The sequence below is a fragment of the Eucyclogobius newberryi genome, unplaced genomic scaffold (assembly GCF_026437365.1).
Source record: "Eucyclogobius newberryi isolate DKJ021-1_F unplaced genomic scaffold, fEucNew1.0.hap1 SCAF_12, whole genome shotgun sequence".
NCBI lineage: Eukaryota > Metazoa > Chordata > Actinopteri > Gobiiformes > Gobiidae > Eucyclogobius > Eucyclogobius newberryi.
Genome location: NW_027315746.1, coordinates 34,041,084 through 34,108,908, shown reverse-complemented (window position 1 = coordinate 34,108,908; position 67,825 = coordinate 34,041,084).

Here is a 67,825-nt window from a genome sequence, read left to right as displayed (position 1 = left end):
TTTAGTCCAGCTTAAGACCTGCTTTAGACCTGCTTTGGACCTTCTTTAGACCAGCTTTAGACCTGCTTTAGTCCTGCTTTAGTCCTGCTTTAGTCCTTCTTTAGTCCTGCTTTAGTCCTGCTTTAGAACCGCTTTAGAACCGCTTTAGACCTGCTTTAGTCCAGCTTTAGTCCTGCTTTAGTCCTGCTTTAGACCTGCTTTAGTCTTGCTTTAGTCCTGCTTTAGAACCGCTTTAGACCTGCTTTAGTCCAGCTTTAGTCCTGCTTTAGTCCTGCTTTAGACCTGCTTTAGTCCTGCTTTAGTCCTGCTTTAGACCTGCTTTAGACCTGCTTTAGACCTTCTTTAGACCTGCTTTAGACCTGCTTTAGACCCGCTTTAGACCTTCTTTAGACCTGCTTTAGTCCCGCTTTAGTCCCGGTTTAGACCCGCTTTAGACCCGCTTTAGTCCTGCTTTAGTCCTGCTTTAGTCCAACTTTAGTCCTGGTTTAGACCTGCTTTAGTCCTGCTTTAAACCTGCTTTGACCTGCTTTAGTCCTGCTTTAGTCCTGGTTTAGTCCTGCTTTAGACCTGCTTTAGTCCTGCTTTAGACCTGCTTTAGTCCTGCTTTAGTCCTGCTTTAATCCTTCTTTAGACCTGCTTTAGACCTGCTTTAGTCCTGCTTTAGACCTGCTTTAGTTCTGCTTTAGTCCCGCTTTAGTCCCGCTTTAGACCTGCTTTAGTCCTTCTTTAGACCTGCTTTAGTCCTGCTTTAGTCCTGCTTTAGACCTGCTTTTGACCCGCTTTAGACCCTCTTTAGACCTTCTTTAGTCCTGCTTTAGTCCTTAGACCTTCTTTAGACCTGCTTTAGACCTGCTTTAGACCTTCTTTAGACCTGCTTTAGTCCTGCTTTAGACCTGCTTTAGTCCTGCTTTAGACCTGCTTTAGACCCGCTTTAGACCTGCTTTAGTCCTGCTTTAGTCCTGCTTTAGTCCTTCTTTAGTCCTGCTTTAGACCTGCTTTAGTCCTGCTTTAGTCCTGGTTTAGTCCTGGTTTAGACCTGCTTTAGTCCTGCTTTAGACCTGCTTTAGTCCTGCTTTAGTCCTTCTTTAGACCTGCTTTAGTCCTGCTTTAGTTCTGCTTTAGTCCCGCTTTAGTCCCGCTTTAGACCTGCTTTAGTCCTTCTTCAGACCTGCTTTAGACCTGCTTTAGTCCTGCTTTAGAACCGCTTTAGACCTGCTTTAGACCTGCTTTAGACCCGCTTTAGACCTGCTTTAGACCTGCTTTAGTCCTTCTTCAGACCTGCTTTAGACCTGCTTTAGTCCTGTTTTAGAACCGCTTTAGACCTGCTTTAGTCCTGGTTTAGTCCTGGTTTAGACCTGCTTTAGTCCTGCTTTAGTCCAGGTTTAGACCCACTTTAGACCCGCTTTAGTCCTGCTTTAGTCCTGCTTTAGAACCGCTTTAGACCCGCTTTAGTCCAGCTTTAGACCTGCTTTAGTCCTGCTTTAGTCCTTCTTTAGTCCTGCTTTAGTCCTGCTTTAGTCCTGCTTTAGTCCTGCTTTAGTCCTTCTTTAGTCCTGCTTTAGTCCTGCTTTAGACCTGCTTTAGTCCTGCTTTAGAACCGCTTTAGACCTGCTTTAGTCCAGCTTTAGACCTGCTTTAGTCCTGCTTTAGTCCTGCTTTAGTCCTTCTTTAGACCCGCTTTAGACCTGCTTTAGACCTGCTTTAGTCCTGCTTTAGTCCTGCTTTAGTCCTGCTTTAGTCCTGCTTTAGACCTGCTTTGGACCCGCTTTAGACCCTCTTTAGACCCGCTTTAGACCTGCTTTAGTCCTTCTTTAGACCTGCTTTGGACCCGCTTTAGACCCTCTTTAGACCTGCTTTAGACCTGCTTTAGTCCTTCTTTAGTCCTGCTTTAGTCCTGCTTTAGACCTTCTTTAGTCCTGCTTTAGAACCGCTTTAGACCTGCTTTAGTCCAGCTTTAGACCTGCTTTAGAACCGCTTTAGACCTGCTTTAGTCCTGCTTTAGTCCTGCTTTAGTCCTGCTTTAGACCTGCTTTAGTCTTGCTTTAGTCCTGCTTTAGTCCTGCTTTAGACCTGCTTTAGACCTGCTTTAGACCTGCTTTAGTCCTGCTTTAGACCCGCTTTAGACCTTCTTTAGACCTGCTTTAGACCTGCTTTAGTCCTGCTTTAGACCTGCTTTAGTCCTGCTTTAGACCTTAGACCTTCTTTAGACCTGCTTTAGACCTGCTTTAGTCCTGCTTTAGACCTGCTTTAGTCTTGCTTTAGTCCTGCTTTAGAACCGCTTTAGACCTGCTTTAGTCCTGCTTTAGACCTGCTTTAGACCTGCTTTGGACCTTCTTTAGACCTGCTTTAGACCTGCTTGAGTCGTGCTTTAGTCCTTCTTTAGACCTGCTTTTGACCAGCTTTAGACCCTATTTAGACCTGCTTTAGACCTGCTTTAGTCCTTCTTTAGACCTGCTTTAGACCCGCTTTAGACCTGCTTTAGACCTGCTTTAGTCCTGCTTTAGTTCTGCTTTAGACCTGCTTTAGACCCGCTTTAGACCTGCTTTAGACCTGCTTTAGTCCTTGTTTAGACCTGCTTTGGACCCGCTTTAGACCCTCTTTAGACCTGCTTTAGACCTGCTTTAGTCCTTCTTTAGTCCTGCTTTAGTCCTGCTTTAGACCTGCTTTAGTCCTGCTTTAGAACCGCTTTAGACCTGCTTTAGTCCAGCTTTAGACCTGCTTTAGTCCTGCTTTAGTCCTTCTTTAGTCCTGCTTTAGTCCTTCTTTAGTCCTGCTTTAGTCCTGCTTTAGACCTGCTTTAGACCTGCTTTAGACCTGCTTTAGACCTGCTTTAGTCCTGCTTTAGAACCGCTTTAGACCTGCTTTAGTCCAGCTTTAGACCTGCTTTAGACCTGCTTTGGACCTTCTTTAGACCTGCTTTGGACCTTCTTTAGACCAGCTTTAGACCTGCTTTAGTCCTGCTTTAGTCCTGCTTTAGTCCTTCTTTAGTCCTGCTTTAGTCCTGCTTTAGAACCGCTTTAGAACCGCTTTAGACCTGCTTTAGTCCAGCTTTAGTCCTGCTTTAGTCCTGCTTTAGACCTGCTTTAGTCCTGCTTTAGTCCTGCTTTAGTCCTGCTTTAGACCTGCTTTAGTCCTGCTTTAGTCTTGCTTTAGACCTGCTTTAGACCTGCTTTAGACCTTCTTTAGACCTGCTTTAGTCCAGCTTTAGTCCTGCTTTAGTCCTGCTTTAGACCTGCTTTAGTCCTGCTTTAGTCCTGCTTTAGACCTGCTTTAGTCCTGCTTTAGACCTGCTTTAGTCCTGCTTTAGTCCTGCTTTAGACCTGCTTTAGACCTGCTTTAAACCTGCTTTGACCTGCTTTAGTCCTGCTTTAGTCCTGGTTTAGTCCTGCTTTAGACCTGCTTTAGTCCTGCTTTAGACCTGCTTTAGTCCTGCTTTAGTCCTGCTTTAATCCTTCTTTAGACCTGCTTTAGACCTGCTTTAGTCCTGCTTTAGACCTGCTTTAGTCCTGCTTTAGTTCTGCTTTAGTCCCGCTTTAGTCCCGCTTTAGACCTGCTTTAGTCCTTCTTTAGACCTGCTTTAGTCCTGCTTTAGTCCTGCTTTAGACCTGCTTTTGACCCGCTTTAGACCCTCTTTAGACCTTCTTTAGTCCTGCTTTAGTCCTTAGACCTTCTTTAGACCTGCTTTAGACCTGCTTTAGACCCGCTTTAGACCTTCTTTAGACCTGCTTTAGTCCTGCTTTAGACCTGCTTTAGTCCTGCTTTAGACCTGCTTTAGACCCGCTTTAGACCTGCTTTAGTCCTGCTTTAGTCCTGCTTTAGTCCTTCTTTAGTCCTGCTTTAGACCTGCTTTAGTCCTGCTTTAGTCCTGGTTTAGTCCTGGTTTAGACCTGCTTTAGTCCTGCTTTAGTCCCGCTTTAGTCCCGCTTTAGTCCCGGTTTAGACCTGCTTTAGTCCTGCTTTAGACCTGCTTTAGTCCTGCTTTAGTCCTTCTTTAGACCTGCTTTAGTCCTGCTTTAGTTCTGCTTTAGTCCCGCTTTAGTCCTGCTTTAGACCTGCTTTAGTCCTTCTTTAGACCTGCTTTAGTCCTGCTTTTGACCCGCTTTAGACCCTCTTCAGACCTGCTTTAGACCTGCTTTAGTCCTGCTTTAGAACCGCTTTAGACCTGCTTTAGACCTGCTTTAGACCCGCTTTAGACCTTCTTTGGACCTGCTTTAGTCCTGGTTTAGTCCTGGTTTAGACCTGCTTTAGTCCAGGTTTAGACCCACTTTAGACCCGCTTTAGTCCTGCTTTAGTCCTGCTTTAGAACCGCTTTAGACCCGCTTTAGTCCAGCTTCAGACCTGCTTTAGTCCTGCTTTAGTCCTTCTTTAGTCCTGCTTTAGTCCTGCTTTAGTCCTGCTTTAGTCCTGCTTTAGTCCTTCTTTAGTCCTGCTTTAGTCCTGCTTTAGACCTGCTTTAGTCCTGCTTTAGAACCGCTTTAGACCTGCTTTAGTCCAGCTTTAGACCTGCTTTAGTCCTGCTTTAGTCCTGCTTTAGTCCTTCTTTAGACCCGCTTTAGACCTGCTTTAGACCTGCTTTAGTCCTGCTTTAGTCCTGCTTTAGTCCTGCTTTAGTCCTGCTTTAGTCCTGCTTTAGACCTGCTTTGGACCCGCTTTAGACTCTCTTTAGACCCGCTTTAGACCTGCTTTAGTCCTTCTTTAGACCTGCTTTGGACCCGCTTTAGACCCTCTTTAGACCTGCTTTAGACCTGCTTTAGTCCTTCTTTAGTCCTGCTTTAGTCCTGCTTTAGACCTTCTTTAGTCCTGCTTTAGTCCTGCTTTAGTCCTTCTTTAGACCCGCTTTAGACCTGCTTTAGACCTGCTTTAGTCCTGCTTTAGTCCTGCTTTAGTCCTTCTTTAGACCCGCTTTAGACCTGCTTTAGACCTGCTTTAGTCCTGCTTTAGTCCTGCTTTAGTCCTGCTTTAGTCCTGCTTTAGACCTGCTTTGGACCCGCTTTAGACCCTCTTTAGACCCGCTTTAGACCTGCTTTAGTCCTTCTTTAGACCTGCTTTGGACCCGCTTTAGACCCTCTTTAGACCTGCTTTAGACCTGCTTTAGTCCTTCTTTAGTCCTGCTTTAGTCCTGCTTTAGACCTTCTTTAGTCCTGCTTTAGAACCGCTTTAGACCTGCTTTAGTCCAGCTTTAGACCTGCTTTAGAACCGCTTTAGACCTGCTTTAGTCCTGCTTTAGTCCTGCTTTAGACCTGCTTTAGTCTTGCTTTAGTCCTGCTTTAGTCCTGCTTTAGACCTGCTTTAGACCTGCTTTAGACCTGCTTTAGTCCTGCTTTAGACCCGCTTTAGACCTTCTTTAGACCTGCTTTAGTCCTGCTTTAGACCTGCTTTAGTCCTGCTTTAGACCTTAGACCTTCTTTAGACCTGCTTTAGACCTGCTTTAGACCCGCTTTAGACCTTCTTTAGACCTGCTTTAGACCTGCTTTAGTCCTGCTTTAGACCTGCTTTAGTCCTGCTTTAGTCCTAATTTAGACCTGCTTTAGACCTGCTTTAGTCCTGCTTTAGACCCGCTTTAGACCCTCTTTAAACCTGCTTTAGACCTGCTTTAGTCCTTCTTTAGACCTGCTTTAGACCCGCTTTAGACCCTCTTTAGACCTGCTTTAGACCTGCTTTAGTCCTGCTTGAGTCCTGCTTTGGACCTGCTTTAGTCCTGCTTTAGACCTACTTTAGTCCTGCTTTAGTCCTTCTTTAGACCGGCTTTAGTCCCGCTTTAGTCCTGCTTTTGACCTGCTTTAGACCTGCTTTAGTCCTGCTTTAGACCTACTTTAGTCCTGCTTTAGTCCTTCTTTAGACCTGCTTTGGACCCGCTTTAGACCTTATTTAGACATGCTTTAGTCCTGCTTTAGTCCATCTTTAGACCTGCTTTAGTCCTGCTTTAGTCCTTCTTTAGTCCTGCTTTAGTCCTTCTTTTGTCCTGCTTTAGTCCTGCTTTAGTCCTGCTTTAGTCATTCTTTAGACCTGCTTTTGACCCGATTTAGACCCTCTTTAGACCTGCTTTAGACCTGATTTAGTCCTACTTTAGTCCTGCTTCAGTCCTTCTTTAGACCTGCTTTAGACCTGCTTTAGACCTGCTTTAGACCTGCTTTAGTCCTGCTTTAGTCCTTCTTTAGTCCTGCTTTAGACCTGCTTTAGTCTTGCTTTAGTCCTGCTTTAGAACCGCTTTAGACCTGCTTTAGTCCAGCTTTAGACCTGCTTTAGACCTGCTTTGGACCTTCTTTAGACCTGCTTTAGACCTGCTTGAGTCCTGCTTTAGTCCTTCTTTAGACCTGCTTTTGACCCGCTTTAGACCCTATTTAGACCTGCTTTAGACCTGCTTTAGACCCGCTTTAGACCCGCTTTAGACCTGCTTTAGTCCCGCTTTAGTTCTGCTTTAGACCTGCTTTAGACCCGCTTTAGACCTGCTTTAGACCTGCTTTAGTCCTTCTTTAGACCTGCTTTAGACCTGCTTTAGTCCTTCTTTAGTCCTGCTTTAGTCCTGCTTTAGACCTGCTTTAGACCTGCTTTAGTCCTTCTTTAGACCTGCTTTAGTCCTGCTTTAGTCCTGCTTTAGACCTGCTTTTGACCCGCTTTAGACCCTCTTTAGACCTGCTTTAGACCTGCTTTAGTCCTGCTTTAGAACCGCTTTAGACCTGCTTTAGACCTGCTTTAGACCCGCTTTAGACCTTCTTTGGACCTGCTTTAGTCCTGGTTTAGTCCTGGTTTAGACCTGCTTTAGTCCTGCTTTAGTCCCGCTTTAGTCCAGGTTTAGACCCACTTTAGACCCGCTTTAGTCCTGCTTTAGTCCTGCTTTAGAACCGCTTTAGACCCGCTTTAGTCCAGCTTTAGACCTGCTTTAGTCCTGCTTTAGTCCTTCTTTAGTCCTGCTTTAGTCCTGCTTTAGTCCTGCTTTAGTCCTGCTTTAGTCCTTCTTTAGTCCTGCTTTAGTCCTGCTTTAGACCTGCTTTAGTCCTGCTTTAGAACCGCTTTAGACCTGCTTTAGTCCTGCTTTAGTCCTGCTTTAGTCCTTCTTTAGACCCGCTTTAGACCTGCTTTAGACCTGCTTTAGTCCTGCTTTAGTCCTGCTTTAGTCCTGCTTTAGTCCTGCTTTAGACCTGCTTTGGACCCGCTTTAGACCCTCTTTAGACCCGCTTTAGACCTGCTTTAGTCCTTCTTTAGACCTGCTTTGGACCCGCTTTAGACCCTCTTTAGACCTGCTTTAGTCCTGCTTTAGTCCTGCTTTAGACCTTCTTTAGTCCTGCTTTAGTCCTGCTTTAGTCCTTCTTTAGACCCGCTTTAGACCCGCTTTAGACCTGCTTTAGTCCTGCTTTAGTCCTGCTTTAGTCCTTCTTTAGACCCGCTTTAGACCTGCTTTAGACCTGCTTTAGTCCTGCTTTAGTCCTGCTTTAGTCCTGCTTTAGTCCTGCTTTAGACCTGCTTTGGACCCGCTTTAGACCCTCTTTAGACCCGCTTTAGACCTGCTTTAGTCCTTCTTTAGACCTGCTTTGGACCCGCTTTAGACCCTCTTTAGACCTGCTTTAGACCTGCTTTAGTCCTTCTTTAGTCCTGCTTTAGTCCTGCTTTAGACCTTCTTTAGTCCTGCTTTAGAACCGCTTTAGACCTGCTTTAGTCCAGCTTTAGACCTGCTTTAGAACCGCTTTAGACCTGCTTTAGTCCTGCTTTAGTCCTGCTTTAGTCCTGCTTTAGACCTGCTTTAGTCTTGCTTTAGTCCTGCTTTAGTCCTGCTTTAGACCTGCTTTAGACCTGCTTTAGTCCTGCTTTAGACCCGCTTTAGACCTTCTTTAGACCTGCTTTAGACCTGCTTTAGCCCTGCTTTAGACCTGCTTTAGTCCTGCTTTAGACCTTAGACCTTCTTTAGACCTGCTTTAGACCCGCTTTAGACCTGCTTTAGTCCTGCTTTAGTCCTAATTTAGACCTGCTTTAGACCTGCTTTAGTCCTGCTTTAGTCCTGCTTTAGACCTTCTTTAGTCCTGCTTTAGACCCGCTTTAGACCCTCTTTAAACCTGCTTTAGACCTGCTTTAGTCCTGCTTTAGTCCTTCTTTAGACCTGCTTTAGACCCGCTTTAGACCCTCTTTAGACCTGCTTTAGACCTGCTTTAGTCCTGCTTTAGTCCTTCTTTAGACCTGCTTTAGACCTGCTTTAGTCCTGCTTGAGTCCTGCTTTGGACCTGCTTTAGTCCTGCTTTAGTCCTTCTTTAGACCGGCTTTAGTCCCGCTTTAGTCCTACTTTTGACCTGCTTTAGACCTGCTTTAGTCCTGCTTTAGACCTACTTTAGTCCTGCTTTAGTCCTTCTTTAGACCTGCTTTGGACCCGCTTTAGACCTTATTTAGACATGCTTTAGTCCTGCTTTAGTCCATCTTTAGACCTGCTTTAGTCCTGCTTTAGTCCTTCTTTAGTCCTGCTTTAGTCCTGCTTTAGACCTGCTTTAGTCTTGCTTTAGTCTTGCTTTAGAACCGCTTTAGACCTGCTTTAGTCCAGCTTTAGACCTGCTTTAGACCTGCTTTGGACCTTCTTTAGACCTGCTTTAGACCTGCTTGAGTCCTGCTTTAGTCCTTCTTTAGACCTACTTTTGACCCGCTTTAGACCCTATTTAGACCTGCTTTAGACCTGCTTTAGTCCTTCTTTAGACCTGCTTTAGACCCGCTTTAGACCTGCTTTAGACCTGCTTTAGTCCTGCTTTAGTTCTGCTTTAGACCTGCTTTAGACCCGCTTTAGACCTGCTTTAGACCTGCTTTAGTCCTTCTTTAGACCTGCTTTGGACCCGCTTTAGACCCTCTTTAGACCTGCTTTAGACCTGCTTTAGTCCTTCTTTAGTCCTGCTTTAGTCCTGCTTTAGTCCTGCTTTTGACCCGCTTTAGACCCTCTTCAGACCTGCTTTAGTCCTTCTTTAGACCTGCTTTAGTCCTGCTTTAGTCCTGCTTTGGACCCGCTTTAGACCCTCTTCAGACCTGCTTTAGTCCTTCTTTAGACCTGCTTTAGTCCTGCTTTAGTCCTGCTTTTGACCCGCTTTAGACCCTCTTCAGACCTGCTTTAGACCTGCTTTAGTCCTGCTTTAGAACCGCTTTAGACCTGCTTTAGACCTGCTTTAGACCCGCTTTAGACCTTCTTTGGACCTGCTTTAGTCCTGGTTTAGTCCTGGTTTAGACCTGCTTTAGTCCAGGTTTAGACCCACTTTAGACCCGCTTTAGTCCTGCTTTAGTCCTGCTTTAGAACCGCTTTAGACCCGCTTTAGTCCAGCTTTAGACCTGCTTTAGTCCTGCTTTAGTCCTGCTTTAGTCCTTCTTTAGTCCTGCTTTAGTCCTGCTTTAGTCCTGCTTTAGTCCTTCTTTAGTCCTGCTTTAGTCCTGCTTTAGACCTGCTTTAGTCCTGCTTTAGAACCGCTTTAGACCTGCTTTAGTCCAGCTTTAGACCTGCTTTAGTCCTGCTTTAGTCCTGCTTTAGTCCTTCTTTAGACCCGCTTTAGACCTGCTTTAGTCCTGCTTTAGAACCGCTTTAGACCTGCTTTAGTCCAGCTTTAGACCTGCTTTAGTCCTGCTTTAGTCCTGCTTTAGTCCTTCTTTAGACCCGCTTTAGACCTGCTTTAGACCTGCTTTAGTCCTGCTTTAGTCCTGCTTTAGTCCTGCTTTAGTCCTGCTTTAGACCTGCTTTGGACCCGCTTTAGACCCTCTTTAGACCCGCTTTAGACCTGCTTTAGTCCTTCTTTAGACCTGCTTTGGACCCGCTTTAGACCCTCTTTAGACCTGCTTTAGACCTGCTTTAGTCCTTCTTTAGTCCTGCTTTAGTCCTGCTTTAGACCTTCTTTAGTCCTGCTTTAGTCCTGCTTTAGTCCTTCTTTAGACCCGCTTTAGACCTGCTTTAGACCTGCTTTAGTCCTGCTTTAGTCCTGCTTTAGTCCTTCTTTAGACCTGCTTTAGACCTGCTTTAGTCCTGCTTTAGTCCTGCTTTAGTCCTGCTTTAGTCCTGCTTTAGACCTGCTTTGGACCCGCTTTAGACCCTCTTTAGACCCGCTTTAGACCTGCTTTAGTCCTTCTTTAGACCTGCTTTGGACCCGCTTTAGACCCTCTTTAGACCTGCTTTAGACCTGCTTTAGTCCTTCTTTAGTCCTGCTTTAGTCCTGCTTTAGACCTTCTTTAGTCCTGCTTTAGAACCGCTTTAGTCCAGCTTTAGACCTGCTTTAGAACCGCTTTAGACCTGCTTTAGTCCTGCTTTAGTCCTGCTTTAGTCCTGCTTTAGACCTGCTTTAGTCTTGCTTTAGTCCTGCTTGAGTCCTGCTTTGGACCTGCTTTAGTCCTGCTTTAGTCCTTCTTTAGACCGGCTTTAGTCCCGCTTTAGTCCTGCTTTTGACCTGCTTTAGACCTGCTTTAGTCCTGCTTTAGACCTACTTTAGTCCTGCTTTAGTCCTTCTTTAGACCTGCTTTGGACCCGCTTTAGACCTGCTTTAGACCTGCTTTAGTCCTGCTTTAGTCCTTCTTTAGTCCTGCTTTAGTCCTTCTTTTGTCCTGCTTTAGTCCTGCTTTAGTCCTTCTTTAGACCTGCTTTAGACCTGCTTTAGACCTGCTTTAGTCCTGCTTTAGTCCTTCTTTAGTCCTGCTTTAGTCCTTCTTTTGTCCTGCTTTAGTCCTGCTTTAGTCCTTCTTTAGACCTGCTTTAGACCTGCTTTAGACCTGATTTAGTCCTACTTTAGTCCTGCTTCAGTCCTTCTTTAGACCTGCTTTAGACCTGCTTTAGACCTGCTTTAGACCTGCTTTAGTCCTGCTTTAGTCCTTCTTTAGTCCTGCTTTAGACCTGCTTTAGTCTTGCTTTAGTCCTGCTTTAGAACCGCTTTAGACCTGCTTTGGACCTTCTTTAGACCTGCTTTAGACCTGCTTGAGTCCTGCTTTAGTCCTTCTTTAGTCCTGCTTTAGACCTGCTTTAGTCCTTCTTTAGTCCTGCTTTAGACCTGCTTTAGACCTGCTTTAGTCCTGCTTTAGTTCTGCTTTAGACCTGCTTTAGACCTGCTTTAGACCTTCTTTAGTCCTTCTTTAGACCTGCTTTGGACCCGCTTTAGACCCTCTTTAGACCCTCTTTAGACCTGCTTTAGTCCTGCTTTAGTCCCGCTTTAGTCCTGCTTTAGACCTGCTTTAGTCCTTCTTTAGACCTGCTTTAGTCCTGCTTTAGTCCTGCTTTAGAGCTGCTTTTGACCCGCTTTAGACCCTCTTTAGACCTGCTTTAGACCTGCTTTAGTCCTGCTTTAGAACCGCTTTAGACCTGCTTTAGACCTGCTTTAGACCCGCTTTAGACCTTCTTTGGACCTGCTTTAGTCCTGGTTTAGTCCTGGTTTAGACCTGCTTTAGTCCTGCTTTAGTCCCGCTTTAGTCCAGGTTTAGACCCACTTTAGACCCGCTTTAGTCCTGCTTTAGTCCTGCTTTAGAACCGCTTTAGACCCGCTTTAGTCCAGCTTTAGACCTGCTTTAGTCCTGCTTTAGTCCTTCTTTAGTCCTGCTTTAGTCCTGCTTTAGTCCTGCTTTAGTCCTGCTTTAGTCCTTCTTTAGTCCTGCTTTAGTCCTTCTTTAGACCTGCTTTGGACCCGCTTTAGACCTGCTTTAGACCTGCTTTAGTCCTGCTTTAGTCCTTCTTTAGTCCTGCTTTAGTCCTTCTTTTGTCCTGCTTTAGTCCTGCTTTAGTCCTTCTTTAGACCTGCTTTAGACCTGCTTTAGACCTGCTTTAGACCTGCTTTAGTCCTGCTTTAGTCCTTCTTTAGTCCTGCTTTAGTCCTTCTTTTGTCCTGCTTTAGTCCTGCTTTAGTCCTTCTTTAGACCTGCTTTAGACCTGCTTTAGACCTGATTTAGTCCTACTTTAGTCCTGCTTCAGTCCTTCTTTAGACCTGCTTTAGACCTGCTTTAGACCTGCTTTAGACCTGCTTTAGTCCTGCTTTAGTCCTTCTTTAGTCCTGCTTTAGACCTGCTTTAGTCTTGCTTTAGTCCTGCTTTAGAACCGCTTTAGACCTGCTTTGGACCTTCTTTAGACCTGCTTTAGACCTGCTTGAGTCCTGCTTTAGTCCTTCTTTAGTCCTGCTTTAGACCTGCTTTAGTCCTTCTTTAGTCCTGCTTTAGACCTGCTTTAGACCTGCTTTAGTCCTGCTTTAGTTCTGCTTTAGACCTGCTTTAGACCCGCTTTAGACCTGCTTTAGACCTGCTTTAGTCCTTCTTTAGACCTGCTTTGGACCCGCTTTAGACCCTCTTTAGACCTGCTTTAGTCCTTCTTTAGTCCTGCTTTAGTCCCGCTTTAGTCCCGCTTTAGACCTGCTTTAGTCCTTCTTTAGACCTGCTTTAGTCCTGCTTTAGTCCTGCTTTAGACCTGCTTTTGACCCGCTTTAGACCCTCTTTAGACCTGCTTTAGACCTGCTTTAGTCCTGCTTTAGAACCGCTTTAGACCTGCTTTAGACCTGCTTTAGACCCGCTTTAGACCTTCTTTGGACCTGCTTTAGTCCTGGTTTAGTCCTGGTTTAGACCTGCTTTAGTCCTGCTTTAGTCCCGCTTTAGTCCAGGTTTAGACCCACTTTAGACCCGCTTTAGTCCTGCTTTAGTCCTGCTTTAGAACCGCTTTAGACCCGCTTTAGTCCAGCTTTAGACCTGCTTTAGTCCTGCTTTAGTCCTTCTTTAGTCCTGCTTTAGTCCTGCTTTAGTCCTGCTTTAGTCCTTCTTTAGTCCTGCTTTAGTCCTGCTTTAGACCTGCTTTAGTCCTGCTTTAGAACCGCTTTAGACCTGCTTTAGTCCAGCTTTAGACCTGCTTTAGTCCTGCTTTAGTCCTGCTTTAGTCCTTCTTTAGACCCGCTTTAGACCTGCTTTAGACCTGCTTTAGTCCTGCTTTAGTCCTGCTTTAGTCCTGCTTTAGTCCTGCTTTTGACCCGCTTTAGACCCTCTTTAGACCTGCTTTAGTCCTGCTTTAGTCCTGCTTTAGACCTTCTTTAGTCCTGCTTTAGTCCTGCTTTAGACCTGCTTTAGTCCTTCTTTAGACCCGCTTTAGACCTGCTTTAGACCTGCTTTAGTCCTGCTTTAGTCCTGCTTTAGTCCTTCTTTAGACCCGCTTTAGACCTGCTTTAGACCTGCTTTAGTCCTGCTTTAGTCCTGCTTTAGTCCTGCTTTAGTCCTGCTTTAGACCTGCTTTGGACCCGCTTTAGACCCTCTTTAGACCCGCTTTAGACCTGCTTTAGTCCTTCTTTAGACCTGCTTTGGACCCGCTTTAGACCCTCTTTAGACCTGCTTTAGACCTGCTTTAGTCCTTCTTTAGTCCTGCTTTAGTCCTGCTTTAGACCTTCTTTAGTCCTGCTTTAGAACCGCTTTAGACCTGCTTTAGTCCAGCTTTAGACCTGCTTTAGAACCGCTTTAGACCTGCTTTAGTCCTGCTTTAGTCCTGCTTTAGTCCTGCTTTAGACCTGCTTTAGTCTTGCTTTAGTCCTGCTTTAGTCCTGCTTTAGACCTGCTTTAGACCTGCTTTAGTCCTGCTTTAGACCTGCTTTAGTCCTGCTTTAGACCTTAGACCTTCTTTAGACCTGCTTTAGACCTGCTTTAGACCCGCTTTAGACCTTCTTTAGACCTGCTTTAGACCTGCTTTAGTCCTGCTTTAGACCTGCTTTAGTCCTGCTTTAGTCCTAATTTAGACCTGCTTTAGAACTGCTTTAGTCCTGCTTTAGTCCTGCTTTAGACCTTCTTTAGTCCTGCTTTAGACCCGCTTTAGACCCTCTTTAAACCTGCTTTAGACCTGCTTTAGTCCTTCTTTAGACCTGCTTTAGACCCGCTTTAGACCCTCTTTAGACCTGCTTTAGACCTGCTTTAGTCCTGCTTGAGTCCTGCTTTAGACCGGCTTTAGTCCCGCTTTAGTCCTGCTTTTGACCTGCTTTAGACCTGCTTTAGTCCTTCTTTAGACCTGCTTTGGACCCGCTTTAGACCTTATTTAGACATGCTTTAGTCCTGCTTTAGTCCATCTTTAGACCTGCTTTAGTCCTGCTTTAGTCCTTCTTTAGTCCTGCTTTAGTCCTGCTTTAGACCTGCTTTAGTCTTGCTTTAGTCCTGCTTTAGAACCGCTTTAGACCTGCTTTAGTCCAGCTTTAGACCTGCTTTAGACCTGCTTTGGACCTTCTTTAGACCTGCTTTAGACCTGCTTGAGTCCTGCTTTAGTCCTTCTTTAGACCTGCTTTTGACCCGCTTTAGACCCTATTTAGACCTGCTTTAGACCTGCTTTAGTCCTTCTTTAGACCTGCTTTAGACCCGCTTTAGACCTGCTTTAGACCTGCTTTAGTCCTGCTTTAGACCTGCTTTAGACCTGCTTTAGTCCTTCTTTAGACCTGCTTTGGACCCGCTTTAGACCCTCTTTAGACCTGCTTTAGACCTGCTTTAGTCCTTCTTTAGTCCTGCTTTAGTCCTGCTTTAGACCTGCTTTAGACCTGCTTTAGACCTGCTTTAGACCTGCTTTAGTCCTGCTTTAGAACCGCTTTAGACCTGCTTTAGTCCAGCTTTAGACCTGCTTTAGTCCTGCTTTAGTCCTTCTTTAGTCCTGCTTTAGACCTGCTTTAGTCTTGCTTTAGTCCTGCTTTAGAACCGCTTTAGACCTGCTTTAGTCCAGCTTTAGACCTGCTTTAGACCTGCTTTGGACCTTCTTTAGACCAGCTTTAGACCTGCTTTAGTCCTGCTTTAGTCCTGCTTTAGTCCTTCTTTAGTCCTGCTTTAGTCCTGCTTTAGAACCGCTTTAGAACCGCTTTAGACCTGCTTTAGTCCAGCTTTAGTCCTGCTTTAGTCCTGCTTGAGTCCTGCTTTAGTCCTTCTTTAGACCTGCTTTTGACCCGCTTTAGACCCTATTTAGACCTGCTTTAGACCTGCTTTAGACCCGCTTTAGACCCGCTTTAGACCTGCTTTAGTCCTGCTTTAGTTTTGCTTTAGACCTGCTTTAGACCTGCTTTAGTCCTTCTTTAGTCCTGCTTTAGTCCTGCTTTAGACCTGCTTTAGACCTGCTTTAGACCTGCTTTAGACCTGCTTTAGTCCTGCTTTAGTCCAGCTTTAGACCTGCTTTAGTCCTGCTTTAGTCCTTCTTTAGTCCTGCTTTAGACCTGCTTTAGTCTTGCTTTAGTCCTGCTTTAGAACCGCTTTAGACCTGCTTTAGTCCAGCTTTAGACCTGCTTTAGACCTGCTTTGGACCTTCTTTAGACCAGCTTTAGACCTGCTTTAGTCCTGCTTTAGTCCTTCTTTAGTCCTGCTTTAGAACCGCTTTAGAACCGCTTTAGACCTGCTTTAGTCCAGCTTTAGTCCTGCTTTAGTCCTTCTTTAGACCTGCTTTTGACCCGCTTTAGACCCTATTTAGACCTGCTTTAGACCTGCTTTAGACCCGCTTTAGACCTGCTTTAGACCTGCTTTAGTCCTGCTTTAGTTCTGCTTTAGACCTGCTTTAGACCCGCTTTAGACCTGCTTTAGACCTGCTTTAGTCCTTCTTTAGACCTGCTTTAGTCCTTCTTTAGTCCTGCTTTAGTCCTGCTTTAGACCTGCTTTAGACCTGCTTTAGACCTGCTTTAGACCTGCTTTAGTCCTGCTTTAGACCTGCTTTTGACCCGCTTTTGACCCGCTTTAGACCCTCTTTAGACCTGCTTTAGACCTGCTTTAGTCCTGCTTTAGAACCGCTTTAGACCTGCTTTAGACCTGCTTTAGACCCGCTTTGGACCTTCTTTGGACCTGCTTTAGTCCTGGTTTAGTCCTGGTTTAGACCTGCTTTAGTCCCGCTTTAGTCCTGCTTTAGAACCGCTTTAGACCCGCTTTAGTCCAGCTTTAGACCTGCTTTAGTCCTTCTTTAGTCCTGCTTTAGTCCTGCTTTAGTCCTGCTTTAGTCCTTCTTTAGTCCTGCTTTAGTCCTGCTTTAGACCTGCTTTAGTCCTGCTTTAGAACCGCTTTAGACCTGCTTTAGTCCAGCTTTAGACCTGCTTTAGTCCTGCTTTAGTCCTGCTTTAGTCCTTCTTTAGACCTGCTTTAGACCTGCTTTAGTCCTGCTTTAGTCCTGCTTTAGTCCTGCTTTAGTCCTGCTTTAGACCTGCTTTGGACCCGCTTTAGACCCTCTTTAGACCCGCTTTAGACCTGCTTTAGTCCTTCTTTAGACCTGCTTTGGACCCGCTTTAGACCCTCTTTAGACCTGCTTTAGTCCTGCTTTAGTCCTGCTTTAGACCTTCTTTAGTCCTGCTTTAGTCCTGCTTTAGTCCTTCTTTAGACCCGCTTTAGACCTGCTTTAGACCTGCTTTAGTCCTGCTTTAGTCCTGCTTTAGTCCTTCTTTAGACCCGCTTTAGACCTGCTTTAGTCCTGCTTTAGTCCTGCTTTAGACCTGCTTTGGACCCGCTTTAGACCCTCTTTAGACCCGCTTTAGACCTGCTTTAGTCCTTCTTTAGACCTGCTTTGGACCCGCTTTAGACCCTCTTTAGACCTGCTTTAGACCTGCTTTAGTCCTTCTTTAGTCCTGCTTTAGACCTTCTTTAGTCCTGCTTTAGAACCGCTTTAGACCTGCTTTAGTCCAGCTTTAGACCTGCTTTAGAACCGCTTTAGACCTGCTTTAGTCCTGCTTTAGTCCTGCTTTAGTCCTGCTTTAGACCTGCTTTAGTCTTGCTTTAGTCCTGCTTTAGTCCTGCTTTAGACCTGCTTTAGACCTGCTTTAGTCCTGCTTTAGACCCGCTTTAGACCTTCTTTAGACCTGCTTTAGACCTGCTTTAGTCCTGCTTTAGACCTGCTTTAGTCCTGCTTTAGACTTTAGACCTTAGACCTTCTTTAGACCTGCTTTAGACCTGCTTTAGACCCGCTTTAGACCTTCTTTAGACCTGCTTTAGACCTGCTTTAGTCCTGCTTTAGACCTGCTTTAGTCCTGCTTTAGTCCTAATTTAGACCTGCTTTAGACCTGCTTTAGTCCTGCTTTAGTCCTGCTTTAGACCTTCTTTAGTCCTGCTTTAGACCCGCTTTAGACCCTCTTTAAACCTGCTTTAGACCTGCTTTAGTCCTTCTTTAGACCTGCTTTAGTCCAGCTTTAGACCTGCTTTAGAACCGCTTTAGACCTGCTTTAGTCCTGCTTTAGTCCTGCTTTAGTCCTGCTTTAGACCTGCTTTAGTCTTGCTTTAGTCCTGCTTTTGTCCTGCTTTAGACCAGCTTTAGACCTGCTTTAGACCCGCTTTAGACCTTCTTTAGACCTGCTTTAGACCTGCTTTAGTCCTGCTTTAGACCTGCTTTAGTCCTGCTTTAGTCCTAATTTAGACCTGCTTTAGACCTGCTTTAGTCCTGCTTTAGTCCTGCTTTAGACCTTCTTTAGTCCTGCTTTAGACCCGCTTTAGACCCTCTTTAGACCTGCTTTAGACCTGCTTTAGTCCTGCTTGAGTCCTGCTTTGGACCTGCTTTAGTCCTGCTTTAGTCCTTCTTTAGACCGGCTTTAGTCCCGCTTTAGTCCTGCTTTTGACCTGCTTTAGACCTGCTTTAGTCCTGCTTTAGACCTACTTTAGTCCTGCTTTAGTCCTTCTTTAGACCTGCTTTGGACCCGCTTTAGACCTGCTTTAGACCTGCTTTAGTCCTGCTTTAGTCCTTCTTTGGTCCTGCTTTAGTCCTTCTTTTGTCCTGCTTTAGTCCTGCTTTAGTCCTTCTTTAGACCTGCTTTAGACCTGCTTTAGACCTGCTTTAGTCCTGCTTTAGTCCTTCTTTAGTCCTGCTTTAGTCCTTCTTTTGTCCTGCTTTAGTCCTGCTTTAGTCCTGCTTTAGACCTGCTTTAGTCTTGCTTTAGTCCTGCTTTTGTCCTGCTTTAGACCAGCTTTAGACCTGCTTTAGACCCGCTTTAGACCTTCTTTAGACCTGCTTTAGACCTGCTTTAGTCCTGCTTTAGACCTGCTTTAGTCCTGCTTTAGTCCTAATTTAGACCTGCTTTAGACCTGCTTTAGTCCTGCTTTAGTCCTGCTTTAGACCTTCTTTAGTCCTGCTTTAGACCCGCTTTAGACCCTCTTTAGACCTGCTTTAGACCTGCTTTAGTCCTGCTTGAGTCCTGCTTTGGACCTGCTTTAGTCCTGCTTTAGTCCTTCTTTAGACCGGCTTTAGTCCCGCTTTAGTCCTGCTTTTGACCTGCTTTAGACCTGCTTTAGTCCTGCTTTAGACCTACTTTAGTCCTGCTTTAGTCCTTCTTTAGACCTGCTTTGGACCCGCTTTAGACCTGCTTTAGACCTGCTTTAGTCCTTCTTTGGTCCTGCTTTAGTCCTTCTTTTGTCCTGCTTTAGTCCTGCTTTAGTCCTTCTTTAGACCTGCTTTAGACCTGCTTTAGACCTGCTTTAGTCCTGCTTTAGTCCTTCTTTAGTCCTGCTTTAGTCCTTCTTTTGTCCTGCTTTAGTCCTGCTTTAGTCCTTCTTTAGACCTGCTTTAGACCTGCTTTAGACCTGATTTAGTCCTACTTTAGTCCTGCTTCAGTCCTTCTTTAGACCTGCTTTAGACCTGCTTTAGACCTGCTTTAGACCTGCTTTAGTCCTGCTTTAGTCCTTCTTTAGTCCTGCTTTAGACCTGCTTTAGTCTTGCTTTAGTCCTGCTTTAGAACCGCTTTAGACCTGCTTTGGACCTTCTTTAGACCTGCTTTAGACCTGCTTGAGTCCTGCTTTAGTCCTTCTTTAGTCCTGCTTTAGACCTGCTTTAGTCCTTCTTTAGTCCTGCTTTAGACCTGCTTTAGACCTGCTTTAGTCCTGCTTTAGTTCTGCTTTAGACCTGCTTTAGACCTGCTTTAGACCTGCTTTAGTCCTTCTTTAGACCTGCTTTGGACCCGCTTTAGACCCTCTTTAGACCCTCTTTAGACCTGCTTTAGTCCTGCTTTAGTCCCGCTTTAGTCCTGCTTTAGACCTGCTTTAGTCCTTCTTTAGACCTGCTTTAGTCCTGCTTTAGTCCTGCTTTAGAGCTGCTTTTGACCCGCTTTAGACCCTCTTTAGACCTGCTTTAGACCTGCTTTAGTCCTGCTTTAGAACCGCTTTAGACCTGCTTTAGACCTGCTTTAGACCCGCTTTAGACCTTCTTTGGACCTGCTTTAGTCCTGGTTTAGTCCTGGTTTAGACCTGCTTTAGTCCTGCTTTAGTCCCGCTTTAGTCCAGGTTTAGACCCACTTTAGACCCGCTTTAGTCCTGCTTTAGTCCTGCTTTAGAACCGCTTTAGACCCGCTTTAGTCCAGCTTTAGACCTGCTTTAGTCCTGCTTTAGTCCTTCTTTAGTCCTGCTTTAGTCCTGCTTTAGTCCTGCTTTAGTCCTGCTTTAGTCCTTCTTTAGTCCTGCTTTAGTCCTTCTTTAGACCTGCTTTGGACCCGCTTTAGACCTGCTTTAGACCTGCTTTAGTCCTGCTTTAGTCCTTCTTTAGTCCTGCTTTAGTCCTTCTTTTGTCCTGCTTTAGTCCTGCTTTAGTCCTTCTTTAGACCTGCTTTAGACCTGCTTTAGACCTGCTTTAGACCTGCTTTAGTCCTGCTTTAGTCCTTCTTTAGTCCTGCTTTAGTCCTTCTTTTGTCCTGCTTTAGTCCTGCTTTAGTCCTTCTTTAGACCTGCTTTAGACCTGCTTTAGACCTGATTTAGTCCTACTTTAGTCCTGCTTCAGTCCTTCTTTAGACCTGCTTTAGACCTGCTTTAGACCTGCTTTAGACCTGCTTTAGTCCTGCTTTAGTCCTTCTTTAGTCCTGCTTTAGACCTGCTTTAGTCTTGCTTTAGTCCTGCTTTAGAACCGCTTTAGACCTGCTTTGGACCTTCTTTAGACCTGCTTTAGACCTGCTTGAGTCCTGCTTTAGTCCTTCTTTAGTCCTGCTTTAGACCTGCTTTAGTCCTTCTTTAGTCCTGCTTTAGACCTGCTTTAGACCTGCTTTAGTCCTGCTTTAGTTCTGCTTTAGACCTGCTTTAGACCCGCTTTAGACCTGCTTTAGACCTGCTTTAGTCCTTCTTTAGACCTGCTTTGGACCCGCTTTAGACCCTCTTTAGACCTGCTTTAGTCCTTCTTTAGTCCTGCTTTAGTCCCGCTTTAGTCCTGCTTTAGACCTGCTTTAGTCCTTCTTTAGACCTGCTTTAGTCCTGCTTTAGTCCTGCTTTAGACCTGCTTTTGACCCGCTTTAGACCCTCTTTAGACCTGCTTTAGACCTGCTTTAGTCCTGCTTTAGAACCGCTTTAGACCTGCTTTAGACCTGCTTTAGACCCGCTTTAGACCTTCTTTGGACCTGCTTTAGTCCTGGTTTAGTCCCGCTTTAGTCCTGCTTTAGAACCGCTTTAGACCCGCTTTAGTCCAGCTTTAGACCTGCTTTAGTCCTGCTTTAGTCCTTCTTTAGTCCTGCTTTAGTCCTGCTTTAGTCCTGCTTTAGTCCTTCTTTAGTCCTGCTTTAGTCCTGCTTTAGACCTGCTTTAGTCCTGCTTTAGAACCGCTTTAGACCTGCTTTAGTCCAGCTTTAGACCTGCTTTAGTCCTGCTTTAGTCCTGCTTTAGTCCTTCTTTAGACCCGCTTTAGACCTGCTTTAGACCTGCTTTAGTCCTGCTTTAGTCCTGCTTTAGTCCTGCTTTAGTCCTGCTTTTGACCCGCTTTAGACCCTCTTTAGACCTGCTTTAGTCCTGCTTTAGTCCTGCTTTAGACCTTCTTTAGTCCTGCTTTAGTCCTGCTTTAGTCCTTCTTTAGACCCGCTTTAGACCTGCTTTAGACCTGCTTTAGTCCTGCTTTAGTCCTGCTTTAGTCCTTCTTTAGACCCGCTTTAGACCTGCTTTAGACCTGCTTTAGTCCTGCTTTAGTCCTGCTTTAGTCCTGCTTTAGTCCTGCTTTAGACCTGCTTTGGACCCGCTTTAGACCCTCTTTAGACCCGCTTTAGACCTGCTTTAGTCCTTCTTTAGACCTGCTTTGGACCCGCTTTAGACCCTCTTTAGACCTGCTTTAGACCTGCTTTAGTCCTTCTTTAGTCCTGCTTTAGTCCTGCTTTAGACCTTCTTTAGTCCTGCTTTAGAACCGCTTTAGACCTGCTTTAGTCCAGCTTTAGACCTGCTTTAGAACCGCTTTAGACCTGCTTTAGTCCTGCTTTAGTCCTGCTTTAGTCCTGCTTTAGACCTGCTTTAGTCTTGCTTTAGTCCTGCTTTAGTCCTGCTTTAGACCTGCTTTAGACCTGCTTTAGTCCTGCTTTAGACCTGCTTTAGTCCTGCTTTAGACCTTAGACCTTCTTTAGACCTGCTTTAGACCTGCTTTAGACCCGCTTTAGACCTTCTTTAGACCTGCTTTAGACCTGCTTTAGTCCTGCTTTAGACCTGCTTTAGTCCTAATTTAGACCTGCTTTAGAACTGCTTTAGTCCTGCTTTAGTCCTGCTTTAGACCTTCTTTAGTCCTGCTTTAGACCCGCTTTAGACCCTCTTTAAACCTGCTTTAGACCTGCTTTAGTCCTTCTTTAGACCTGCTTTAGACCCGCTTTAGACCCTCTTTAGACCTGCTTTAGACCTGCTTTAGTCCTGCTTGAGTCCTGCTTTGGACCTGCTTTAGTCCTGCTTTAGTCCTTCTTTAGACCGGCTTTAGTCCCGCTTTAGTCCTGCTTTTGACCTGCTTTAGACCTGCTTTAGTCCTTCTTTAGACCTGCTTTGGACCCGCTTTAGACCTTATTTAGACATGCTTTAGTCCTGCTTTAGTCCATCTTTAGACCTGCTTTAGTCCTGCTTTAGTCCTTCTTTAGTCCTGCTTTAGTCCTGCTTTAGACCTGCTTTAGTCTTGCTTTAGTCCTGCTTTAGAACCGCTTTAGACCTGCTTTAGTCCAGCTTTAGACCTGCTTTAGACCCTCTTTAGACCTGCTTTGGACCTGCTTTAGTCCTGCTTTAGTCCTTATTTAGAACCGCTTTAGACCTGCTTTAGTCCAGCTTTAGACCTGCTTTAGACCTGCTTTGGACCTTCTTTAGACCTGCTTTAGACCTGCTTGAGTCCTGCTTTAGTCCTTCTTTAGACCTGCTTTTGACCCGCTTTAGACCCTATTTAGACCTGCTTTAGACCTGCTTTAGTCCTTCTTTAGACCTGCTTTAGACCCGCTTTAGACCTGCTTTAGACCTGCTTTAGTCCTGCTTTAGACCTGCTTTAGACCTGCTTTAGTCCTTCTTTAGACCTGCTTTGGACCCGCTTTAGACCCTCTTTAGACCTGCTTTAGACCTGCTTTAGTCCTTCTTTAGTCCTGCTTTAGTCCTGCTTTAGACCTGCTTTAGACCTGCTTTAGACCTGCTTTAGACCTGCTTTAGTCCTGCTTTAGAACCGCTTTAGACCTGCTTTAGTCCAGCTTTAGACCTGCTTTAGTCCTGCTTTAGTCCTTCTTTAGTCCTGCTTTAGACCTGCTTTAGTCTTGCTTTAGTCCTGCTTTAGAACCGCTTTAGACCTGCTTTAGTCCAGCTTTAGACCTGCTTTAGACCTGCTTTGGACCTTCTTTAGACCAGCTTTAGACCTGCTTTAGTCCTGCTTTAGTCCTGCTTTAGTCCTTCTTTAGTCCTGCTTTAGTCCTGCTTTAGAACCGCTTTAGAACCGCTTTAGACCTGCTTTAGTCCAGCTTTAGTCCTGCTTTAGTCCTGCTTGAGTCCTGCTTTAGTCCTTCTTTAGACCTGCTTTTGACCCGCTTTAGACCCTATTTAGACCTGCTTTAGACCTGCTTTAGACCCGCTTTAGACCCGCTTTAGACCTGCTTTAGTCCTGCTTTAGTTTTGCTTTAGACCTGCTTTAGACCTGCTTTAGTCCTTCTTTAGTCCTGCTTTAGTCCTGCTTTAGACCTGCTTTAGACCTGCTTTAGACCTGCTTTAGACCTGCTTTAGTCCTGCTTTAGTCCAGCTTTAGACCTGCTTTAGTCCTGCTTTAGTCCTTCTTTAGTCCTGCTTTAGACCTGCTTTAGTCTTGCTTTAGTCCTGCTTTAGAACCGCTTTAGACCTGCTTTAGTCCAGCTTTAGACCTGCTTTAGACCTGCTTTGGACCTTCTTTAGACCAGCTTTAGACCTGCTTTAGTCCTGCTTTAGTCCTGCTTTAGTCCTTCTTTAGTCCTGCTTTAGAACCGCTTTAGAACCGCTTTAGACCTGCTTTAGTCCAGCTTTAGTCCTGCTTTAGTCCTGCTTTAGTCCTTCTTTAGACCTGCTTTTGACCCGCTTTAGACCCTATTTAGACCTGCTTTAGACCTGCTTTAGACCCGCTTTAGACCTGCTTTAGACCTGCTTTAGTCCTGCTTTAGTTCTGCTTTAGACCTGCTTTAGACCCGCTTTAGACCTGCTTTAGACCTGCTTTAGTCCTTCTTTAGACCTGCTTTAGTCCTTCTTTAGTCCTGCTTTAGTCCTGCTTTAGACCTGCTTTAGACCTGCTTTAGACCTGCTTTAGACCTGCTTTAGTCCTGCTTTAGACCTGCTTTTGACCCGCTTTTGACCCGCTTTAGACCCTCTTTAGACCTGCTTTAGACCTGCTTTAGTCCTGCTTTAGAACCGCTTTAGACCTGCTTTAGACCTGCTTTAGACCCGCTTTGGACCTTCTTTGGACCTGCTTTAGTCCTGGTTTAGTCCTGGTTTAGACCTGCTTTAGTCCCGCTTTAGTCCTGCTTTAGAACCGCTTTAGACCCGCTTTAGTCCAGCTTTAGACCTGCTTTAGTCCTTCTTTAGTCCTGCTTTAGTCCTGCTTTAGTCCTGCTTTAGTCCTGCTTTAGTCCTGCTTTAGACCTGCTTTAGTCCTGCTTTAGAACCGCTTTAGACCTGCTTTAGTCCAGCTTTAGACCTGCTTTAGTCCTGCTTTAGTCCTGCTTTAGTCCTTCTTTAGACCCGCTTTAGACCTGCTTTAGTCCTGCTTTAGTCCTGCTTTAGTCCTGCTTTAGTCCTGCTTTAGTCCTGCTTTAGACCTGCTTTGGACCCGCTTTAGACCCTCTTTAGACCCGCTTTAGACCTGCTTTAGTCCTTCTTTAGACCTGCTTTGGACCCGCTTTAGACCCTCTTTAGACCTGCTTTAGTCCTGCTTTAGTCCTGCTTTAGACCTTCTTTAGTCCTGCTTTAGTCCTGCTTTAGTCCTTCTTTAGACCCGCTTTAGACCTGCTTTAGACCTGCTTTAGTCCTGCTTTAGTCCTGCTTTAGTCCTTCTTTAGACCCGCTTTAGACCTGCTTTAGTCCTGCTTTAGTCCTGCTTTAGACCTGCTTTGGACCCGCTTTAGACCCTCTTTAGACCCGCTTTAGACCTGCTTTAGTCCTTCTTTAGACCTGCTTTGGACCCGCTTTAGACCCTCTTTAGACCTGCTTTAGACCTGCTTTAGTCCTTCTTTAGTCCTGCTTTAGACCTTCTTTAGTCCTGCTTTAGAACCGCTTTAGACCTGCTTTAGTCCAGCTTTAGACCTGCTTTAGAACCGCTTTAGACCTGCTTTAGTCCTGCTTTAGTCCTGCTTTAGTCCTGCTTTAGACCTGCTTTAGTCTTGCTTTAGTCCTGCTTTAGTCCTGCTTTAGACCTGCTTTAGACCTGCTTTAGTCCTGCTTTAGACCCGCTTTAGACCTTCTTTAGACCTGCTTTAGACCTGCTTTAGTCCTGCTTTAGACCTGCTTTAGTCCTGCTTTAGACTTTAGACCTTAGACCTTCTTTAGACCTGCTTTAGACCTGCTTTAGACCCGCTTTAGACCTGCTTTAGACCTGCTTTAGTCCTGCTTTACACCTGCTTTAGTCCTGCTTTAGTCCTAATTTAGACCTGCTTTAGACCTGCTTTAGTCCTGCTTTAGTCCTGCTTTAGACCTTCTTTAGTCCTGCTTTAGACCCGCTTTAGACCCTCTTTAAACCTGCTTTAGACCTGCTTTAGTCCTTCTTTAGATCTGCTTTAGACCCGCTTTAGACCCTCTTTAGACCTGCTTTAGACCTGCTTTAGTCCTGCTTGAGTCCTGCTTTGGACCCGCTTTAGTCCTGCTTTAGTCCTTCTTTAGACCGGCTTTAGTCCCGCTTTAGTCCTGCTTTTGACCTGCTTTAGACCTGCTTTAGTCCTGCTTTAGACCTACTTTAGTCCTGCTTTAGTCCTTCTTTAGACCTGCTTTGGACCCGCTTTAGACCTTATTTAGACATGCTTTAGTCCTGCTTTAGTCCATCTTTAGACCTGCTTTAGTCCTGCTTTAGTCCTTCTTTAGTCCTGCTTTAGTCCTTCTTTTGTCCTGCTTTAGTCCTGCTTTAGTCCTGCTTTAGTCATTCTTTAGACCTGCTTTTGACCCGATTTAGACCCTCTTTAGACCTGCTTTAGACCTGATTTAGTCCTACTTTAGTCCTGCTTCAGTCCTTCTTTAGACCTGCTTTAGACCTGCTTTAGTCCTGCTTTAGTCCTTCTTTAGTCCTGCTTTAGACCTGCTTTAGTCTTGCTTTAGTCCTGCTTTAGAACCGCTTTAGACCTGCTTTAGTCCAGCTTTAGACCTGCTTTAGACCTGCTTTGGACCTTCTTTAGACCTGCTTTAGACCTGCTTGAGTCCTGCTTTAGTCCTTCTTTAGACCTGCTTTTGACCCGCTTTAGACCCTATTTAGACCTGCTTTAGACCTGCTTTAGTCCTTCTTTAGACCTGCTTTAGACCCGCTTTAGACCTGCTTTAGACCTGCTTTAGTCCTGCTTTAGTTCTGCTTTAGACCTGCTTTAGACCCGCTTTAGACCTGCTTTAGACCTGCTTTAGTCCTTCTTTAGACCTGCTTTGGACCCGCTTTAGACCCTCTTTAGACCTGCTTTAGACCTGCTTTAGTCCTTCTTTAGTCCTGCTTTAGTCCTGCTTTAGACCTGCTTTAGACCAGCTTTAGTCCTGCTTTAGAACCGCTTTAGACCTGCTTTAGTCCTGCTTTAGTCCTGCTTTAGACCTGCTTTAGTCTTGCTTTAGTCCTGCTTTAGAACCGCTTTAGACCTGCTTTAGTCCTGCTTTAGACCTGCTTTAGTCCTGCTTTAGACCTGCTTTAGTCCTGCTTTAGTCCTGCTTTAGTCCTGCTTTAGACCTGCTTTAGTCTTGCTTTAGTCCTGCTTTAGAACCGCTTTAGACCTGCTTTAGTCCAGCTTTAGTCCTGCTTTAGACCTGCTTTAGTCCTGCTTTAGTCCTGCTTTAGTCCTGCTTTAGTCCTGCTTTAGACCTGCTTTAGTCCTGCTTTAGACCTGCTTTAGTCCTGCTTTAGTCCTGCTTTAGTCCTAATTTAGACCTGCTTTAGACCCGCTTTAGACCCTCTTTAGACCTGCTTTAGACCTGCTTTAGTCCTGCTTTAGACCTGCTTTAGTCCTGCTTTAGTCCTGCTTTAGACCTTCTTTAGTCCTGCTTTAGACCCTCTTTAGACCTGCTTTGGACCTGCTTTAGTCCTGCTTTAGTCCTTATTTAGACCGGCTTTAGTCCCGCTTTAGTCCCGCTTTTGACCTGCTTTAGACCTGCTTTAGTCCTGCTTTAGTCCTTCTTTAGACCTGCTTTGGACCCGCTTTAGACCTTATTTAGACCTGCTTTAGTCCTGCATTAGACCTGCTTTAGTCCTGCTTTAGTCCTTCTTTAGACCTTCTTTAGTCCTGCTTTAGTCCTGCTTTAGACCAGCTTTAGTCCTGCTTTAGAACCGCTTTAGACCTGCTTTAGTCCTGCTTTAGTCCTGCTTTAGACCTGCTTTAGTCTTGCTTTAGTCCTGCTTTAGAACCGCTTTAGACCTGCTTTAGTCCTGCTTTAGACCTGCTTTAGTCCTGCTTTAGACCTGCTTTAGTCCTGCTTTAGTCCTGCTTTAGTCCTGCTTTAGACCTGCTTTAGTCTTGCTTTAGTCCTGCTTTAGAACCGCTTTAGACCTGCTTTAGTCCAGCTTTAGTCCTGCTTTAGACCTGCTTTAGTCCTGCTTTAGTCCTGCTTTAGTCCTGCTTTAGTCCTGCTTTAGACCTGCTTTAGTCCTGCTTTAGACCTGCTTTAGTCCTGCTTTAGTCCTGCTTTAGTCCTAATTTAGACCTGCTTTAGACCCGCTTTAGACCCTCTTTAGACCTGCTTTAGACCTGCTTTAGTCCTGCTTTAGACCTGCTTTAGTCCTGCTTTAGTCCTGCTTTAGACCTTCTTTAGTCCTGCTTTAGACCCTCTTTAGACCTGCTTTGGACCTGCTTTAGTCCTGCTTTAGTCCTTATTTAGACCGGCTTTAGTCCCGCTTTAGTCCCGCTTTTGACCTGCTTTAGACCTGCTTTAGTCCTGCTTTAGTCCTTCTTTAGACCTGCTTTGGACCCGCTTTAGACCTTATTTAGACCTGCTTTAGTCCTGCATTAGACCTGCTTTAGTCCTGCTTTAGTCCTTCTTTAGACCTTCTTTAGTCCTGCTTTAGTCCTTCTTTTGTCCTGCTTTAGTCCTGCTTTAGACCTGCTTTAGTCCTGCTTTAGTCCTGCTTTAGTCCTTCTTTAGTCCTGCTTTAGTCCTGCTTTAGACCTGCTTTAGACCTGCTTTAGACCTGCTTTAGTCCTGCTTTAGAACCGCTTTAGACCTGCTTTAGTCCAGCTTTAGACCTGCTTTAGTCCTGCTTTAGTCCTGCTTTAGTCCTGCTTTAGTCCTGCTTTAGACCTGCTTTAGTCTTGCTTTAGTCCTGCTTTAGAACCGCTTTAGACCTGCTTTAGTCCAGCTTTAGACCTGCTTTAGACCTGCTTTGGACCTTCTTTAGACCTGCTTTAGTCCTGCTTTAGTCCTGCTTTAGTCCTGCTTTAGTCCTGCTTTAGTCTTGCTTTAGTCTTGCTTTAGTCCTGCTTTAGACCTGCTTTAGTCCTGCTTTAGTCCTTCTTTAGACCTGCTTTTGACCCTCTTTAGACCCTCTTTAGACCTGCTTTAGTCCTGCTTTAGTCCTGCTTTAGTCCTTCTTTAGACCTGCTTTTGACCCGCTTTAGACCCTCTTTAGACCTGCTTTAGACCTGCTTTAGTCCTGCTTTAGACCTGCTTTAGTCCTGCTTTAGTCCTGCTTTCGACCTTAGACCTTCTTTAGACCTGCTTTAGACCTGCTTTAGACCTGCTTTAGTCCTGCTTTAGACCTGCTTTAGACCTGCTTTAGTCCTGCTTTAGACCTGCTTTAGACCTGCTTTAGTCCTGCTTTAGTCCTGCTTTAGACCTGCTTTAGACCTGCTTTAGACCTTAGACCTTCTTTAGACCTTCTTTAGACCTGCTTTAGACCTGCTTTAGTCCTGCTTTAGTCCTGCTTTAGACCTGCTTTAGTCCTGCTTTAGTCCTGCTTTAGTCCTGCTTTAGTCCTTCTTTAGTCCTGCTTTAGTCCTGCTTTAGACCTGCTTTAGTCCTGCTTTAGACCTGCTTTAGACCTGCTTTAGTCCTGCTTTAGAACCGCTTTAAACCTGCTTTAGTCCTGCTTTAGTCCTGCTTTAGTCCTTCTTTAGTCCTGCTTTAGTCCTGCTTTAGTCCTGCTTTAGTCCTTCTTTAGTCCTGCTTTAGACCTGCTTTAGTCCTGCTTGAGTCCTGCTTTGGACCTGCTTTGGACCTGCTTTAGTCCTGCTTTAGTCCTTCTTTAGACCGGCTTTAGTCCCGCTTTAGTCCCGCTTTTGACCTGCTTTAGACCTGCTTTAGTCCTGCTTTAGTCCTGCTTTAGACCTGCTTTAGACCCGCTTTAGACCTACTTTAGACCTGCTTTAGACCTACTTTAGTCCTGCTTTAGTCCTGCTTTAGACCTGCTTTAGACCCGCTTTAGACCCTCTTTAGACCTGCTTTAGATCTGCTTTAGTCCTTCTTTAGACCTGTTTTGGACCCGCTTTAGACCCTCTTTAGACCTGCTTTAGACCTGCTTTAGTCCTTCTTTAGTCCTGCTCTAGTCCTGCTTTAGACCTGCTTTAGACCAGCTTTAGTCCTGCTTTAGAACCGCTTTAGACCTGCTTTAGTCCAGCTTTAGACCAGCTTTAGACCTGCTTTAGTCCTGCTTTAGTCCTGCTTTAGACCTGCTTTAGTCTTGCTTTAGTCCTGCTTTAGAACCGCTTTAGACCTGCTTTAGTCCAGCTTTAGTCCTGCTTTAGTCCTGCTTTAGACCTGCTTTAGTCCTGCTTTAGTCCTGCTTTAGACCTGCTTTAGTCCTGCTTTAGACCTGCTTTAGTCCTGCTTTAGTCCTGCTTTAGTCCTAATTTAGACCTGCTTTAGACCCGCTTTAGACCCTCTTTAGACCTGCTTTAGACCTGCTTTAGTCCTGCTTTAGACCTGCTTTAGTCCTGCTTTAGTCCTGCTTTAGACCTTCTTTAGTCCTGCTTTAGACCCTCTTTAGACCTGCTTTGGACCTGCTTTAGTCCTGCTTTAGTCCTTATTTAGACCGGCTTTAGTCCCGCTTTGGTCCCGCTTTTGACCTGCTTTAGACCTGCTTTAGTCCTGCTTTAGACCTACTTTAGTCCTGCTTTAGTCCTTCTTTAGACCTGCTTTGGACCCGCTTTAGACCTTATTTAGACCTGCTTTAGTCCTGCTTTAGTCCTGCTTTAGACCTGCTTTAGTCCTGCTTTAGTCCTTCTTTAGACCTTCTTTAGTCCTGCTTTAGTCCTTCTTTTGTCCTGCTTTAGTCCTGCTTTAGACCTGCTTTAGTCCTGCTTTAGTCCTGCTTTAGTCCTTCTTTAGTCCTGCTTTAGTCCTGCTTTAGACCTGCTTTAGTCCTGCTTTAGACCTGCTTTAGACCTGCTTTAGTCCTGCTTTAGAACCGCTTTAGACCTGCTTTAGTCCAGCTTTAGACCTGCTTTAGTCCTGCTTTAGTCCTGCTTTAGTCCTGCTTTAGTCCTGCTTTAGACCTGCTTTAGTCTTGCTTTAGTCCTGCTTTAGAACCGCTTTAGACCTGCTTTAGTCCAGCTTTAGACCTGCTTTAGACCTGCTTTGGACCTTCTTTAGACCTGCTTTAGTCCTGCTTTAGTCCTGCTTTAGTCCTGCTTCAGTCCTGCTTTAGTCTTGCTTTAGTCTTGCTTTAGTCCTGCTTTAGACCTGCTTTAGTCCTGCTTTAGTCCTTCTTTAGACCTGCTTTTGACCCTCTTTAGACCCTCTTTAGACCTGCTTTAGTCCTGCTTTAGTCCTGCTTTAGTCCTTCTTTAGACCTGCTTTTGACCCGCTTTAGACCCTCTTTAGACCTGCTTTAGACCTGCTTTAGTCCTGCTTTAGTCCTGCTTTCGACCTTAGACCTTCTTTAGACCTGCTTTAGACCTGCTTTAGACCTGCTTTAGTCCTGCTTTAGACCTGCTTTAGTCCTGCTTTAGACCTGCTTTAGACCTGCTTTAGTCCTGCTTTAGTCCTGCTTTAGACCTGCTTTAGACCTGCTTTAGACCTTAGACCTTCTTTAGACCTTCTTTAGACCTGCTTTAGACCTGCTTTAGTCCTGCTTTAGTCCTGCTTTAGACCTGCTTTAGTCCTTCTTTAGTCCTGCTTTAGTCCTGCTTTAGTCCTGCTTTAGTCCTGCTTTAGACCTGCTTTAGACCCGCTTTAGACCCTCTTTAGACCTGCTTTAGACCTGCTTTAGTCCTGCTTGAGTCCTGCTTTGGACCTGCTTTAGTCCTGCTTTAGTCCTGCTTTAGACCTGCTTTAGACCCGCTTTAGACCTACTTTAGACCTGCTTTAGACCTACTTTAGTCCTGCTTTAGTCCTGCTTTAGACCTGCTTTAGACCCGCTTTAGACCCTCTTTAGACCTGCTTTAGATCTGCTTTAGTCCTTCTTTAGACCTGTTTTGGACCCGCTTTAGACCCTCTTTAGACCCGCTTTAGACCTGCTTTAGACCTGCTTTAGTCCTGCTTTAGACCTGCTTTAGTCCTGCTTTAGTCCTGCTTTGGACCTGCTTTGGACCTGCTTTAGTCCTGCTTTAGACCTGCTTTAGTCCTGCTTTAGTCCTGCTTTAGTCCTGCTTTAGTCCTGCTTTAGTCCTGCTTTGGACCAGCTTTAGTCCTGCTTTAGTCCTGCTTTAGTCCTGCTTTAGTCCTGCTTTAGACCTGCTTTAGTCCTGCTTTAGTCCTGCTTTAGACCTGCTTTAGACCTGCTTTAGTCCTGCTTTAGAACCGCTTTAGACCTGCTTTAGTCCTGCTTTAGTCCTGCTTTAGTCCTTCTTTAGTCCTGCTTTAGTCCTGCTTTGGACTTTCTTTAGACCTGCTTTAGACCTGCTTTAGTCCAGCTTTAGACCTGCTTTGGACTTTCTTTAGACCTGCTTTAGACCTGCTTTAGTCCTGCTTTAGTCCTGCTTTAGACCTGCTTTTGACCCGCTTTTGACCCGCTTTAGACCTGCTTTAGTCCTGCTTTAGACCCGCTTTAGACCCTCTTTAGACCCGCTTTAGACCCTCTTTAGACCTGCTTTAGACCTGCTTTAGTCCTGCTTTAGTCCTGCTTTATACCTGCTTTGGACCCGCTTTAGACCCTCTTTAGACCTGCTTTAGACCTGCTTTAGACCTGCTTTAGTCCTGCTTTAGTCCTGCTTTAGTCCTGCTTTAGTCCTGCTTTAGACCTACTTTAGTCCTACTTTAGTCCTTCTTTAGACCTGCTTTAGTCCTGCTTTAGACCTGCTTTAGTCCTGCTTTAGACCCGCTTTAGAACCGCTTTTGACCTGCTTTAGTCCTGCTTTAGAACCGCTTTAGAGCTGCTTTAGTCCAGCTTTAGACCTGCTTTAGTCCTGCTTTAGTCCTTCTTTAGTCCTGCTTTAGTCCTGCTTTAGTCCTGCTTTAGACCTGCTTTAGACCTGCTTTAGTTCTGCTTTAGAACCGCTTTAGACCTGCTTTAGTCCAGCTTTAGACCTGCTTTAGACCTGCTTTGGACCTTCTTTAGACCTGCTTTAGACCTGCTTTAGTCCTGCTTTAGAACTGCTTTAGTCCTGCTTTAGACCTGCTTTAGACCTGCTTTAGTCCTGCTTTAGAACCGCTTTAGACCTGCTTTAGTCCTTCTTTAGACCTGCTTTAGACCTGCTTTAGTCCTGCTTTAGTTCTGCTTTAGAACCGCTTTAGACCTGCTTTAGTCCTTCTTTAGACCTGCTTTAGACCTGCTTTAGTCCTGCTTTAGTTCTGCTTTAGACCTGCTTTTGACCCGCTTTAGACATGCTTTAGACCTGCTTTAGTCCTGCTTTAGTCCTTCTTTAGACCTGCTTTAGACCTGCTTTAGTCCTGCTTTAGTCCTGCTTTAAACCTGCTTTGACCTGCTTTAGTCCTGCTTTAGTCCCGCTTTAGTCCCGGTTTAGACCCGCTTTAGACCCGCTTTAGACCCGCTTTAGTCCTGCTTTAGACCTGCTTTAGTCCTGCTTTAGTTCTGCTTTAGTCCCGCTTTAGTCCCGGTTTAGACCCGCTTTAGACCTGCTTTAGTCCTGCTTTAGTCCTGCTTTAGACCTGCTTTAGACCTGCTTTAGTCCTGCTTTAGACCCGCTTTAGTCCTGCTTTAGACCTGCTTTAGTCCTTCTTTAGACATGCTTTAGTCCTGCTTTAGACCTTCTTTAGACCTGCTTTAGACCTGCTTTAGACCCGCTTTAGACCTTCTTTAGACCCGCTTTAGACCTTCTTTAGACCTGCTTTAGTCCCGCTTTAGTCCCGGTTTAGACCCGCTTTAGACCCGCTTTAGTCCTGCTTTAGTCCTGGTTTAGACCTGCTTTAGTCCTGCTTTAAACCTGCTTTGACCTGCTTTAGTCCTGCTTTAGTCCTGGTTTAGTCCTGCTTTAGACCTGCTTTAGTCCTGCTTTAGACCTGCTTTAGTCCTGCTTTAGTCCCGCTTTAGTCCTGCTTTAGTCCTGCTTTAGTCCTGCTTTAGACCTGCTTTTGACCCGCTTTAGACCTTCTTTAGACCTGCTTTAGACCTGCATTATACCTTCTTTAGTCCTGCTTTAGTCCTTAGACCTTCTTTAGACCTGCTTTAGACCTGCTTTAGACCCGCTTTAGACCTTCTTTAGACCTGCTTTAGTCCTGCTTTAGTCCTGCTTTAGACCTGCTTTAGTCCTGCTTTAGTCCTGCTTTAGTCCTGCTTTAGACCTGCTTTAGTCCTGCTTTAGTCCCGCTTTAGTCCCGCTTTAGTCCCGGTTTAGACCTTCTTTAGACCTGCTTTGGACCCGCTTTAGACCTTATTTAGACCTGCTTTAGTCCTGCTTTAGTCCTGCATTAGACCTGCTTTAGTCCTGCTTTAGTCCTTCTTTAGACCTTCTTTAGTCCTGCTTTAGTCCTTCTTTTGTCCTGCTTTAGTCCTGCTTTAGACCTGCTTTAGTGCTGCTTTAGTCCTGCTTTAGTCCTTCTTTAGTCCTGCTTTAGTCCTGCTTTAGACCTGCTTTAGTCCTGCTTTAGACCTGCTTTAGACCTGCTTTAGTCCTGCTTTAGAACCGCTTTAGACCTGCTTTAGTCCAGCTTTAGACCTGCTTTAGTCCTGCTTTAGTCCTGCTTTAGTCCTGCTTTAGTCCTGCTTTAGTCCTGCTTTAGACCTGCTTTAGTCTTGCTTTAGTCCTGCTTTAGAACCTCTTTAGACCTGCTTTGGACCTTCTTTAGACCTGCTTTAGTCCTGCTTTAGTCCTGCTTTAGACCTGCTTTAGTCCAGCTTTAGACCTGCTTTAGACCTGCTTTGGACCTTCTTTAGACCTGCTTTAGTCCTGCTTTAGTCCTGCTTTAGTCCTGCTTTAGACCTGCTTTAGTGCTGCTTTAGTCCTGCTTTAGTCCTTCTTTAGTCCTGCTTTAGTCCTGCTTTAGACCTGCTTTAGTCCTGCTTTAGACCTGCTTTAGACCTGCTTTAGTCCTGCTTTAGAACCGCTTTAGACCTGCTTTAGTCCAGCTTTAGACCTGCTTTAGTCCTGCTTTAGTCCTGCTTTAGTCCTGCTTTAGTCCTGCTTTAGACCTGCTTTAGTCTTGCTTTAGTCCTGCTTTAGAACCTCTTTAGACCTGCTTTGGACCTTCTTTAGACCTGCTTTAGTCCTGCTTTAGTCCTGCTTTAGAACCTGCTTTAGACCTGCTTTAGTCCAGCTTTAGACCTGCTTTAGACCTGCTTTGGACCTTCTTTAGACCTGCTTTAGTCCTGCTTTAGTCCTGCTTTAGTCTTGCTTTAGTCTTGCTTTAGTCCTGCTTTAGAACCTGCTTTAGACCTGCTTTAGTCCAGCTTTAGACCTGCTTTAGACCTGCTTTGGACCTTCTTTAGACCTGCTTTAGTCCTGCTTTAGTCCTGCTTTAGTCTTGCTTTAGTCTTGCTTTAGTCCTGCTTTAGACCTGCTTTAGTCCTGCTTTAGTCCTTCTTTAGACCTGCTTTTGACCCTCTTTAGACCCTCTTTAGACCTGCTTTAGTCCTGCTTTAGTCCTGCTTTAGTCCTTCTTTAGACCTGCTTTTGACCCGCTTTAGACCCTCTTTAGACCTGCTTTAGACCTGCTTTAGTCCTGCTTTAGACCTGCTTTAGTCCTGCTTTAGTCCTGCTTTCGACCTTAGACCTTCTTTAGACCTGCTTTAGACCTGCTTTAGACCTGCTTTAGTCCTGCTTTAGACCTGCTTTAGACCTGCTTTAGTCCTGCTTTAGACCTGCTTTAGACCTGCTTTAGTCCTGCTTTAGTCCTGCTTTAGACCTGCTTTAGACCTGCTTTAGACCTTAGACCTTCTTTAGACCTTCTTTAGACCTGCTTTAGACCTGCTTTAGTCCTGCTTTAGTCCTGCTTTAGACCTGCTTTAGTCCTGCTTTAGTCCTGCTTTAGTCCTTCTTTAGTCCTGCTTTAGTCCTGCTTTAGACCTGCTTTAGTCCTGCTTTAGACCTGCTTTAGACCTGCTTTAGTCCTGCTTTAGAACCGCTTTAAACCTGCTTTAGTCCAGCTTTAGACCTGCTTTAGTCCTGCTTTAGTCCTGCTTTAGTCCTGCTTTAGTCCTGCTTTAGTCCTGCTTTAGTCCTGCTTTAGTCCTGCTTTAGACCTGCTTTAGACCCGCTTTAGACCTGCTTTAGTCCTGCTTTAGTCCTTCTTTAGACCGGCTTTAGTCCCGCTTTAGTCCCGCTTTTGACCTGCTTTAGACCTGCTTTAGTCCTGCTTTAGTCCTGCTTTAGACCTGCTTTAGACCCGCTTTAGACCTACTTTAGACCTGCTTTAGACCTACTTTAGTCCTGCTTTAGTCCTGCTTTAGACCTGTTTTGGACCCGCTTTAGACCCTCTTTAGACCTGCTTTAGACCTGCTTTAGTCCTTCTTTAGTCCTGCTTTAGTCCTGCTTTAGACCTGCTTTAGACCTGCTTTAGACCTGCTTTAGAACCGCTTTAGACCTGCTTTAGTCCAGCTTTAGACCAGCTTTAGACCTGCTTTAGTCCTGCTTTAGACCTGCTTTAGTCTTGCTTTAGTCCTGCTTTAGAACCGCTTTAGACCTGCTTTAGTCCAGCTTTAGTCCTGCTTTAGTCCTGCTTTAGACCTGCTTTAGTCCTGCTTTAGTCCTGCTTTAGTCCTGCTTTAGTCCTGCTTTAGACCTGCTTTAGTCCTGCTTTAGACCTGCTTTAGTCCTGCTTTAGTCCTGCTTTAGTCCTAATTTAGACCTGCTTTAGACCCGCTTTAGACCCTCTTTAGACCTGCTTTAGACCTGCTTTAGTCCTGCTTTAGACCTGCTTTAGTCCTGCTTTAGTCCTGCTTTAGACCTTCTTTAGTCCTGCTTTAGACCCTCTTTAGACCTGCTTTGGACCTGCTTTAGTCCTGCTTTAGTCCTTATTTAGACCGGCTTTAGTCCCGCTTTAGTCCCGCTTTTGACCTGCTTTAGACCTGCTTTAGTCCTGCTTTAGACCTACTTTAGTCCTGCTTTAGTCCTTCTTTAGACCTGCTTTGGACCCGCTTTAGACCTTATTTAGACCTGCTTTAGTCCTGCTTTAGTCCTGCTTTAGACCTGCTTTAGTCCTGCTTTAGTCCTTCTTTAGACCTTCTTTAGTCCTGCTTTAGTCCTTCTTTTGTCCTGCTTTAGTCCTGCTTTAGACCTGCTTTAGTCCTGCTTTAGTCCTGCTTTAGTCCTTCTTTAGTCCTGCTTTAGTCCTGCTTTAGACCTGCTTTAGTCCTGCTTTAGACCTGCTTTAGACCTGCTTTAGTCCTGCTTTAGAACCGCTTTAGACCTGCTTTAGTCCAGCTTTAGACCTACTTTAGTCCTGCTTTAGTCCTGCTTTAGTCCTGCTTTAGTCCTGCTTTAGACCTGCTTTAGTCTTGCTTTAGTCCTGCTTTAGAACCGCTTTAGACCTGCTTTAGTCCAGCTTTAGACCTGCTTTAGACCTGCTTTGGACCTTCTTTAGACCTGCTTTAGTCCTGCTTTAGTCCTGCTTTAGTCCTGCTTTAGTCCTTCTTTAGACCTGCTTTTGACCCTCTTTAGACCCTCTTTAGACCTGCTTTAGTCCTGCTTTAGTCCTTCTTTAGTCCTGCTTTAGACCTGCTTTAGTCCTGCTTTAGACCTGCTTTAGTCCTGCTTTAGTCCTGCTTTCGACCTTAGACCTGCTTTAGACCTGCTTTAGACCTGCTTTAGACCTGCTTTAGTCCTGCTTTAGACCTGCTTTAGTCCTGCTTTAGACCTGCTTTAGACCTGCTTTAGTCCTGCTTTAGTCCTGCTTTAGACCTGCTTTAGACCTTAGACCTTCTTTAGACCTTCTTTAGACCTGCTTTAGACCTGCTTTAGTCCTGCTTTAGTCCTGCTTTAGACCTGCTTTAGTCCTTCTTTAGTCCTGCTTTAGTCCTGCTTTAGTCCTGCTTTAGTCCTGCTTTAGACCTGCTTTAGACCCGCTTTAGACCCTCTTTAGACCTGCTTTAGACCTGCTTTAGTCCTGCTTGAGTCCTGCTTTGGACCTGCTTTAGTCCTGCTTTAGTCCTGCTTTAGACCTGCTTTAGACCCGCTTTAGACCTACTTTAGACCTGCTTTAGACCTACTTTAGTCCTGCTTTAGTCCTGCTTTAGACCTGCTTTAGACCCGCTTTAGACCCTCTTTAGACCTGCTTTAGATCTGCTTTAGTCCTTCTTTAGACCTGTTTTGGACCCGCTTTAGACCCTCTTTAGACCCGCTTTAGACCTGCTTTAGACCTGCTTTAGTCCTGCTTTAGACCTGCTTTAGTCCTGCTTTAGTCCTGCTTTGGACCTGCTTTGGACCTGCTTTAGTCCTGCTTTAGACCTGCTTTAGTCCTGCTTTAGTCCTGCTTTAGTCCTGCTTTAGTCCTGCTTTAGTCCTGCTTTGGACCAGCTTTAGTCCTGCTTTAGTCCTGCTTTAGTCCTGCTTTAGTCCTGCTTTAGACCTGCTTTAGTCCTGCTTTAGTCCTGCTTTAGACCTGCTTTAGACCTGCTTTAGTCCTGCTTTAGAACCGCTTTAGACCTGCTTTAGTCCTGCTTTAGTCCTGCTTTAGTCCTTCTTTAGTCCTGCTTTAGACCTGCTTTAGTCCTGCTTTAGTCCAGCTTTAGACCTGCTTTGGACTTTCTTTAGACCTGCTTTAGACCTGCTTTAGTCCTGCTTTAGTCCTGCTTTAGACCTGCTTTTGACCCGCTTTTGACCCGCTTTAGACCTGCTTTAGTCCTGCTTTAGACCCGCTTTAGACCCTCTTTAGACCCGCTTTAGACCCTCTTTAGACCTGCTTTAGACCTGCTTTAGTCCTGCTTTAGTCCTGCTTTATACCTGCTTTGGACCAGCTTTAGACCCTCTTTAGACCTGCTTTAGACCTGCTTTAGACCTGCTTTAGTCCTGCTTTAGTCCTGCTTTAGTCCTGCTTTAGACCTACTTTAGTCCTACTTTAGTCCTTCTTTAGACCTGCTTTGGACCCGCTTTAGACCTGCTTTAGTCCTGCTTTAGTCCTGCTTTAGACCTGCTTTAGTCCTTCTTTAGACCTGCTTTAGTCCTGTTTTAGTCCTTCTTTAGTCCTGCTTTAGTCCTTCTTTTGTCCTGCTTTAGTCCTGCTTTAGACCTGCTTTAGTCCTGCTTTAGACCCGCTTTAGAACCGCTTTTGACCTGCTTTAGTCCTGCTTTAGAACCGCTTTAGAGCTGCTTTAGTCCAGCTTTAGACCTGCTTTAGTCCTGCTTTAGTCCTGCTTTAGTCCTGCTTTAGTCCTGCTTTAGACCTGCTTTAGACCTGCTTTAGACCTGCTTTAGTCCTGCTTTAGAACCGCTTTAGACCTGCTTTAGTCCAGCTTTAGACCTGCTTTAGACCTGCTTTGGACCTTCTTTAGACCGGCTTTAGACCTGCTTTAGTCCTGCTTTAGAACTGCTTTAGTCCTGCTTTAGACCTGCTTTAGACCTGCTTTAGTCCTGCTTTAGAACCGCTTTAGACCTGCTTTAGTCCTTCTTTAGACCTGCTTTAGACCTGCTTTAGTCCTGCTTTAGTTCTGCTTTAGAACCGCTTTAGACCTGCTTTAGTCCTTCTTTAGACCTGCTTTAGACCTGCTTTAGTCCTGCTTTAGTTCTGCTTTAGACCTGCTTTTGACCCGCTTTAGACATGCTTTAGACCTGCTTTAGTCCTGCTTTAGTCCTTCTTTAGACCTGCTTTAGACCTGCTTTAGTCCTGCTTTAGTCCTGCTTTAAACCTGCTTTGACCTGCTTTAGTCCTGCTTTAGTCCCGCTTTAGTCCCGGTTTAGACCCGCTTTAGTCCTGCTTTAGACCCGCTTTAGTCCTGCTTTAGACCTGCTTTAGTCCTGCTTTAGTTCTGCTTTAGTCCCGCTTTAGTCCCGGTTTAGACCCGCTTTAGACCTGCTTTAGTCCTGCTTTAGTCCTGCTTTAGACCTGCTTTAGACCTGCTTTAGTCCTGCTTTAGACCCGCTTTAGTCCTGCTTTAGACCTGCTTTAGTCCTTCTTTAGACATGCTTTAGTCCTGCTTTAGACCTTCTTTAGACCTGCTTTAGACCTGCTTTAGACCCGCTTTAGACCTTCTTTAGACCCGCTTTAGACCTTCTTTAGACCTGCTTTAGTCCCGCTTTAGTCCCGGTTTAGACCCGCTTTAGACCCGCTTTAGTCCTGCTTTAGTCCTGGTATAGACCTGCTTTAGTCCTGCTTTAAACCTGCTTTGACCTGCTTTAGTCCTGCTTTAGTCCTGGTTTAGTCCTGCTTTAGACCTGCTTTAGTCCTGCTTTAGACCTGCTTTAGTCCTGCTTTAGTCCCGCTTTAGTCCTGCTTTAGTCCCGCTTTAGTCCTGCTTTAGACCTGCTTTTGACCCGCTTTAGACCTTCTTTAGACCTGCTTTAGACCTGCATTATACCTTCTTTAGTCCTGCTTTAGTCCTTAGACCTTCTTTAGACCTGCTTTAGACCTGCTTTAGACCCGCTTTAGACCTTCTTTAGACCTGCTTTAGACCCGCTTTAGACCCGCTTTAGTCCTGCTTTAGTCCTGCTTTAGTCCTGCTTTAGACCTGCTTTAGTCCTGCTTTAGTCCCGCTTTAGTCCCGCTTTAGTCCCGGTTTAGACCTTCTTTAGTCCTGCTTTAGACCTGCTTTAGTCCTGCTTTAGACCTGCTTTAGTCCTGCTTTAGTCCTGCTTTAGTCCTTCTTTAGACCTGCTTTAGTCCTACTTTAGTTCTGCTTTAGTCCCGCTTTAGTCCTGCTTTAGACCTGCTTAGTCCTGCTTTAGTCCTGCTTTAGACCTGCTTTTGACCCGCTTTAGACCCTCTTTAGACCTGCTTTAGACCTGCTTTAGTCCTTCTTTAGACCTGCTTTAGACCTGCTTTAGACCCGCTTTAGACCTTCTTTGGACCTGCTTTAGTCCTGGTTTAGTCCTGGTTTAGACCTGCTTTAGTCCTGCTTTAGTCCTGCTTTAGACCTGCTTTAGACCTGCTTTAGTCCTGCTTTAGTCCTGCTTTAGTCCTGCTTTAGAACCGCTTTAGACCTGCTTTAGACCTGCTTTGGACCTTCTTTAGACCTGCTTTTGACCTTCTTTAGACCTGCTTTAGACCTGCTTGAGTCCTGCTTTAGTCCTTCTTTAGACCTGCTTTTGACCCGCTTTAGACCCTATTTAGACCTGCTTTAGACCTGCTTTAGTCCTTCTTTAGACCTGCTTTAGACCCGCTTTAGACCTGCTTTAGACCTGCTTTAGTCCTGCTTTAGTCCTGCTTTAGACCTGCTTTAGTCCTGCTTTAGACCCGCTTTAGACCCTCTTTAGACCTGCTTTGGACCCGCTTTAGACCCTCTTTAGACCTGCTTTAGACCTGCTTTAGTCCTTCTTTAGACCTGCTTTAGACCCGCTTTAGACCTGCTTTAGACCTGCTTTAGTCCTGCTTTAGTCCTGCTTTAGACCTGCTTTAGTCCTGCTTTAGACCCGCTTTAGACCCTCTTTAGACCTGCTTTGGACCCGCTTTAGACCCTCTTTAGACCCGCTTTGGACCTGCTTTAGTCCTTCTTTAGACCTGCTTTAGACCCGCTTTAGACCTGCTTTAGACCTGCTTTAGTCCTGCTTTAGACCTGCTTTAGACCCGCTTTAGACCCTCTTTAGACCTGCTTTAGACCCGCTTTAGACCTGCTTTAGACCCGCTTTAGTCCTTCTTTAGACCTGCTTTAGACCCGCTTTAGACCTGCTTTAGACCCGCTTTAGTCCTGCTTTAGTCCTGCTTTAGACTCTCTTTAGACCTGCTTTGGACCCACTTTAGACCCTCTTTAGACCTGCTTTAGTCCAGCTTTAGACCTGCTTTGGACCTTCTTTAGACCAGCTTTAGACCTGCTTTAGTCCTGCTTTAGTCCTGCTTTAGTCCTTCTTTAGTCCTGCTTTAGTCCTGCTTTAGAACCGCTTTAGAACCGCTTTAGACCTGCTTTAGTCCAGCTTTAGTCCTGCTTTAGACCTGCTTTAGACCTGCTTTAGACCTGCTTTAGTCCTGCTTTAGAACCGCTTTAGACCTGCTTTAGTCCTGCTTTAGTCCTGCTTTAGTCCTGCTTTAGACCTGCTTTAGTCTTGCTTTAGTCCTGCTTTAGAACCGCTTTAGACCTTTAGACCTGCTTTAGTCCAGCTTTAGACCTGCTTTAGTCCTGCTTTACTCCATCTTTAGACCTGCTTGAGTCCTGCTTGAGTCCTGCTTGAGTCCTGCTTTAGTCCTGCTTTAGACCTGCTTTAGTCTTGCTTTAGTCCTGCTTTAGTCCTGCTTTAGAACCGCTTTAGACCTGCTTTAGTCCAGCTTTAGTCCTGCTTTAGTCCTGCTTTAGACCTGCTTTAGAACTGCTTTAGTCCTGCTTTAGTCCTGCTTTAGTCCTGCTTTAGACCTGCTTTAGTCCTGCTTTAGACCTGGTTTAGTCCTGCTTTAGTCCTGCTTTAGTCCTAATTTAGTCCTTCTTTAGACCGGCTTTAGTCCCGCTTTAGTCCTGCTTTTGACCTGCTTTAGACCTGCTTTAGTCCTGCTTTAGACCTACTTTAGTCCTGCTTTAGTCCTTCTTTAGACCTGCTTTGGACCTGCTTTAGTCCTGCTTTAGTCCTTCTTTAGACCGGCTTTAGTCCCGCTTTAGTCCTGCTTTTGACCTGCTTTAGACCTGCTTTAGTCCTGCTTTAGACCTACTTTAGTCCTGCTTTAGTCCTTCTTTAGACCTGCTTTGGACCCGCTTTAGACCTTATTTAGACCTGCTTTAGTCCTGCTTTAATCCTGCTTTAGTCCTGCTTTAGTCCTTCTTTAGTCCTGCTTTAGTCCTTCTTTTGTCCTGCTTTAGTCCTGCTTTAGACCTGCTTTAGTCCTGCTTTAGTCCTGCTTTAGTCCTGCTTTAGACCTGCTTTAGTCCTGCTTTAGACCTGCTTTAGACCTGCTTTAGTCCTGCTTTAGAACCGCTTTAGACCTGCTTTAGTCCAGCTTTAGACCTGCTTTAGTCCTGCTTTAGTCCTGCTTTAGTCCTGCTTTAGACCTGCTTTAGTCTTGCTTTAGTCCTGCTTTAGAACCGCTTTAGACCTGCTTTAGTCCAGCTTTAGACCTGCTTTGGACCTTCTTTAGACCTGCTTTAGTCCTGCTTTAGTCCTGCTTTAGTCCTGCTTTAGACCTGCTTTAGACCTGCTTTAGTCTTGCTTTAGTCCTGCTTTAGACCTGCTTTTGACCTTCTTTAGACCTGCTTTAGTCCTGCTTTAGTCCTTCTTTAGACCTGCTTTTGACCTTCTTTAGACCTGCTTTAGACCTGCTTTAGTCCTGCTTTAGTCCTTCTTTAGACCTGCTTTTGACCCGCTTTAGACCCTCTTTAGACCTGCTTTAGACCTGCTTTAGTCCTGCTTTAGTCCTGCTTTAGTCCTGCTTTAGTCCTTCTTTAGACCTGCTTTTGACCCGCTTTAGACCCTCTTTAGACCTGCTTTAGACCTGCTTTAGTCCTGCTTTAGTCCCGCTTTAGTCCCGCTTTAGTCCCGGTTTAGACCTTCTTTAGTCCTGCTTTAGACCTGCTTTAGTCCTGCTTTAGACCTGCTTTAGTCCTGCTTTAGTCCTTCTTTAGACCTGCTTTAGACCTGCTTTAGTCCTTCTTTAGACCTGCTTTAGTCCTACTTTAGTTCTGCTTTAGTCCCGCTTTAGTCCTGCTTTAGACCTGCTTTAGTCCTGCTTTAGTCATTCTTTAGACCTGCTTTTGACCCGATTTAGACCCTCTTTAGACCTGCTTTAGACCTGATTTAGTCCTACTTTAGTCCTGCTTCAGTCCTTCTTTAGACCTGCTTTAGACCTGCTTTAGACCTGCTTTAGACCTGCTTTAGTCCTGCTTTAGACCTGCTTTAGTCCTGCTTTAGACCTGCTTTAGACCTGCTTTAGTCCTGCTTTAGTCCTGCTTTAGACCTGCTTTAGACCTTAGACCTTCTTTAGACCTTCTTTAGACCTGCTTTAGACCTGCTTTAGTCCTGCTTTAGTCCTGCTTTAGACCTGCTTTAGTCCTTCTTTAGTCCTGCTTTAGTCCTGCTTTAGTCCTGCTTTAGTCCTGCTTTAGACCTGCTTTAGACCCGCTTTAGACCCTCTTTAGACCTGCTTTAGACCTGCTTTAGTCCTGCTTGAGTCCTGCTTTGGACCTGCTTTAGTCCTGCTTTAGTCCTGCTTTAGACCTGCTTTAGACCCGCTTTAGACCTACTTTAGACCTGCTTTAGACCTACTTTAGTCCTGCTTTAGTCCTGCTTTAGACCTGCTTTAGACCCGCTTTAGACCCTCTTTAGACCTGCTTTAGATCTGCTTTAGTCCTTCTTTAGACCTGTTTTGGACCCGCTTTAGACCCTCTTTAGACCCGCTTTAGACCTGCTTTAGACCTGCTTTAGTCCTGCTTTAGACCTGCTTTAGTCCTGCTTTAGTCCTGCTTTGGACCTGCTTTGGACCTGCTTTAGTCCTGCTTTAGACCTGCTTTAGTCCTGCTTTAGTCCTGCTTTAGTCCTGCTTTAGTCCTGCTTTAGTCCTGCTTTGGACCAGCTTTAGTCCTGCTTTAGTCCTGCTTTAGTCCTGCTTTAGTCCTGCTTTAGACCTGCTTTAGTCCTGCTTTAGTCCTGCTTTAGACCTGCTTTAGACCTGCTTTAGTCCTGCTTTAGAACCGCTTTAGACCTGCTTTAGTCCTGCTTTAGTCCTGCTTTAGTCCTTCTTTAGTCCTGCTTTAGACCTGCTTTAGTCCTGCTTTAGTCCAGCTTTAGACCTGCTTTGGACTTTCTTTAGACCTGCTTTAGACCTGCTTTAGTCCTGCTTTAGTCCTGCTTTAGACCTGCTTTTGACCCGCTTTTGACCCGCTTTAGACCTGCTTTAGTCCTGCTTTAGACCCGCTTTAGACCCTCTTTAGACCCGCTTTAGACCCTCTTTAGACCTGCTTTAGACCTGCTTTAGTCCTGCTTTAGTCCTGCTTTATACCTGCTTTGGACCAGCTTTAGACCCTCTTTAGACCTGCTTTAGACCTGCTTTAGACCTGCTTTAGTCCTGCTTTAGTCCTGCTTTAGTCCTGCTTTAGTCCTGCTTTAGACCTACTTTAGTCCTACTTTAGTCCTTCTTTAGACCTGCTTTGGACCCGCTTTAGACCTGCTTTAGTCCTGCTTTAGTCCTGCTTTAGACCTGCTTTAGTCCTTCTTTAGACCTGCTTTAGTCCTGTTTTAGTCCTTCTTTAGTCCTGCTTTAGTCCTTCTTTTGTCCTGCTTTAGTCCTGCTTTAGACCTGCTTTAGTCCTGCTTTAGACCCGCTTTAGAACCGCTTTTGACCTGCTTTAGTCCTGCTTTAGAACCGCTTTAGAGCTGCTTTAGTCCAGCTTTAGACCTGCTTTAGTCCTGCTTTAGTCCTGCTTTAGTCCTGCTTTAGTCCTGCTTTAGACCTGCTTTAGACCTGCTTTAGACCTGCTTTAGTCCTGCTTTAGAACCGCTTTAGACCTGCTTTAGTCCAGCTTTAGACCTGCTTTAGACCTGCTTTGGACCTTCTTTAGACCGGCTTTAGACCTGCTTTAGTCCTGCTTTAGAACTGCTTTAGTCCTGCTTTAGACCTGCTTTAGACCTGCTTTAGTCCTGCTTTAGAACCGCTTTAGACCTGCTTTAGTCCTTCTTTAGACCTGCTTTAGACCTGCTTTAGTCCTGCTTTAGTTCTGCTTTAGAACCGCTTTAGACCTGCTTTAGTCCTTCTTTAGACCTGCTTTAGACCTGCTTTAGTCCTGCTTTAGTTCTGCTTTAGACCTGCTTTTGACCCGCTTTAGACATGCTTTAGACCTGCTTTAGTCCTGCTTTAGTCCTTCTTTAGACCTGCTTTAGACCTGCTTTAGTCCTGCTTTAGTCCTGCTTTAAACCTGCTTTGACCTGCTTTAGTCCTGCTTTAGTCCCGCTTTAGTCCCGGTTTAGACCCGCTTTAGTCCTGCTTTAGACCCGCTTTAGTCCTGCTTTAGACCTGCTTTAGTCCTGCTTTAGTTCTGCTTTAGTCCCGCTTTAGTCCCGGTTTAGACCCGCTTTAGACCTGCTTTAGTCCTGCTTTAGTCCTGCTTTAGACCTGCTTTAGACCTGCTTTAGTCCTGCTTTAGACCCGCTTTAGTCCTGCTTTAGACCTGCTTTAGTCCTTCTTTAGACATGCTTTAGTCCTGCTTTAGACCTTCTTTAGACCTGCTTTAGACCTGCTTTAGACCCGCTTTAGACCTTCTTTAGACCCGCTTTAGACCTTCTTTAGACCTGCTTTAGTCCCGCTTTAGTCCCGGTTTAGACCCGCTTTAGACCCGCTTTAGTCCTGCTTTAGTCCTGGTATAGACCTGCTTTAGTCCTGCTTTAAACCTGCTTTGACCTGCTTTAGTCCTGCTTTAGTCCTGGTTTAGTCCTGCTTTAGACCTGCTTTAGTCCTGCTTTAGACCTGCTTTAGTCCTGCTTTAGTCCCGCTTTAGTCCTGCTTTAGTCCCGCTTTAGTCCTGCTTTAGACCTGCTTTTGACCCGCTTTAGACCTTCTTTAGACCTGCTTTAGACCTGCATTATACCTTCTTTAGTCCTGCTTTAGTCCTTAGACCTTCTTTAGACCTGCTTTAGACCTGCTTTAGACCCGCTTTAGACCTTCTTTAGACCTGCTTTAGTCCTGCTTTAGACCTGCTTTAGTCCTGCTTTAGACCCGCTTTAGACCCGCTTTAGTCCTGCTTTAGTCCTGCTTTAGTCCTGCTTTAGACCTGCTTTAGTCCTGCTTTAGTCCCGCTTTAGTCCCGCTTTAGTCCCGGTTTAGACCTTCTTTAGTCCTGCTTTAGACCTGCTTTAGTCCTGCTTTAGACCTGCTTTAGTCCTGCTTTAGTCCTGCTTTAGTCCTTCTTTAGACCTGCTTTAGTCCTACTTTAGTTCTGCTTTAGTCCCGCTTTAGTCCTGCTTTAGACCTGCTTAGTCCTGCTTTAGTCCTGCTTTAGACCTGCTTTTGACCCGCTTTAGACCCTCTTTAGACCTGCTTTAGACCTGCTTTAGTCCTTCTTTAGACCTGCTTTAGACCTGCTTTAGACCCGCTTTAGACCTTCTTTGGACCTGCTTTAGTCCTGGTTTAGTCCTGGTTTAGACCTGCTTTAGTCCTGCTTTAGTCCTGCTTTAGACCTGCTTTAGACCTGCTTTAGTCCTGCTTTAGTCCTGCTTTAGTCCTGCTTTAGAACCGCTTTAGACCTGCTTTAGACCTGCTTTGGACCTTCTTTAGACCTGCTTTTGACCTTCTTTAGACCTGCTTTAGACCTGCTTGAGTCCTGCTTTAGTCCTTCTTTAGACCTGCTTTTGACCCGCTTTAGACCCTATTTAGACCTGCTTTAGACCTGCTTTAGTCCTTCTTTAGACCTGCTTTAGACCCGCTTTAGACCTGCTTTAGACCTGCTTTAGTCCTGCTTTAGTCCTGCTTTAGACCTGCTTTAGTCCTGCTTTAGACCCGCTTTAGACCCTCTTTAGACCTGCTTTGGACCCGCTTTAGACCCTCTTTAGACCTGCTTTAGACCTGCTTTAGTCCTTCTTTAGACCTGCTTTAGACCCGCTTTAGACCTGCTTTAGACCTGCTTTAGTCCTGCTTTAGTCCTGCTTTAGACCTGCTTTAGTCCTGCTTTAGACCCGCTTTAGACCCTCTTTAGACCTGCTTTGGACCCGCTTTAGACCCTCTTTAGACCCGCTTTGGACCTGCTTTAGTCCTTCTTTAGACCTGCTTTAGACCCGCTTTAGACCTGCTTTAGACCTGCTTTAGTCCTGCTTTAGACCTGCTTTAGACCCGCTTTAGACCCTCTTTAGACCTGCTTTAGACCCGCTTTAGACCTGCTTTAGACCCGCTTTAGTCCTTCTTTAGACCTGCTTTAGACCCGCTTTAGACCTGCTTTAGACCCGCTTTAGTCCTGCTTTAGTCCTGCTTTAGACTCTCTTTAGACCTGCTTTGGACCCACTTTAGACCCTCTTTAGACCTGCTTTAGTCCAGCTTTAGACCTGCTTTGGACCTTCTTTAGACCAGCTTTAGACCTGCTTTAGTCCTGCTTTAGTCCTGCTTTAGTCCTTCTTTAGTCCTGCTTTAGTCCTGCTTTAGAACCGCTTTAGAACCGCTTTAGACCTGCTTTAGTCCAGCTTTAGTCCTGCTTTAGACCTGCTTTAGACCTGCTTTAGACCTGCTTTAGTCCTGCTTTAGAACCGCTTTAGACCTGCTTTAGTCCTGCTTTAGTCCTGCTTTAGTCCTGCTTTAGACCTGCTTTAGTCTTGCTTTAGTCCTGCTTTAGAACCGCTTTAGACCTTTAGACCTGCTTTAGTCCAGCTTTAGACCTGCTTTAGTCCTGCTTTACTCCATCTTTAGACCTGCTTGAGTCCTGCTTGAGTCCTGCTTGAGTCCTGCTTTAGTCCTGCTTTAGACCTGCTTTAGTCTTGCTTTAGTCCTGCTTTAGTCCTGCTTTAGAACCGCTTTAGACCTGCTTTAGTCCAGCTTTAGTCCTGCTTTAGTCCTGCTTTAGACCTGCTTTAGAACTGCTTTAGTCCTGCTTTAGTCCTGCTTTAGTCCTGCTTTAGACCTGCTTTAGTCCTGCTTTAGACCTGGTTTAGTCCTGCTTTAGTCCTGCTTTAGTCCTAATTTAGTCCTTCTTTAGACCGGCTTTAGTCCCGCTTTAGTCCTGCTTTTGACCTGCTTTAGACCTGCTTTAGTCCTGCTTTAGACCTACTTTAGTCCTGCTTTAGTCCTTCTTTAGACCTGCTTTGGACCTGCTTTAGTCCTGCTTTAGTCCTTCTTTAGACCGGCTTTAGTCCCGCTTTAGTCCTGCTTTTGACCTGCTTTAGACCTGCTTTAGTCCTGCTTTAGACCTACTTTAGTCCTGCTTTAGTCCTTCTTTAGACCTGCTTTGGACCCGCTTTAGACCTTATTTAGACCTGCTTTAGTCCTGCTTTAATCCTGCTTTAGTCCTGCTTTAGTCCTTCTTTAGTCCTGCTTTAGTCCTTCTTTTGTCCTGCTTTAGTCCTGCTTTAGACCTGCTTTAGTCCTGCTTTAGTCCTGCTTTAGTCCTGCTTTAGACCTGCTTTAGTCCTGCTTTAGACCTGCTTTAGACCTGCTTTAGTCCTGCTTTAGAACCGCTTTAGACCTGCTTTAGTCCAGCTTTAGACCTGCTTTAGTCCTGCTTTAGTCCTGCTTTAGTCCTGCTTTAGACCTGCTTTAGTCTTGCTTTAGTCCTGCTTTAGAACCGCTTTAGACCTGCTTTAGTCCAGCTTTAGACCTGCTTTGGACCTTCTTTAGACCTGCTTTAGTCCTGCTTTAGTCCTGCTTTAGTCCTGCTTTAGACCTGCTTTAGACCTGCTTTAGTCTTGCTTTAGTCCTGCTTTAGACCTGCTTTTGACCTTCTTTAGACCTGCTTTAGTCCTGCTTTAGTCCTTCTTTAGACCTGCTTTTGACCTTCTTTAGACCTGCTTTAGACCTGCTTTAGTCCTGCTTTAGTCCTTCTTTAGACCTGCTTTTGACCCGCTTTAGACCCTCTTTAGACCTGCTTTAGACCTGCTTTAGTCCTGCTTTAGTCCTGCTTTAGTCCTGCTTTAGTCCTTCTTTAGACCTGCTTTTGACCCGCTTTAGACCCTCTTTAGACCTGCTTTAGACCTGCTTTAGTCCTGCTTTAGTCCCGCTTTAGTCCCGCTTTAGTCCCGGTTTAGACCTTCTTTAGTCCTGCTTTAGACCTGCTTTAGTCCTGCTTTAGACCTGCTTTAGTCCTGCTTTAGTCCTTCTTTAGACCTGCTTTAGACCTGCTTTAGTCCTTCTTTAGACCTGCTTTAGTCCTACTTTAGTTCTGCTTTAGTCCCGCTTTAGTCCTGCTTTAGACCTGCTTTAGTCCTGCTTTAGTCCTGCTTTAGACCTGCTTTTGATCCGCTTTAGACCCTCTTTAGACCTGCTTTAGACCTGCTTTAGTCCTTCTTTAGACCTGCTTTAGACCCGCTTTAGACCTTCTTTGGACCTGCTTTAGTCCTGGTTTAGTCCTGGTTTAGACCTGCTTTAGACCTGCTTTAGTCCTGCTTTAGTCCTGCTTTAGTCCTGCTTTAGAACCGCTTTGGACCTTCTTTAGACCTGCTTTAGACCTGCTTGAGTCCTGCTTTAGTCCTTCTTTAGACCTGCTTTTGACCCGCTTTAGACCCTATTTAGACCTGCTTTAGACCTGCTTTAGTCCTTCTTTAGACCTGCTTTAGACCCGCTTTAGACCTGCTTTAGACCTGCTTTAGTCCTGCTTTAGTCCTGCTTTAGACCCGCTTTAAACCCTCTTTAGACCTGCTTTGGACCCGCTTTAGACCCTCTTTAGACCTGCTTTAGACCTGCTTTAGTCCTTCTTTAGACCTGCTTTAGACCTGCTTTAGTCCAGCTTTAGACCTGCTTTGGACCTTCTTTAGACCAGCTTTAGACCTGCTTTAGTCCTGCTTTAGTCCTGCTTTAGTCCTTCTTTAGTCCTGCTTTAGTCCTGCTTTAGAACCGCTTTAGAACCGCTTTAGACCTGCTTTAGTCCAGCTTTAGTCCTGCTTTAGACCTGCTTTAGACCTGCTTTAGACCTGCTTTAGTCCTGCTTTAGAACCGCTTTAGACCTGCTTTAGTCCTGCTTTAGTCCTGCTTTAGTCTTGCTTTAGTCCTGCTTTAGAACCGCTTTAGACCTTTAGACCTGCTTTAGTCCAGCTTTAGACCTGCTTTAGTCCTGCTTTAGTCCATCTTTAGACCTGCTTTAGTCCTGCTTTAGGCCTGCTTGAGTCCTGCTTGAGTCCTGCTTGAGTCCTGCTTTAGTCCTGCTTTAGACCTGCTTTAGTCTTGCTTTAGTCCTGCTTTAGAACTGCTTTAGACCTGCTTTAGTCCAGCTTTAGTCCTGCTTTAGTCCTGCTTTAGACCTGCTTTAGAACTGCTTTAGTCCTGCTTTAGTCCTGCTTTAGTCCTGCTTTAGACCTGCTTTAGTCCTGCTTTAGACCTGCTTTAGTCCTGCTTTAGTCCTGCTTTAGTCCTGCTTTAGTCCTAATTTAGTCCTTCTTTAGACCGGCTTTAGTCCCGCTTTAGTCCTGCTTTTGACCTGCTTTAGACCTGCTTTAGTCCTGCTTTAGACCTACTTTAGTCCTGCTTTAGTCCTTCTTTAGACCTGCTTTGGACCTGCTTTAGTCCTGCTTTAGTCCTTCTTTAGACCGGCTTTAGTCCCGCTTTAGTCCTGCTTTTGACCTGCTTTAGACCTGCTTTAGTCCTGCTTTAGACCTACTTTAGTCCTGCTTTAGTCCTTATTTAGACCTGCTTTGGACCCGCTTTAGACCTTATTTAGACCTGCTTTAGTCCTGCTTTAATCCTGCTTTAGTCCTGCTTTAGTCCTTCTTTAGACCTGCTCTAGTCCTGCTTTAGTCCTTCTTTAGTCCTGCTTTAGTCCTTCTTTTGTCCTGCTTTAGTCCTGCTTTAGACCTGCTTTAGTCCTGCTTTAGTCCTGCTTTAGTCCTGCTTTAGACCTGCTTTAGTCCTGCTTTAGACCTGCTTTAGACCTGCTTTAGTCCTGCTTTAGAACCGCTTTAGACCTGCTTTAGTCCAGCTTTAGACCTGCTTTAGTCCTGCTTTAGTCCTGCTTTAGTCCTGCTTTAGTCCTGCTTTAGACCTGCTTTAGTCTTGCTTTAGTCCTGCTTTAGACCTGCTTTAGACCTGCTTTAGTCCTGCTTTAGACCCGCTTTAGTCCTGCTTTAGACCTGCTTTAGTCCTTCTTTAGACATGCTTTAGTCCTTCTTTAGACCTGCTTTAGACCTGCTTTAGTCCTGCTTTAGTCCTGCTTTAAACCTGCTTTGACCTGCTTTAGTCCTGCTTTAGTCCCGCTTTAGTCCCGGTTTAGACCCGCTTTAGTCCTGCTTTAGACCCGCTTTAGTCCTGCTTTAGACCTGCTTTAGTCCTGCTTTAGTTCTGCTTTAGTCCCGCTTTAGTCCCGGTTTAGACCCGCTTTAGACCTGCTTTAGTCCTGCTTTAGTCCTGCTTTAGACCTGCTTTAGACCTGCTTTAGTCCTGCTTTAGACCCGCTTTAGTCCTGCTTTAGACCTGCTTTAGTCCTTCTTTAGACATGCTTTAGTCCTGCTTTAGACCTTCTTTAGACCTGCTTTAGACCTGCTTTAGACCCGCTTTAGACCTTCTTTAGACCCGCTTTAGACCTTCTTTAGACCTGCTTTAGTCCCGCTTTAGTCCCGGTTTAGACCCGCTTTAGACCCGCTTTAGTCCTGCTTTAGTCCTGGTTTAGACCTGCTTTAGTCCTGCTTTAAACCTGCTTTGACCTGCTTTAGTCCTGCTTTAGTCCTGGTTTAGTCCTGCTTTAGACCTGCTTTAGTCCTGCTTTAGACCTGCTTTAGTCCTGCTTTAGTCCCGCTTTAGTCCTGCTTTAGTCCTGCTTTAGTCCTGCTTTAGACCTGCTTTTGACCCGCTTTAGACCTTCTTTAGACCTGCTTTAGACCTGCATTATACCTTCTTTAGTCCTGCTTTAGTCCTTAGACCTTCTTTAGACCTGCTTTAGACCTGCTTTAGACCCGCTTTAGACCTTCTTTAGACCTGCTTTAGTCCTGCTTTAGACCTGCTTTAGTCCTGCTTTAGACCCGCTTTAGACCCGCTTTAGTCCTGCTTTAGTCCTGCTTTAGTCCTGCTTTAGACCTGCTTTAGTCCTGCTTTAGTCCCGCTTTAGTCCCGCTTTAGTCCCGGTTTAGACCTTCTTTAGTCCTGCTTTAGACCTGCTTTAGTCCTGCTTTAGACCTGCTTTAGTCCTGCTTTAGTCCTTCTTTAGACCTGCTTTAGACCTGCTTTAGTCCTTCTTTAGACCTGCTTTAGTCCTACTTTAGTTCTGCTTTAGTCCCGCTTTAGTCCTGCTTTAGACCTGCTTTAGTCCTGCTTTAGTCCTGCTTTAGACCTGCTTTTGACCCGCTTTAGACCCTCTTTAGACCTGCTTTAGACCTGCTTTAGTCCTTCTTTAGACCTGCTTTAGACCTGCTTTAGACCCGCTTTAGACCTTCTTTGGACCTGCTTTAGTCCTGGTTTAGTCCTGGTTTAGACCTGCTTTAGTCCTGCTTTAGTCCTGCTTTAGACCTGCTTTAGACCTGCTTTAGTCCTGCTTTAGTCCTGCTTTAGTCCTGCTTTAGAACCGCTTTAGACCTGCTTTAGACCTGCTTTGGACCTTCTTTAGACCTGCTTTAGACCTGCTTGAGTCCTGCTTTAGTCCTTCTTTAGACCTGCTTTTGACCCGCTTTAGACCCTATTTAGACCTGCTTTAGACCTGCTTTAGTCCTTCTTTAGACCTGCTTTAGACCCGCTTTAGACCTGCTTTAGACCTGCTTTAGTCCTGCTTTAGTCCTGCTTTAGACCTGCTTTAGTCCTGCTTTAGACCCGCTTTAGACCCTCTTTAGACCTGCTTTAGACCTGCTTTAGTCCTTCTTTAGACCTGCTTTAGACCCGCTTTAGACCTGCTTTAGACCTGCTTTAGTCCTGCTTTAGTCCTGCTTTGGACCTGCTTTAGTCCTGCTTTGGACCCGCTTTAGACCCTCTTTAGACCTGCTTTAGTCCTGCTTTAGACCTGCTTTAGTCCTGCTTTAGACCCGCTTTAGACCCTCTTTAGACCTGCTTTAGACCTGCTTTAGTCCTTCTTTAGACCTGCTTTAGACCCTCTTTAGACCTGCTTTAGACCTGCTTTAGTCCTTCTTTAGACCTGCTTTAGACCCGCTTTAGACCTGCTTTAGACCTGCTTTAGTCCTGCTTTAGTCCTGCTTTAGACCTGCTTTAGTCCTGCTTTGGACCCGCTTTAGACCCTCTTTAGACCTGCTTTAGACCTGCTTTAGTCCTTCTTTAGACCTGCTTTAGACCCGCTTTAGACCTGCTTTAGACCTGCTTTAGTCCTGCTTTAGTCCTGCTTTAGACCTGCTTTAGTCCTGCTTTAGACCCGCTTTAGACCCTCTTTAGACCTGCTTTGGACCCGCTTTAGACCCTCTTTAGACCCGCTTTGGACCTGCTTTAGTCCTTCTTTAGACCTGCTTTAGACCCGCTTTAGACCTGCTTTAGACCTGCTTTAGTCCTGCTTTAGACCTGCTTTAGACCCGCTTTAGACCCTCTTTAGACCTGCTTTAGACCCGCTTTAGACCTGCTTTAGACCCGCTTTAGTCCTTCTTTAGACCTGCTTTAGACCCGCTTTAGACCTGCTTTAGACCCGCTTTAGTCCTGCTTTAGTCCTGCTTTAGACTCTCTTTAGACCTGCTTTGGACCCGCTTTAGACCCTCTTTAGACCTGCTTTAGTCCAGCTTTAGACCTGCTTTGGACCTTCTTTAGACCAGCTTTAGACCTGCTTTAGACCCGCTTTAGTCCTTCTTTAGACCTGCTTTAGACCCGCTTTACACCTGCTTTAGTCCTGCTTTAGTCCTGCTTTAGTCCTTCTTTAGTCCTGCTTTAGTCCTGCTTTAGAACCGCTTTAGAACCGCTTTAGACCTGCTTTAGTCCAGCTTTAGTCCTGCTTTAGACCTGCTTTAGACCTGCTTTAGACCTGCTTTAGTCCTGCTTTAGAACCGCTTTAGACCTGCTTTAGTCCTGCTTTAGTCCTGCTTTAGTCCTGCTTTAGACCTGCTTTAGTCTTGCTTTAGTCCTGCTTTAGAACCGCTTTAGACCTTTAGACCTGCTTTAGTCCAGCTTTAGACCTGCTTTAGTCCTGCTTTAGTCCATCTTTAGACCTGCTTTAGTCCTGCTTGAGTCCTGCTTGAGTCCTGCTTGAGTCCTGCTTTAGTCCTGCTTTAGACCTGCTTTAGTCTTGCTTTAGTCCTGCTTTAGTCCTGCTTTAGAACCGCTTTAGACCTGCTTTAGTCCAGCTTTAGTCCTGCTTTAGTCCTGCTTTAGACCTGCTTTAGAACTGCTTTAGTCCTGCTTTAGACCTGCTTTAGACCTGCTTTAGTCCTGCTTTAGACCTGGTTTAGTCCTGCTTTAGTCCTGCTTTAGTCCTAATTTAGTCCTTCTTTAGACCGGCTTTAGTCCCGCTTTAGTCCTGCTTTTGACCTGCTTTAGACCTGCTTTAGTCCTGCTTTAGACCTACTTTAGTCCTGCTTTAGTCCTTCTTTAGACCTGCTTTGGACCTGCTTTAGTCCTGCTTTAGTCCTTCTTTAGACCGGCTTTAGTCCCGCTTTAGTCCTGCTTTTGACCTGCTTTAGACCTGCTTTAGTCCTGCTTTAGACCTACTTTAGTCCTGCTTTAGTCCTTCTTTAGACCTGCTTTGGACCCGCTTTAGACCTTATTTAGACCTGCTTTAGTCCTGCTTTAATCCTGCTTTAGTCCTGCTTTAGTCCTTCTTTTGTCCTGCTTTAGTCCTGCTTTAGACCTGCTTTAGTCCTGCTTTAGTCCTGCTTTAGTCCTGCTTTAGACCTGCTTTAGTCCTGCTTTAGACCTGCTTTAGACCTGCTTTAGTCCTGCTTTAGAACCGCTTTAGACCTGCTTTAGTCCAGCTTTAGACCTGCTTTAGTCCTGCTTTAGTCCTGCTTTAGTCCTGCTTTAGACCTGCTTTAGTCTTGCTTTAGTCCTGCTTTAGAACCGCTTTAGACCTGCTTTAGACCTGCTTTAGACCTGCTTTGGACCTGCTTTGGACCTTCTTTAGACCTGCTTTAGTCCTGCTTTAGTCCTGCTTTAGTCCTGCTTTAGACCTGCTTTAGACCTGCTTTAGTCTTGCTTTAGTCCTGCTTTAGACCTGCTTTAGTCCTGCTTTAGTCCTTCTTTAGACCTGCTTTAGACCTGCTTTAGTCCTGCTTTAGTCCTTCTTTAGACCTGCTTTTGACCCGCTTTAGAACCTCTTTAGACCTGCTTTAGACCTGCTTTAGTCCTGCTTTAGTCCTGCTTTAGTCCTTCTTTAGACCTGCTTTAGACCTGCTTTAGTCCTGCTTTAGACCTGCTTTAGTCCTGCTTTAGTCCCGCTTTAGTCCCGCTTTAGTCCCGGTTTAGACCTTCTTTAGTCCTGCTTTAGACCTGCTTTAGTCCTGCTTTAGACCTGCTTTAGTCCTGCTTTAGTCCTTCTTTAGACCTGCTTTAGACCTGCTTTAGTCCTTCTTTAGACCTGCTTTAGTCCTACTTTAGTTCTGCTTTAGTCCCGCTTTAGTCCTGCTTTAGACCTGCTTTTGACCCGCTTTAGACCCTCTTTAGACCTGCTTTAGACCTGCTTTAGTCCTTCTTTAGACCTGCTTTAGACCTGCTTTAGACCCGCTTTAGACCTTCTTTGGACCTGCTTTAGTCCTGGTTTAGTCCTGGTTTAGACCTGCTTTAGACCTGCTTTAGTCCTGCTTTAGTCCTGCTTTAGTCCTGCTTTAGAACCGCTTTGGACCTTCTTTAGACCTGCTTTAGACCTGCTTGAGTCCTGCTTTAGTCCTTCTTTAGACCTGCTTTTGACCCGCTTTAGACCCTATTTAGACCTGCTTTAGACCTGCTTTAGTCCTTCTTTAGACCTGCTTTAGTCCTGCTTTAGACCTGCTTTAGTCCTGCTTTAGACCCGCTTTAGACCCTCTTTAGACCTGCTTTGGACCCGCTTTAGACCCTCTTTAGACCTGCTTTAGACCTGCTTTAGTCCTTCTTTAGACCTGCTTTAGACCTGCTTTAGTCCAGCTTTAGACCTGCTTTGGACCTTCTTTAGACCAGCTTTAGACCTGCTTTAGTCCTGCTTTAGTCCTGCTTTAGTCCTTCTTTAGTCCTGCTTTAGTCCTGCTTTAGAACCGCTTTAGAACCGCTTTAGACCTGCTTTAGTCCAGCTTTAGTCCTGCTTTAGACCTGCTTTAGACCTGCTTTAGACCTGCTTTAGTCCTGCTTTAGAACCGCTTTAGACCTGCTTTAGTCCTGCTTTAGTCCTGCTTTAGTCCTGCTTTAGACCTGCTTTAGTCTTGCTTTAGTCCTGCTTTAGAACCGCTTTAGACCTTTAGACCTGCTTTAGTCCAGCTTTAGACCTGCTTTAGTCCTGCTTTAGTCCATCTTTAGACCTGCTTTAGTCCTGCTTTAGGCCTGCTTGAGTCCTGCTTGAGTCCTGCTTGAGTCCTGCTTTAGTCCTGCTTTAGACCTGCTTTAGTCTTGCTTTAGTCCTGCTTTAGTCCTGCTTTAGAACTGCTTTAGACCTGCTTTAGTCCAGCTTTAGTCCTGCTTTAGTCCTGCTTTAGACCTGCTTTAGAACTGCTTTAGTCCTGCTTTAGTCCTGCTTTAGTCCTGCTTTAGACCTGCTTTAGTCCTGCTTTAGACCTGCTTTAGTCCTGCTTTAGTCCTGCTTTAGTCCTGCTTTAGTCCTAATTTAGTCCTTCTTTAGACCGGCTTTAGTCCCGCTTTAGTCCTGCTTTTGACCTGCTTTAGACCTGCTTTAGTCCTGCTTTAGACCTACTTTAGTCCTGCTTTAGTCCTTCTTTAGACCTGCTTTGGACCTGCTTTAGTCCTGCTTTAGTCCTTCTTTAGACCGGCTTTAGTCCTGCTTTTGACCTGCTTTAGACCTGCTTTAGTCCTGCTTTAGACCTACTTTAGTCCTGCTTTAGTCCTTCTTTAGACCTGCTTTGGACCCGCTTTAGACCTTATTTAGACCTGCTTTAGTCCTGCTTTAATCCTGCTTTAGTCCTGCTTTAGTCCTTCTTTAGACCTGCTCTAGTCCTGCTTTAGTCCTTCTTTAGACCTGCTTTAGTCTTGCTTTAGTCCTGCTTTAGAACCGCTTTAGACCTGCTTTAGTCCAGCTTTAGTCCTGCTTTAGTCCTGCTTTAGTCCATCTTTAGACCTGCTTTAGTCCTGCTTTAGACCTGCTTGAGTCCTGCTTGAGTCCTGCTTGAGTCCTGCTTTAGTCCTGCTTTAGACCTGCTTTAGTCTTGCTTTAGTCCTGCTTTAGTCCTGCTTTAGAACCGCTTTAGACCTGCTTTAGTCCAGCTTTAGTCCTGCTTTAGTCCTGCTTTAGACCTGCTTTAGAACTGCTTTAGTCCTGCTTTAGTCCTGCTTTAGTCCTGCTTTAGACCTGCTTTAGTCCTGCTTTAGACCTGGTTTAGTCCTGCTTTAGTCCTGCTTTAGTCCTAATTTAGTCCTTCTTTAGACCGGCTTTAGTCCCGCTTTAGTCCTGCTTTTGACCTGCTTTAGACCTGCTTTAGTCCTGCTTTAGACCTACTTTAGTCCTGCTTTAGTCCTTCTTTAGACCTGCTTTGGACCTGCTTTAGTCCTGCTTTAGTCCTTCTTTAGACCGGCTTTAGTCCCGCTTTAGTCCTGCTTTTGACCTGCTTTAGACCTGCTTTAGTCCTGCTTTAGACCTACTTTAGTCCTGCTTTAGTCCTTCTTTAGACCTGCTTTGGACCCGCTTTAGACCTTATTTAGACCTGCTTTAGTCCTGCTTTAATCCTGCTTTAGTCCTGCTTTAGTCCTTCTTTTGTCCTGCTTTAGTCCTGCTTTAGACCTGCTTTAGTCCTGCTTTAGTCCTGCTTTAGACCTGCTTTAGTCCTGCTTTAGACCTGCTTTAGACCTGCTTTAGTCCTGCTTTAGAACCGCTTTAGACCTGCTTTAGTCCAGCTTTAGACCTGCTTTAGTCCTGCTTTAGTCCTGCTTTAGTCCTGCTTTAGACCTGCTTTAGTCTTGCTTTAGTCCTGCTTTAGAACCGCTTTAGACCTGCTTTAGTCCAGCTTTAGACCTGCTTTAGACCTGCTTTGGACCTTCTTTAGACCTGCTTTAGTCCTGCTTTAGTCCTGCTTTAGTCCTGCTTTAGACCTGCTTTAGACCTGCTTTAGTCTTGCTTTAGTCCTGCTTTAGACCTGCTTTAGTCCTGCTTTAGTCCTTCTTTAGACCTGCTTTTGACCTTCTTTAGACCTGCTTTAGACCTGCTTTAGACCTGCTTTAGTCCTGCTTTAGTCCTTCTTTAGACCTGCTTTTGACCCGCTTTAGACCCTCTTTAGACCTGCTTTAGACCTGCTTTAGTCCTGCTTTAGTCCTGCTTTAGTCCTTCTTTAGACCTGCTTTAGACCTGCTTTAGTCCTGCTTTAGACCTGCTTTAGTCCTGCTTTAGTCCCGCTTTAGTCCCGCTTTAGTCCCGGTTTAGACCTTCTTTAGTCCTGCTTTAGACCTGCTTTAGTCCTGCTTTAGACCTGCTTTAGTCCTGCTTTAGTCCTTCTTTAGACCTGCTTTAGACCTGCTTTAGTCCTTCTTTAGACCTGCTTTAGTCCTACTTTAGTTCTGCTTTAGTCCCGCTTTAGTCCTGCTTTAGACCTGCTTTAGTCCTGCTTTAGTCCTGCTTTAGACCTGCTTTTGACCCGCTTTAGACCCTCTTTAGACCTGCTTTAGACCTGCTTTAGTCCTTCTTTAGACCTGCTTTAGACCTGCTTTAGACCCGCTTTAGACCTTCTTTGGACCTGCTTTAGTCCTGGTTTAGTCCTGGTTTAGACCTGCTTTAGACCTGCTTTAGTCCTGCTTTAGTCCTGCTTTAGTCCTGCTTTAGAACCGCTTTGGACCTTCTTTAGACCTGCTTTAGACCTGCTTGAGTCCTGCTTTAGTCCTTCTTTAGACCTGCTTTTGACCCGCTTTAGACCCTATTTAGACCTGCTTTAGACCTGCTTTAGTCCTTCTTTAGACCTGCTTTAGACCCGCTTTAGACCTGCTTTAGACCTGCTTTAGTCCTGCTTTAGACCTGCTTTAGTCCTGCTTTAGACCCGCTTTAGACCCTCTTTAGACCTGCTTTGGACCCGCTTTAGACCCTCTTTAGACCTGCTTTAGACCTGCTTTAGTCCTTCTTTAGACCTGCTTTAGACCTGCTTTAGTCCAGCTTTAGACCTGCTTTGGACCTTCTTTAGACCAGCTTTAGACCTGCTTTAGTCCTGCTTTAGTCCTGCTTTAGTCCTTCTTTAGTCCTGCTTTAGTCCTGCTTTAGAACCGCTTTAGAACCGCTTTAGACCTGCTTTAGTCCAGCTTTAGTCCTGCTTTAGACCTGCTTTAGACCTGCTTTAGACCTGCTTTAGTCCTGCTTTAGAACCGCTTTAGACCTGCTTTAGTCCTGCTTTAGTCCTGCTTTAGTCCTGCTTTAGACCTGCTTTAGTCTTGCTTTAGTCCTGCTTTAGAACCGCTTTAGACCTTTAGACCTGCTTTAGTCCAGCTTTAGACCTGCTTTAGTCCTGCTTTAGTCCATCTTTAGACCTGCTTTAGTCCTGCTTTAGGCCTGCTTGAGTCCTGCTTGAGTCCTGCTTGAGTCCTGCTTTAGTCCTGCTTTAGACCTGCTTTAGTCTTGCTTTAGTCCTGCTTTAGTCCTGCTTTAGAACTGCTTTAGACCTGCTTTAGTCCAGCTTTAGTCCTGCTTTAGTCCTGCTTTAGACCTGCTTTAGAACTGCTTTAGTCCTGCTTTAGTCCTGCTTTAGTCCTGCTTTAGACCTGCTTTAGTCCTGCTTTAGACCTGCTTTAGTCCTGCTTTAGTCCTGCTTTAGTCCTGCTTTAGTCCTAATTTAGTCCTTCTTTAGACCGGCTTTAGTCCCGCTTTAGTCCTGCTTTTGACCTGCTTTAGACCTGCTTTAGTCCTGCTTTAGACCTACTTTAGTCCTGCTTTAGTCCTTCTTTAGACCTGCTTTGGACCTGCTTTAGTCCTGCTTTAGTCCTTCTTTAGACCGGCTTTAGTCCTGCTTTTGACCTGCTTTAGACCTGCTTTAGTCCTGCTTTAGACCTACTTTAGTCCTGCTTTAGTCCTTCTTTAGACCTGCTTTGGACCCGCTTTAGACCTTATTTAGACCTGCTTTAGTCCTGCTTTAATCCTGCTTTAGTCCTGCTTTAGTCCTTCTTTAGACCTGCTCTAGTCCTGCTTTAGTCCTTCTTTAGACCTGCTTTAGTCTTGCTTTAGTCCTGCTTTAGAACCGCTTTAGACCTGCTTTAGTCCAGCTTTAGTCCTGCTTTAGTCCTGCTTTAGTCCTGCTTTAGACCTGCTTGAGTCCTGCTTGAGTCCTGCTTGAGTCCTGCTTTAGTCCTGCTTTAGACCTGCTTTAGTCTTGCTTTAGTCCTGCTTTAGTCCTGCTTTAGAACCGCTTTAGACCTGCTTTAGTCCAGCTTTAGTCCTGCTTTAGTCCTGCTTTAGACCTGCTTTAGAACTGCTTTAGTCCTGCTTTAGTCCTGCTTTAGTCCTGCTTTAGACCTGCTTTAGTCCTGCTTTAGACCTGGTTTAGTCCTGCTTTAGTCCTGCTTTAGTCCTAATTTAGTCCTTCTTTAGACCGGCTTTAGTCCCGCTTTAGTCCTGCTTTTGACCTGCTTTAGACCTGCTTTAGTCCTGCTTTAGACCTACTTTAGTCCTGCTTTAGTCCTTCTTTAGACCTGCTTTGGACCTGCTTTAGTCCTGCTTTAGTCCTTCTTTAGACCGGCTTTAGTCCCGCTTTAGTCCTGCTTTTGACCTGCTTTAGACCTGCTTTAGTCCTGCTTTAGACCTACTTTAGTCCTGCTTTAGTCCTTCTTTAGACCTGCTTTGGACCCGCTTTAGACCTTATTTAGACCTGCTTTAGTCCTGCTTTAATCCTGCTTTAGTCCTGCTTTAGTCCTTCTTTTGTCCTGCTTTAGTCCTGCTTTAGACCTGCTTTAGTCCTGCTTTAGTCCTGCTTTAGACCTGCTTTAGTCCTGCTTTAGACCTGCTTTAGACCTGCTTTAGTCCTGCTTTAGAACCGCTTTAGACCTGCTTTAGTCCAGCTTTAGACCTGCTTTAGTCCTGCTTTAGTCCTGCTTTAGTCCTGCTTTAGACCTGCTTTAGTCTTGCTTTAGTCCTGCTTTAGAACCGCTTTAGACCTGCTTTAGTCCAGCTTTAGACCTGCTTTAGACCTGCTTTGGACCTTCTTTAGACCTGCTTTAGTCCTGCTTTAGTCCTGCTTTAGTCCTGCTTTAGACCTGCTTTAGACCTGCTTTAGTCTTGCTTTAGTCCTGCTTTAGACCTGCTTTAGTCCTGCTTTAGTCCTTCTTTAGACCTGCTTTTGACCTTCTTTAGACCTGCTTTAGACCTGCTTTAGTCCTGCTTTAGTCCTTCTTTAGACCTGCTTTTGACCCGCTTTAGACCCTCTTTAGACCTGCTTTAGACCTGCTTTAGTCCTGCTTTAGTCCTGCTTTAGTCCTGCTTTAGTCCTTCTTTAGACCTGCTTTTGACCCGCTTTAGACCCTCTTTAGACCTGCTTTAGACCTGCTTTAGTCCTGCTTTAGACCTGCTTTAGTCCTGCTTTAGTCCCGCTTTAGTCCCGCTTTAGTCCCGGTTTAGACCTTCTTTAGTCCTGCTTTAGACCTGCTTTAGTCCTGCTTTAGACCTGCTTTAGTCCTGCTTTAGTCCTTCTTTAGACCTGCTTTAGACCTGCTTTAGTCCTTCTTTAGACCTGCTTTAGTCCTACTTTAGTTCTGCTTTAGTCCCGCTTTAGTCCTGCTTTAGACCTGCTTTAGTCCTGCTTTAGTCCTGCTTTAGACCTGCTTTTGACCCGCTTTAGACCCTCTTTAGACCTGCTTTAGACCTGCTTTAGTCCTTCTTTAGACCTGCTTTAGACCTGCTTTAGACCCGCTTTAGACCTTCTTTGGACCTGCTTTAGTCCTGGTTTAGTCCTGGTTTAGACCTGCTTTAGACCTGCTTTAGTCCTGCTTTAGTCCTGCTTTAGTCCTGCTTTAGAACCGCTTTGGACCTTCTTTAGACCTGCTTTAGACCTGCTTGAGTCCTGCTTTAGTCCTTCTTTAGACCTGCTTTTGACCCGCTTTAGACCCTATTTAGACCTGCTTTAGACCTGCTTTAGTCCTTCTTTAGACCTGCTTTAGACCCGCTTTAGACCTGCTTTAGACCTGCTTTAGTCCTGCTTTAGTCCTGCTTTAGACCTGCTTTAGTCCTGCTTTAGACCCGCTTTAGACCCTCTTTAGACCTGCTTTGGACCCGCTTTAGACCCTCTTTAGACCTGCTTTAGACCTGCTTTAGTTCTTCTTTAGACCTGCTTTAGACCTGCTTTAGTCCAGCTTTAGACCTGCTTTGGACCTTCTTTAGACCAGCTTTAGACCTGCTTTAGTCCTGCTTTAGTCCTGCTTTAGTCCTTCTTTAGTCCTGCTTTAGTCCTGCTTTAGAACCGCTTTAGAACCGCTTTAGACCTGCTTTAGTCCAGCTTTAGTCCTGCTTTAGACCTGCTTTAGACCTGCTTTAGACCTGCTTTAGTCCTGCTTTAGAACCGCTTTAGTCCTGCTTTAGTTCTGCTTTAGTCCTGCTTTAGTCCTGCTTTAGACCTGCTTTAGTCTTGCTTTAGTCCTGCTTTAGAACCGCTTTAGACCTTTAGACCTGCTTTAGTCCAGCTTTAGACCTGCTTTAGTCCTGCTTTAGTCCATCTTTAGACCTGCTTTAGTCCTGCTTTAGGCCTGCTTGAGTCCTGCTTGAGTCCTGCTTTAGTCCTGCTTTAGACCTGCTTTAGTCTTGCTTTAGTCCTGCTTTAGTCCTGCTTTAGAACTGCTTTAGACCTGCTTTAGTCCAGCTTTAGTCCTGCTTTAGTCCTGCTTTAGACCTGCTTTAGAACTGCTTTAGTCCTGCTTTAGACCTGCTTTAGTCCTGCTTTAGACCTGCTTTAGTCCTGCTTTAGTCCTGCTTTAGTCCTGCTTTAGTCCTAATTTAGTCCTTCTTTAGACCGGCTTTAGTCCCGCTTTAGTCCTGCTTTTGACCTGCTTTAGTCCTGCTTTAGTCCTGCTTTAGTCCTGCTTTAGTCCTAATTTAGTCCTTCTTTAGACCTGCTTTAGTCCTGCTTTAGTCCTGCTTTAGTCCTGCTTTAGTCCTAATTTAGTCCTTCTTTAGACCTGCTTTAGTCCTGCTTTAGACCTACTTTAGTCCTGCTTTAGTCCTTCTTTAGACCTGCTTTGGACCTGCTTTAGTCCTGCTTTAGTCCTTCTTTAGACCGGCTTTAGTCCCGCTTTAGTCCTGCTTTTGACCTGCTTTAGACCTGCTTTAGTCCTGCTTTAGACCTACTTTAGTCCTGCTTTAGTCCTTCTTTAGACCTGCTTTGGACCCGCTTTAGACCTTATTTAGACCTGCTTTAGTCCTGCTTTAATCCTGCTTTAGTCCTGCTTTAGTCCTTCTTTGGACCTGCTCTAGTCCTGCTTTAGTCCTTCTTTAGTCCTGCTTTAGTCCTTCTTTTGTCCTGCTTTAGTCCTGCTTTAGACCTGCTTTAGTCCTGCTTTAGTCCTGCTTTAGACCTGCTTTAGTCCTGCTTTAGACCTGCTTTAGACCTGCTTTAGTCCTGCTTTAGAACCGCTTTAGACCTGCTTTAGTCCAGCTTTAGACCTGCTTTAGTCCTGCTTTAGTCCTGCTTTAGTCCTGCTTTAGTCCTGCTTTAGACCTGCTTTAGTCTTGCTTTAGTCCTGCTTTAGAACCGCTTTAGACCTGCTTTAGTCCTGCTTTAGAACCGCTTTAGACCTGCTTTAGTCCAGCTTTAGACCTGCTTTAGTCCTGCTTTAGTCCTGCTTTAGTCCTGCTTTAGACCTGCTTTAGTCTTGCTTTAGTCCTGCTTTAGAACCGCTTTAGACCTGCTTTAGTCCAGCTTTAGACCTGCTTTAGACCTGCTTTGGACCTTCTTTAGACCTGCTTTAGTCCTGCTTTAGTCCTGCTTTAGTCCTGCTTTAGACCTGCTTTAGACCTGCTTTAGTCTTGCTTTAGTCCTGCTTTAGACCTGCTTTAGTCCTGCTTTAGTCCTTCTTTAGACCTGCTTTTGACCTTCTTTAGACCTGCTTTAGACCTGCTTTAGTCCTGCTTTAGTCCTTCTTTAGACCTGCTTTTGACCCGCTTTAGACCCTCTTTAGACCTGCTTTAGACCTGCTTTAGTCCTGCTTTAGTCCTGCTTTAGTCCTGCTTTAGTCCTTCTTTAGACCTGCTTTTGACCCGCTTTAGACCCTCTTTAGACCTGCTTTAGACCTGCTTTAGTCCTGCTTTAGACCTGCTTTAGTCCTGCTTTAGTCCCGCTTTAGTCCCGCTTTAGTCCCGGTTTAGACCTTCTTTAGTCCTGCTTTAGACCTGCTTTAGTCCTGCTTTAGACCTGCTTTAGTCCTGCTTTAGTCCTTCTTTAGACCTGCTTTAGACCTGCTTTAGTCCTTCTTTAGACCTGCTTTAGTCCTACTTTAGTTCTGCTTTAGTCCCGCTTTAGTCCTGCTTTAGACCTGCTTTAGTCCTGCTTTAGTCCTGCTTTAGACCTGCTTTTGACCCGCTTTAGACCCTCTTTAGACCTGCTTTAGACCTGCTTTAGTCCTTCTTTAGACCTGCTTTAGACCTGCTTTAGACCCGCTTTAGACCTTCTTTGGACCTGCTTTAGTCCTGGTTTAGTCCTGGTTTAGACCTGCTTTAGACCTGCTTTAGTCCTGCTTTAGTCCTGCTTTAGAACCGCTTTGGACCTTCTTTAGACCTGCTTTAGACCTGCTTGAGTCCTGCTTTAGTCCTTCTTTAGACCTGCTTTTGACCCGCTTTAGACCCTATTTAGACCTGCTTTAGACCTGCTTTAGTCCTTCTTTAGACCTGCTTTAGACCCGCTTTAGACCTGCTTTAGACCTGCTTTAGTCCTGCTTTAGTCCTGCTTTAGACCTGCTTTAGTCCTGCTTTAGACCCGCTTTAGACCCTCTTTAGACCTGCTTTGGACCCGCTTTAGACCCTCTTTAGACCTGCTTTAGACCTGCTTTAGTCCTTCTTTAGACCTGCTTTAGTCCAGCTTTAGACCTGCTTTGGACCTTCTTTAGACCAGCTTTAGACCTGCTTTAGTCCTGCTTTAGTCCTGCTTTAGTCCTTCTTTAGTCCTGCTTTAGTCCTGCTTTAGAACCGCTTTAGAACCGCTTTAGACCTGCTTTAGTCCAGCTTTAGTCCTGCTTTAGACCTGCTTTAGACCTGCTTTAGACCTGCTTTAGTCCTGCTTTAGAACCGCTTTAGACCTGCTTTAGTCCTGCTTTAGTCCTGCTTTAGTCCTGCTTTAGACCTGCTTTAGTCTTGCTTTAGTCCTGCTTTAGAACCGCTTTAGACCTTTAGACCTGCTTTAGTCCAGCTTTAGACCTGCTTTAGTCCTGCTTGAGTCCTGCTTTAGTCCTGCTTTAGACCTGCTTTAGTCTTGCTTTAGTCCTGCTTTAGTCCTGCTTTAGAACTGCTTTAGACCTGCTTTAGTCCTGCTTTAGTCCTGCTTTAGACCTGCTTTAGTCCTGCTTTAGTCCTGCTTTAGTCCTGCTTTAGTCCTAATTTAGTCCTTCTTTAGACCGGCTTTAGTCCCGCTTTAGTCCTGCTTTTGACCTGCTTTAGACCTGCTTTAGTCCTGCTTTAGACCTACTTTAGTCCTGCTTTAGTCCTTCTTTAGACCTGCTTTGGACCTGCTTTAGTCCTGCTTTAGTCCTTCTTTAGACCGGCTTTAGTCCCGCTTTAGTCCTGCTTTTGACCTGCTTTAGACCTGCTTTAGTCCTGCTTTAGACCTACTTTAGTCCTGCTTTAGTCCTTCTTTAGACCTGCTTTGGACCCGCTTTAGACCTTATTTAGACCTGCTTTAGTCCTGCTTTAATCCTGCTTTAGTCCTGCTTTAGTCCTTCTTTAGACCTGCTCTAGTCCTGCTTTAGTCCTTCTTTTGTCCTGCTTTAGTCCTGCTTTAGACCTGCTTTAGTCCTGCTTTAGTCCTGCTTTAGTCCTGCTTTAGACCTGCTTTAGTCCTGCTTTAGACCTGCTTTAGACCTGCTTTAGTCCTGCTTTAGAACCACTTTAGACCTGCTTTAGTCCAGCTTTAGACCTGCTTTAGTCCTGCTTTAGTCCTGCTTTAGTCCTGCTTTAGTCCTGCTTTAGACCTGCTTTAGTCTTGCTTTAGTCCTGCTTTAGAACCGCTTTAGACCTGCTTTAGTCCAGCTTTAGACCTGCTTTGGACCTGCTTTGGACCTTCTTTAGACCTGCTTTAGTCCTGCTTTAGTCCTGCTTTAGTCCTGCTTTAGTCCTGCTTTAGACCTGCTTTGGACCTGCTTTGGACCTTCTTTAGACCTGCTTTAGTCCTGCTTTAGTCCTGCTTTAGACCTGCTTTAGTCCTGCTTTAGTCCTTCTTTAGACCTGCTTTTGACCCTCTTTAGACCCTCTATAGACCTGCTTTAGACCTGCTTTAGTCCTGCTTTAGTCCTTCTTTAGACCTGCTTTTGACCCGCTTTAGACCCTCTTTAGACCTGCTTTAGACCTGCTTTAGTCCTGCTTTAGACCTGCTTTAGTCCTGCTTTAGTCCTGCTTTCGACCTTAGACCTTCTTTAGACCTGCTTTAGTCCTGCTTTAGTCCTGCTTTAGACCTGCTTTAGACCTGCTTTAGACCTTAGACCTTCTTTAGACCTGCTTTAGACCTTCTTTAGACCTGCTTTAGTCCTGCTTTAGACCTGCTTTAGTCCTGCTTTAGTCCTGCTTTAGACCTGCTTTAGTCCTGCTTTAGTCCTGCTTTAGTCCTGCTTTAGTCCTGCTTTAGACCTTCTTTAGACCTGCTTTAGTCCTGCTTTAGACCTGCTTTAGTCCTGCTTTAGACCTGCTTTAGTCCTGCTTTAGTCCTGCTTTAGTCCTGCTTTAGTCCTTCTTTAGTCCTGCTTTAGTCCTGCTTTAGACCTGCTTTAGTCCTGCTTTAGACCTGCTTTAGACCTGCTTTAGTCCTGCTTTAGAACCACTTTAAACCTGCTTTAGTCCAGCTTTAGACCTGCTTTAGTCCTGCTTTAGTCCTTCTTTAGACCTGCTTTAGACCTGCTTTAGTCCTTCTTTAGACCTGCTTTAGTCCTACTTTAGTTCTGCTTTAGTCCCGCTTTAGTCCTGCTTTAGACCTGCTTTAGTCCTGCTTTAGTCCTGCTTTAGACCTGCTTTTGACCCGCTTTAGACCCTCTTTAGACCTGCTTTAGACCTGCTTTAGTCCTTCTTTAGACCTGCTTTAGACCCGCTTTAGACCTTCTTTGGACCTGCTTTAGTCCTGGTTTAGTCCTGGTTTAGACCTGCTTTAGACCTGCTTTAGTCCTGCTTTAGTCCTGCTTTAGTCCTGCTTTAGAACCGCTTTGGACCTTCTTTAGACCTGCTTTAGACCTGCTTGAGTCCTGCTTTAGTCCTTCTTTAGACCTGCTTTTGACCCGCTTTAGACCCTATTTAGACCTGCTTTAGACCTGCTTTAGTCCTTCTTTAGACCTGCTTTAGACCCGCTTTAGACCTGCTTTAGACCTGTTTTAGTCCTGCTTTAGTCCTGCTTTAGACCTGCTTTAGTCCTGCTTTAGTCCCGCTTTTGACCTGCTTTAGACCTGCTTTAGTCCCGCTTTAGACCTACTTTAGTCCTGCTTTAGACCTGCTTTAGACCCGCTTTAGACCTGCTTTAGACCTGCTTTAGTCCTGCTTTAGTCCTGCTTTAGACCTGCTTTAGTCCTGCTTTAGACCCGCTTTAGACCCGCTTTGGACCTGCTTTAGTCCTTCTTTAGACCTGCTTTAGACCCGCTTTAGACCTGCTTTAGACCTGCTTTAGTCCTGCTTTAGTCCTGCTTTAGACCCGCTTTAGACCCTCTTTAGACCCTCTTTAGACCTGCTTTAGACCCGCTTTAGACCTGCTTTAGACCCGCTTTAGTCCTTCTTTAGACCTGCTTTAGACCCGCTTTAGACCTGCTTTAGACCCGCTTTAGTCCTGCTTTAGTCCTGCTTTAGACTCTCTTTAGACCTGCTTTGGACCCGCTTTAGACACTCTTTAGACCTGCTTTAGTCCAGCTTTAGACCTGCTTTGGACCTTCTTTAGACCAGCTTTAGACCTGCTTTAGTCCTGCTTTAGTCCTGCTTTAGTCCTTCTTTAGTCCTGCTTTAGTCCTGCTTTAGAACCGCTTTAGAACCGCTTTAGACCTGCTTTAGTCCAGCTTTAGTCCTGCTTTAGACCTGCTTTAGACCTGCTTTAGACCTGCTTTAGTCCTGCTTTAGAACCGCTTTAGACCTGCTTTAGTCCTGCTTTAGTCCTGCTTTAGTCCTGCTTTAGACCTGCTTTAGTCTTGCTTTAGTCCTGCTTTAGAACCGCTTTAGACCTTTAGACCTGCTTTAGTCCAGCTTTAGACCTGCTTTAGTCCTGCTTTAGTCCATCTTTAGACCTGCTTTAGTCCTGCTTTAGGCCTGCTTGAGTCCTGCTTGAGTCCTGCTTGAGTCCTGCTTTAGTCCTGCTTTAGACCTGCTTTAGTCTTGCTTTAGTCC